The sequence below is a fragment of the Plecotus auritus genome, assembly GCF_963455305.1.
Source record: "Plecotus auritus genome assembly, chromosome: 5".
NCBI classification, from domain to species: domain Eukaryota; kingdom Metazoa; phylum Chordata; class Mammalia; order Chiroptera; family Vespertilionidae; genus Plecotus; species Plecotus auritus.
The window spans coordinates 163589991-163641872 of NC_137776.1; the positions used below are offsets into that span (position 1 = coordinate 163589991).

At 40.5% G+C, this 51882-nt stretch overlaps 1 protein-coding gene across 4 annotated transcripts; it reads left to right on the forward strand.

Annotated features, from left to right (window-relative positions):
- Window positions 1-6609: 6609 nt before the first annotated feature.
- FKTN (fukutin) lies at window positions 6610-50740 on the forward strand. 4 transcript variants are annotated; one of them, XM_080667944.1, is made up of 10 exons: window positions 6610-6722; window positions 12732-12929; window positions 17527-17586; window positions 21484-21687; window positions 25480-25757; window positions 26829-26961; window positions 30687-30816; window positions 35806-35939; window positions 36876-37003; window positions 46412-50740. In XM_080667944.1, the coding sequence occupies exons 2-10, from the start codon at window positions 12825-12827 to the stop codon at window positions 46623-46625; spliced, it is 1386 nt and encodes a 461-aa protein (XP_080524070.1). In that variant the 5' UTR covers window positions 6610-6722; window positions 12732-12824; the 3' UTR covers window positions 46626-50740. The 4 variants fall into 4 exon arrangements, with proteins under 4 accessions (XP_080524070.1, XP_080524073.1, XP_080524071.1 ...); XM_080667947.1 differs by having other exon boundaries at window positions 30690-30816; XM_080667945.1 differs by lacking the exon at window positions 6610-6722 and adding an exon at window positions 7737-7921.
- Window positions 50741-51882: the final 1142 nt, after the last annotated feature.

A 51882-nucleotide genomic window follows, 5' to 3' on the forward strand; every position in this document is an offset into this window, starting at 1 on the left:
ATATAAAAATACTTGGCTTCATTTTTAAAAAAATTAATCACCTTAACTCTACCATACACTGGATCTATATAAATCATTTCTCATCTTTGGGCATCCATTGCCTCACATAAAATAATTGTAACTTACTCAGCCTACCTCACAGGGCTGTTGTGAGGAACAAAATGAAATGGAGTATATGAAATTGCTTCAACAACAGTAAAATGCTACATAAATGTAAGGGATTATTTTCAGTTAATAATGGATTTAAATGTTTGGATATTTCTAGATGCCATTTACTTTGATAAAGCGTGCTTAAAGTGGTATCACTAGGACTTTAAACATGATTTTAAAAAAACAGAACCCTGACTACAATGCCCTTTAACATTCTTTAGTTTGCATGATGTGGCCTTTTTGTATTTTCTCATTAGGCCTGTTACTCCGTATCAACTTTCTAGAACTGTAAAATGTCTCCCACAGCAGTAGTGTGTGTCACTGTAGAATAGTAGCATAAATAAATGATCTAAGCTATGTTTCCATCCAGTCATTTGCACTTTCAGTTTATGACTCTTCAGTGCCACATATGCAAAGACTGAATTTGGCCTAAATAATTCTTTCCAAGCAACCAATGGTTAAAGTTTGTTGTTATTGGATAAATGATTTAAGGTGTATGTGCCCATTTAACATTAGACTTTTGTTGCACTGTCATTAAAAAAAACAACACATGAAGTATTTCAAAACCTTAACCTGGATATCATTTTGTGTCTCTCCTAAGGAAAACTGTTCTGCTTTAAATTGGATTTATTAAATGGTTTACATGTTATCTTTATTTATAGATTATTTGGTATGTTATCATCTGGACATGGTTTTGCTATGCAGTTCTGATAATAAGAATCCTAATTCCTCAGGTTAAAATTTTAAGTTGTGGATGAAAAACATGAACTACTTATAATACACTCAGTGCTGTAAACTAGTGTTTTAATACACATATTGCCTCATTTTCCTTGGAAACAAGACAAAGCCTTTTAAATGGTTTTTAACTTTAAAATAGTGTATTCAAAGTGGAGTAATTTGTATGTTGAAATGATTGTGTGCTCTGTGTAGAATGACCAAGTTAAATTCTTACAAAAGCACCTGGAATATATCATCTAAAAATTAAACTTCTTTTTCTGCTTTCTTTGGCTTCAGTGTGTGCATTTTATCAGTTCTCATTAAAAATATACAATGTGCTTTTGAGGATGCCAAGATAAAAAAGTCATAGTTCCTTTGCCCCAAAAGGGCCACTACTTTCAACAGAATTTCATGCAATGATGGAAGGTTGTATGTAGCTGCTGTTTTAGGACAGTGCACCTATTGATGGAAGGTGAAACATGCTTAAAGTTAGGGACTTTGGAGCTTGTCACATCTCAGATTGCATTTTGGTAGATGGTAGCCAAGAGTAAGAACTAGAACCTAAAACTTCTTAAAATGTGTATTCTAACATGAAAACAATTTAGGAGAAAAAAATAAAACCAATCAGTGGCTAGATGAAGCTGGAGCTCCTGTAACTAAGATCATTTTCACCAAGAGAAAAATGAAGGGAAACTAGATAGTCTTGAGTTATAGGGAGAGGAGTGTGATAAAGATATTGAGAAACCAGTAGCCTCATATTAAAGATGGAGGGTGAATTGCCGCAACATTTCTGGAGAACAATTTAGCAATAGCAAGAGCTTAAATACACTTACCTTTGACAATGTAATTCTATTTCTAGGTATTTCTCATATATATACTCACTATGATGGCAAATACAAGCAAGCTAATGGTTAACTGAAGAAAGAATGGGCTACTTGTATTCCGAAGGCTCCCCTTTCTAACTTGCTGCAGCACCAAGCTACTGTTGCTATGCATTTGTTTAGGTATATTCTGCCTGTCATCCATAAATGTTAGAAATATGTAGACCATTCTGGGAAGTGCTACCCCTAGCTGGATCTCTGTGGGGTAAGAGCTCAGGAAATTGTGTGCCCTCTACTTTTCTGTTCCCTTCCTAAGCCCTATTACATATTTACACCGCATGGTACTAGTAGTACGTTTATGCTCCTTTTGCAGAAGGTCGCTGGGATGATTAGATTGTGGAATTTTCAAGAAACCTTCCACAACTGTTACAGAATGTGCTGCTAATGGAAGAGTATTCATGATATGGAATGGAAAAAGCAAGTCTAACAGTGCATATATTATGATACCGTGAGCATATTCATGCACTTAGACTTGGGCAAGGGGTCCCTGCCCTGATCCTCCCTCTGGTTGTTCCTCCATGGAATGAAAAAGTGAAGGAGCCAAGGGATTGCACCCACTTGGAGTCTGCATTCCTCTGCTGAACCAACCCAAAGCTTGCTTCCAGAACACATGCAGGCCTCTTTCCCAGGTCCATCCTGGACAGGATGCTCTACAGGTGTATACACCTCCATACTTAAGGTTTGTGAGGAGTGTGGCTTAGTAATGCAGACTGGGGAGTCCACATACATGCATACCAGGGCCCTTCTGGCAAAGGTGGAGTTAGAAGTAAATGGAGACAGACCCAGGAGCTTGGGGGAAGAGCAGGCTAATCTATTTAATTCTTACCTGTTGAGACACTTAAAATACGTCAGGGTTGGCCTCCATTTGTACTCTTGCTTCAGGCCCTACAGTGTTGGGTAGTCTAGGGTGTGTGTGTGCCCTGCAACTGAGTGATTTTTAAAAGATGGTTGTTTGCTTATAATAAAGGCTGTTTTTACCTATCCTTGTACCCCATCCTTCAACTGGATTGGCTAACCAGATTAAAGCATATTGACTAGCAGGCTCCCTGCAGACTCCCCCCTAGTATCCTGGAGAAGTAAGCTGTATGTTTACCTCTAGTGAATTGTTTATTCCCAAATCTGCAAATTTATTCTGCAAATGCAATAGCAGTTATTGCTGTAATTATGTTAAATATTACATAAACCAATGAAATATGAGTATGAAAAATTACTTCTGAGGAAAGTTGGGGAAACTTTAGAGATGAAGATCTAAGAAAAGTTGCTGTCAAGTCAGATGTTCAATATAATTGTAAATGAGAGGGAGGACTGCAAAAAATAAAAATCTAAGACTCTCGGTTCAGATTGTATTTTTAAGTTCCAGGTCCACTTTAAAGAAACACACTAAAAATTATAGATGATACATTATGTCTGTGATTTATGTAAGAAAAACAAACTCCAATCCGTTGATCCATACTTAAAAAGACCTTAGCTCGAATCAAAAGATTGGCCAGTGTAAACTGCTTTAACTGTCTTTTTTAGATTTACATGGAACAAATACCTTGAAAGGTATCCTATCTAATAAAGAGGGAATATGCTAATTAACCATCACTCCGTCCCAAAGATGGCTGCACCCACAGCTGAAGCCAAGTTTCCATAAGGAGCCTTAACAAGCAATCAGCAGGGACCTGAGGCTACACCCTCCCCTGCCCCTTGTAGGGCTTGACAGGGGACTTCAGGCTGCATCCCCCACCCTGGCACCAGGCCAGGGGACCTGAGGCTTGACGGGGGACCTCAAGGTGGGCTTCCTGTCCTGGTGCTGGGCTAGGGGACCTCAGATTGCTCCCCCTGCCCCAGCGCCAGGCTGGGGGACCTCAGGCCGTGTCCCTCACCAGGTGGGGCTTGACAGGGGACTTCAGGCCATGCCCCCCCACCCTGGCACCAGGTCGGGGGAGCCTCAGACAGTACCTCCCGCCCAGCGGGGCTTGATGGGGGACCTCAGGCCATGCCCCCTGCCCAGGCACCAGGCCAGGGGACCTGAGTCTGTGCCCCCCTGCCTGGCTGGGCTTGACAGGGGACCTCAGGCCACGCCCCCCACCAGGTGGGGCTTGACAGGGGACTTCAAGCCGTGCCCCCCCACCCCGGCACCAGGCTGGGGGACCTCAGGCTGCACTCCTTGCCCCAGCACCGAGCCAGGGGACCTGAGGCTGTGCCCCCCTGCCTGGTGGGGCTTGACAGGGGACCTCAAGGTGTACCCCCAGTGCTGGGTCGGGGGAACTCAGGCCATGTGCCCCGCCCAGGGGGGACCTGAGGCTGCACCCCCCCCTGCGGATGCGGCTTGACAGGGGACCTGAGGCTGTTCCCCCCTCCTGGTGCAGGGCCAGGGGATCTGAGGCTGCTCGGCCCCCCTCCCCCTGCCTGGTGGGGCTTGATGGGGGACCTCAGGCCATGCCCCCCACCCAGCGGGGCTTGACAGGGGACCTCAAGGCACGCCCCCCCACCCCAGTCTGGGCTGGGGGACCTCAGGCCACGCCCCCCGTCCTGGCGCCAGGCCAGGGGACCTGAGGCTAAATTCCCTGCCCAGCGGAGCTTGGCAAGGGTGGACTAGCCAGGTCTGGATCTATCCCAATGAGGGGGGGGGCGGCCAGGTCTGGGTCTCACACGATTTTGAGGTGCATGTGGGTGGGCGGGGACTTGACTCTGGGTCTCATGGTGTGCCCCAGACTCTGACGGGGAAGGTTTTCATATACATTTTACTAATTTTCTTTCATCTCTGACACGTCTATTATAGAGAAAGGGCAAATAGCAATATTAAATTATTTCCTCTAATCCCCTTTTAATGTGCATGAATTTCGTGCACCGGGCCACTAGTTTACTTATAAGAACCTAATGATTACCACCACCACCACCACCCCTTTTTAATGTGAAAGCTAGAAGGGATCTTATCTTCTCTAAAATATATTTTTATTGATTTCAGAGAGGAAAGGAAAGGGAGACAGGGATAGAAACATCAGTGATGAGAGAGAATCATTGATTGGCTTCCCCCTGCCTAACCCCCCCCCTCCGCCCCCGCATCAATGCTCAACCACTGAGACACATTGGCTTGGGTATTTTCATATTAATTTTTATTATACAATTTTAAAACATACAGAAAATGAATAACTTTATGCTCATCACCTAGATTTATCAGTTATTAAAGTCTGCTATCCTTTAAAGTATCTAAAAATGGCATGGATAAGTATTGCAATATGCATCAATGATTATTTTCTCTTTTAAGCAAAGCCACACTTTGTTAACATTCTTAGTAAAATTAACAGCAATTCTAATATCATCTAATGACTGAGTACATGTTAAAATTTCAGTTGTCTCAAAACTATTTTGTGGTGTTTTTTTTAATGGTGGCTTTCTACAAATTAGGATCCAGACAAAGTCCACACATTGCATTTAGTTATATGTCTCTTAAATCTCTGATTTTTAGTAGTTCCTTCCCCCTTGTTAAATGCTGGTCTCTTCTCTATACCTGACATTAAATCTAGAGTTTTATTAAATGCAGATTCAATTTTTAGACAAGAATCCTTTATAGGTGATGTTGTGTATTTTCTGTTGCATCATATTAGGACCTACATAATGTCTGGTTGTCCCAGATTTAATGGTAAGATTGATCAGTGGGTTCAGGTGGTGGCAGCCTAATTCATCTATTAAAAAGTTCCTCATCAACACTTCACCTTAATTTTAGCATCTATTGATGAGCGTTGTCCTTTGTATTATTTCATTGGAGTAATAAACTGGTGTTTATTCATTATTTATTAGATGTGATTTTCATTAGCATTTTGGTTACACTGAAATGCAATTCATACAAGAAAGGCAGGATAAATACTTATTTTTTCCTTTATCTCAGGATAATGAGTTGGTGCCCTGGAAACTTTCAATCATGACTAATGAGTTTCAGTTTTGAGAAATCATTCTGAAGCAAAAACTTTTATATATTTGATGTGTTTCAGTCAATAGCATTTACTCATTTGGATGCTCAAAATTTCCCATTTTAGGTCCCTAAAGTTAACACCTGTGTCCGATGGTCCCATTAATGTGTGATAACTTCCTTCTTCTGGATGTTACCTACATTTTTTATTAACCTACCAACTAGAAGCTAAGAATATAGCAAAACTAGTTCTAAGTAATAAATCTCCAGAATAAGCTTGTAAGTACACAAATTTTCTGGAAGGAAAAACAAACTGCTATAGGTCATAACGCTGCGAAATAAGAAAAAGATTTTTCGTTTTATACTCTTCCAAAAGTCAGTTTAGAAGACATATGAGGGGAATATTTTCAGTTTTTACTGAAATATTTAGTAAATAATTTTTGTAGAAATTACAAAATTACAGCTATTTAATGCATTATAGTTTCCAAAATTCATGTCAAAATTGATACCTGGTCTTTTGGATTACACTGTTAGAAAGTAAAGGGCCAGTTCCGGAACTGTGTGTGTGTCCATTCCCAGACCGAACCCGGCCCAACAGTCCGCGGGAGCGTGGGTGCCGTGCGTGCCCTTCAACCTCCTGAGCAACGTAAACGGAGCTGTTTCCCACGCCACCCCTCTCACCACATGGTACCAATCCGAATTCAGGGAGTTATCCTGGAAAAGTATTCGTTGTTAACCTGAAATTCACATTTAACTGGCATCCTGTATTTTTTCTCTGGCAAACAGCTTGGCAGGTGCCTCTCCAATTTTTGGTCCACTTCCTAAAATCGCAGGTCGCCTCGGTGCACTGCTGTGGTTACCGCGACGAGAGAGAAAAGGGCTTTAGCCAGGGCTCAGCCATCCTCGCAGAGGTGGGGGTGAGGCAGAGCAAGAGTCGCGGACGCGCTGAGGCCGGCCGGGGAAGGTGGGAAGGTCTCCGACACCTACCAGCCCAGGGGCTGCCGCTCCGCACTTGACGGCCTCTTTTGCAGCGGTTGCCGTGAGTGCCGTAAAGCAGAGTTGCCGCCGCCGTCGGTGAGGTAAGGGATGGGAGGCTCTACAGAGTCGCCGGGGATGGGCTGGTGTTTCAGGCAGATGTCGCCTGGGGCTCGGGTGTCCTCGCAGGGCGTCCCCCAGCATTGTGGGCACCTCCTCTCCCACGGCGGTCGGGGCGGGCCCCAGGGTGAGCGCGCTCCGGGAGGGGGCTCCTCGGGATCAGTCCCCGAGCACCCCGTGGTGGACGTCCACTCGGGCGGTCCTTCCCACGCTCCTGGGCGTGTCAGCAAGTAAAATCCTCGGAGTGGGACGGATTCCATTTTGGGGGGCGATCCAGACCCTTTTAGGTCCCGGGTTGGGGAGTGGCGTTGGAGCAGGTGGTGAAAGCCGTCTCGGGATTTGCGGGAGACCTGGGGGCGAACTGGGGAGCCCGGCCGGCTGTGGAGCCAGTGTGTGCACCGGCGCGCAGGCCCGGGCGGAACCGCCGGGTGGGCAGCCCTGCATTTTAGGGTAGTGGCCGAGGCATGGGTCTCAGCTGGAAGGACCGCGATGCCCTGTGGGGTGGGAGTTCTTCCGTGGGCTGCGGAGCTACTACAGCTTTGCCGAGAGGGCGTCATTTAATCAACTGTCCCTTTTCTCTTCTCATGCTTTCCCCCTGGGTTCAACTTGTAGTTTATTGGGAGGGCTTTTACTGAAGCACTCTCTTTATGTGCTTACCAATGGGGTGGATACTGCTAGCCATGATAAATAAGGTTTCCCGTGGCTTGGACATCTCCCCTTTGTTTGCGGTATCAGTCGGGGGCTGAGGGAAAGACCCGGGATGTGTAGAGGTGACTGGGGAAGCTTTGGATAGGGACCTGGAGAACTGGGTTTACATGTCATCACCATCATCAGTTTTTCAAGTAACGTGAGGCAAGTCATTTCTCGTTGAGCCTCCGTTTTCTCAGATGTAAAAAGAGAACCGAGATGACATCAGGTTCTTTCTACTTTTTACAACCTTTTTCATGTCTTGACACATAGTAAAAATTGCTAAGAAATGGTGTGTTTGTTTTTGTTTGGAGGTGACCATCGGGCTGTAGCTCCCGCAGGCCCGAAGACTGAGAGGATCCGATAGCTCTGACACCTGTAATCCATTAAAGATTCAGCTGGGAAACAGACCTGTCCATTCCTTCTTCCTTGCCAAATCTCAGTTCATGCACTAGTTACAGGCCGCTTCCACATCATCTAAGAATAGTTCTGTGCTGTAAGATACCATATTTATATTAATCTCATATTTGCATTAGAACTTGTAGATACTTGGGCTACTTAAGCTCATAACCATTCTTCCTTTGAAAACTCTTACACTCACCTCTAAACTCCGAGAAGACGGAAACTGTATGGTATTTATCATTTTATCTGCAGTGCTTAACATTTCTTTGGCATCTTTGCCTATTACGATAGAGAGTAAATATTTATTCCCTGCAAGGTAAAACTAGGAGTTTACAGCTAGAAGAGGTCGCTTCTGATTGGGAAGAGCATGGAAAATGTCACAAAAGAAGGGTCATTTGAAAGGAGCTCAGAAAAGAGGGGTAGAACTGGTTTTATGGAAATGGATGGGAGCATTTCAGACAAGAGGGAATAAAAAGCAAGAAGGCAGGAAAGTGTGGGATGTATTCCAGGAATACTTGGGCAAAACCATGGAGAGTGTGAAGAGGGGAAAAGCCTAGAAAATTTGCCTGTGTTCAGTCAGGTTGTGAGAACCCTTGGATGCCATTGTCTGGAATTCAAACTTTATTTGTAGGTAGTAAAGAACCAGTGAAAAAGTTTTGAGTATATTATTTTTTTAAGTATCACATTATTCATTTTAAAGTAGTAACTCCATTCCTAATGTAGAGATAGTGCTAGCAAAACGGAATGTTTTGACAGGTTAATATTCCTTTTTTTTTGCAATTGAATTGCCTTGGCATTTATAGAAAATGAATAATGAAGTATAGTTAATTGGATATCATCTTGATAATAAAAATGCAGTTAAGTGATGATGTGTTTTGGAGGCTTATTTCATGTAAGAATTAATTTAGATTAGAGATGTGTCCAAAGAGAGAACAAGATATTAATTTGAACTTTATGTTTGTGTAGTGGTTTATATGGGCCTTTTATGCTTTCTTTCTCAGTTATTAATTCAGGTGTAGAAGAAGCTGAGCTTTGGCACAATCTGAATGCCACTTTAGATTTCATTAGGAATTGGTGTACATTGATGCACGATTTAATACATGTACAAGAAGCTGAGCTGAAATCTTGAAAATGAAGGATATTATCTTGTGAGCTGCCTTTATCAGAGTTTATTGTTTTATTTTAGCAGATTTTCGCTGACAACAAAATTTAATACCATCATCAATGTTATTTTATATTGCTAATTTTCCAAGTTTTAGTAGATAAAAAATAATCATGATATGTTCAGTTATCTTTGCTTAATATACAGGGGGGAGGGCAAAAGTGAGTTTACAGTTGTTCATGTAGAAAATTATACAGTAATTAAAACTAATTACATATATAAAAGGCTAATATGCAAAGTGTTCCCTCGGGAGATTGACCGGGAGTTTGATCGCTCGCTATGACATGCGATGACCACCACGGGATGGCACGGAATGAAGTAAGGCCCCGGCTGGCAGCAGGAAGGCCCCTATCGTCCCTGATCACCGGCCAGGCCTACGTACCCTACCCATGCATGAATTTCATGCACCAGGCCTCTAGTACAAGAATAAGTTCTGAGTTTTGTGTACTCACAGTGGTAAACCTACTTTTGCCCCACATGTGAATTATCTGTAGATCTAGTGGATTATTCATGTCACTGTTGATGTAATTTCTCTTTAGTGGTTTATTGGCCTAATATAATTTTTTAGAGTATTTGCTTTATATAGGCTTCAGCTCTGGAAGTTCATTTGGCTTGTTTTAAGATCCCAAACCAACACTTCTGATTTAAGATGGCAAAGTACTGGTAAAGTCATTTGTGTCCTCTGCTATCTGAAATTACTTTGAAAAAGCAAGGCAAATAAAGATAAAGATCACAGCTTGAATGAAACTAGGAGTCCTGTCACCCTAAATCAAAATATTTGAGAAATGGTTGTCAGATGTAAGCAGGAAGAAATTAAAAGAGGATGTTGGTAGAAAGAGGTCTCAGATAGAGCTTGCAGAACGAGGAGAGAGATCTGTTTGCAGTGGGGTCAGGATGCATAGGAAGGCAGTGGGAGCTTCCTTGTATTGTTGGGCACCATGAACCAGCAAGAAAGGAAGAGCAAACGAGAAAGCAAACAGATACACTGTCTTTGAAGGTAGCGCTCTCTTGGTGAGGCAAGAAGTTATGGCTAAACACCTTTCCAATACTTATTCTCACACATGTACTCTCCATCTCTCTCCCACATAAACATGCACAAAACACTGTCATAAAGAGCTTTCTTGGGTTCCATAGAGACTATTCTCTGGATCGGAACACAGCTTGTTTATTCCTTCCACAATCTTGCAAATAACTGATCAGGAAGGAGCTCACATCACTCAAAGATAAATAATAATTAAAGAAATGGGCAAAGTGTCTATACAAAAATATAAGAAGAAAGGAGAAAAGAAACAGAAAGATAAGTGACAAAGGCCCCTTAGAAAACTGTATTGGCCTAACAAATTTAATGAAACAACAACTTTTTAAAAATAAGAAACAAAATTAATTGGCCCAAGAGCTAAGAAGAAATAGTAAGAAAACAGTATATGGTAATTATAATATGGTAGAGCTCAAGAAAGGAAATAAAAGCCCAGCCAGTGTGGTTCAGTGGTTGAGCATTGACCCATGCACCAGGATTCTCAGGGCACATGCCAGGGTTGCTGGCTCCATCCCTAGTAGGAGGCATGCAGCAGGCAGCCGATTGATGTTGATATTTCTCTCTCACCGATATTTCTATCTTTCCCTTTTTATTCCTCTCTCTCTAAAAATCAATAAAAACATATAAAAAAGAAATGGAAATAGCAAAAAGGAAAGAAAGAGAAAATCAGAAATAAAAGGCCACTTGGAAACAAAAAGAACTCAGTAAAGGACATGATGGCAGGCTTTTGAAAGCTGAACAAAGTGAAATGGGAATGAAAGGAGATGAAACAAGTGCTTGCTTGTAGTTCTGGAAACAGAGAATTAAACATTGGAACAGAAAAATATTCAAACATAACTTAAGAAAACTGCACAAACAAGAAATCTTGATTCTACAGACTATAGGGCACACAGGAAAAACTAATAGAACAGTCATCAACATCATTACATATTAGTTTTTTAAAAATTGAATTTCAAAGATAAGGAATGCATTTTTTGCTCATCCTATTAAAATGATTAACTTACATATACAGGAGTGCTGGGGGAAGGATCAGATATTAAAAAGGGAATATTTAGCATAACAGGAGAATGGTATAAAGCTTATAAGTCATCAGGGGAAAGACAGTGTAACTTCAAAACAAACTGTCAGTTGACAATTGTTTTTGAACAATGCAAGAACTCAGGGTAAAGAATACCCATAAGTTCTTTTTGATGAACTGTGAGAAGATGAATATCAGCCATCCAGTAAATGAACAGAGATCATACAGCAAAAGGAATGGCAGGGAACATAGTAACTAACAATAAGGCCAAAATAACGGTGATTATAATTATCTATACTAATAATAGACAAATATGTAAATTGACCGTCCCTCCGCGATACCCACAGCCAATCAGGAATGGGTATGCAAATAACCCTACAAAGATGGTCTGTGGCCAGTGCACGCTGACGCCAAGCAGCCGGGGTCCCGGAGATGCCACTGGTGTGTCCGGTCCTGTCAGCCCATCCTGGGGGCGGCTGGAGTTCCAAGTCCTTTTGGTTTCTGCAGCCCCTGGACTGGAAGCGGAAACCAAGAGCATGGGGACACATTGTGGGATCTCCTAGACACTAGAGCAAAGTGAGCCTGGAGCAAATTACTGTTGCGGGTGGGGGATGGAGGGAAAGCAAAGGTGAGAGACGTAAGTAAAGTCAGAGTGTCGAGGAAAAATTAAAGGGAAGATATCCTGCAACTTCTAGGAAATCTCCAATGGAGCAAAGAAAAAATAAAGACCTCTATTATTCTGTGGGCACCAAACCAAACTGGGTTGGGGTCTCAGACAATTTGCTCATATGATTGCAAAGACAGACAGAAACTCTTGGATTGGAGAGGGTGCAGGTTGGGCTGAGGGACCCACCCCCTGTGCACGAATTTCCTGTACCAGGCCCCTAGTAAAATATAATAGAACTGTAACAAAATAAAAATAACTAATAAAAGGATTGAAAGAGAAGGTAGAAGGTAGTATAAATTTGCTGTTTTCTCTTATTTTTAGCTAGAGAACAAAAACCATAAAGTTTATACATCAAGTAATAGAGGTGTTAGTATATTTAAAGGAATAAAGATACAGCCTTGAAAAACTAAATATATTTAACCAAAATCAAACAATGGAGAAGAGGTAAGAAGTAGAAGGATATTCAATTTTTTACCCTAAAGAAATAATCAGATGGGTCTAAAGATGAAAGAACAAAAATTTTTCTCATAGCCTTTACACTTGCAAAAACTGAAAACATACATGGGACATTTGTAAAAACTGATCACATCCTACCTAGATCACAAAAAACAACAAAGAACTATTCTACAGATGATGTTCCTTGACCAAAACTTCCTTGATTTCTTCTACCTATGGAAGTGGTTCTTAGCATGATCAGCAGCAGCAGTAGCATCTAGAACTTGTCAGAAATGTAAATTCAGAGGTCCCACACCAGATCTACTGAATCAGAAACTCTGGGGGAGAAGCCCCTAATCTCTGTTGGTCAGTTTTTATACATATCTTGTTTATGGTTTTTGTTAGTTGCAGTTGTAAAGAATGTCATGATAAACATTTTTGTTCTTTCATGTTTTATCTCAGAACTGATTATTTCTTCAGGATAGGAAATTACCAAGTCAAAGATTGTTCTATAGAGCTTTGGATAATTTTTTCTTCAGTTGTTGGTTATTAGAGGTGAAAAATTAAAAGATTTTTGTCTCCTCAGAAATATCTTTTTGTTCATGAAAAGCAAGATTATCTTCTCATCCAAAAAGATGAAACCACTTTCAAAAGACAACCAAGTGAGCATCGAAGACTGATGAATAGAATCAATAAGAACGTGATTTTGGCGCTTTTAACTTTGACAAGTTCTGCATTTCTGTTGTTTCAGTTGTACTACTACAAGCACTATTTATCAGCAAAGGTAATTTTTTTTATCTTTTCTCATCATTAGGCTTCATTCTAGCTGTATGTTTTCCTAAATACTTCCCTTGTGCAGCACATAAATTAATCAGTTTTTCAAATCTTTGTAGAAATATTTCTTACTGCAATTTTCATCTTTGTGGGTGTAGCAAGCAACTCAAAATTGCAATTAAATGTTATTCTAACAACACACTAAAAGTCAGAGGTGCCAGGCTGCAGTGATGTTTAATCTATTGAAGTTTTCTGATGTAGTTATATAAAAATTCTTATTCTTCTAAACAGATTGCCTCTCATGGAAAAGAATTCAATGGTAAATAAGTTTGATAGAACATCTCTGTTGAAAATAGATTGTAGGAGCAGGACCTGAAACACAGAGCAGTTAGAGGGTGATTCTAGTAATTTACATGAGGTGCTGATGGCTTGGACTAGGGTGTTAGTGGTGGAGAAGTGAAAAGAAGAACTATCAAAACTTGTAGGTGGGCTAGGTGTAGGGTATGAAAGGCAGAAAAGATCAGGGAACTATACTATTTTTGGTCTGCGTAATTGGAAAGGAGAAGTTGTTTACTGAGATGGGAAAGACTGGGAGAAACTGAGGAATAGTAACGATTGGGAGGGTTGTTTTTTTTTTTTTGCACATGTAAAGCTTGGAATGCCTATTTGACATCCAAATGAAGATGGTGAATAGACAATGGGTATATAAGTTTGGATTTCAAAGGACTGGTATGGTTGGGAATATTAATTGGGAGATGGTATTTAAAGCCATAGGAGAGAGAAACCAAGATGGCAGCATAGGTAAGCACCTAAACTGCTGCCCCACACAACAATTTCCACACAAAGCTACTCTATCAACTCAGGGAAGCAACGAAAATGCAGAGACAAAGAAACAGATCACAAATGAAAGAAATGGAGGAAAACAAGCGACTGGATATAGAGTTCAAAACCACGGTTATAAGGTTTTTCAAGAATTTCCTAGAAAAGGCCGATAAATTTAGCAAGACCCTCGTGGATATGAAAAAGGACCAACTAGAAATTAAACATACACTGACTGAAATAAAAAATATTATACAGAGACCCAACAGCAGACTAGAGGACCGCAAGAATCAAGTCAAAGATTTGAAATACAAAGAAGCAAAAAACACTCAACCGAAAAAGCAAAAAGCAAAAAAAAAATCCAAGAAGTTGAAGATAGTGTAAGAAGCCTCTGGGACAACTTCAAGCGTACCAACATCAGAATTCTGGGGGTGCCAGAAGAAGAGAGAGAGCAAGATACTGAAAACCTATTGGAAGAAATAATGACCAAAAACTTCCCTGACCTGGTGAAAGAAATAGACTTACAAGTCCAGGAAGCGCACAGAACCCCAAACAAAAGGAATCCAAAGAGGACCACACCAAGACACATCATAATTAAAATGCCAAGAGCAAAAGACAAAGAGAGAATATTAAAAGCAGCAAGAGAAAAACCGTTAATTACCTACAAGGGAGCACCCATACGATTGTCAGCTGATTTCTCAACAGAAACTATGCAGGCCAGATGGGAGTGGCAAGAAATATTCAAAGAGATGAATAGCAAGAAACTACAACCAAGACTACTCTACCCAGCAAAGCTATTATTCAGAATGGAAGGTCAGATAAAGAGCTTCACAGATAAGAAAAAGTTAAAGGAGTTCATCACCACCAAACCAGTATTATATGAAATGCTGAAAGGTATTCTTAAAGAAGAACAGAATAAACTGGTGAATATAATAGAATCAGGGGCATAGAAAGGGAGTGGACTGATAATTCTCAAGGGGAAAAGGGTATGGGGGGTACAGAAAGAGACTAGACAAAAATCATACACCTATGGATGAGGACAGTGTGGGGGGAGGTAAGGGCAAAGAGTGGGTGGGAACCAGGTGGAGGGGAGCTACGGGGGTGGGGGAGGAAAGGAGGAACAATTGTAATAATCTGAACAATAAAGATTTATTAAATTAAAAAAAATAAAAAATAAAAATCAAGTGAATAAAATATCTGATAAACAGAATAAACTGGTGAATATAATAGAATCAGGGGCATAGAAAGGGAGTGGACTGACAATTCTCCGGGGGAAAGGGGTGTGGGGGGTGCGGGAAGAGACTGGACAAAAAGCGTACACCTATGGATGAGGACAGTGGCGGGGGGCGGTGGTAAGGGCAGAGGATGGGATGGGAACCGGGTGGAGGGGAGCTATGGGGGGAAAAAAGAGGAACAATTTTAATAATCTGAACATAAAGATTTATTAAATTAAAAAAAATAAAAGCACTGCTGAGCGGCAAAAATAAATAAATAAATAAATAAATAAATAAATAAATAAATAAATAAATAAAAAGCCATAGGAGTAGATGGGTTATCAAGGAAGTGAATGCAGAGTGAATGAGAGAGCAGAGTCCCATGGTCTGAGCTTTGGGAGCTTCCATCATGTCAGGAAGGTGGTAAGAACAGGAAATGAGGCTCAGAAGGAGTAGTCAGAAATAGTAGGGAGACCAGACCTATGGGGATCCTGAGGGCCACGTTAATGCAGTGTTCAAGAGAGGCAGAGTGAATAGCAATTCTTGATAGATCAAATAAGACAAGTCCAGAGTGAATTTAAGCTCAATCAATTGGTGGAAGGAGAGCAATTAGAGGCAATGAAAACACACAGCCATTCGGAGTTTTGCTATAAAGAGGGACAGAAAATTATTAGTTGGGATAAGAGAAGTCAAGAGGGTTTTTAAAAAATTGTTTTAAGAAAGGGAGGATAATATCTTGTTTTTATACTGATGGGAATTACAGAGTTGCCTCTTTGTTGTTGTTTTTTCTCAAATATCCCTTGCTATTAAAATGTTATTGTATAAATTGCTGAGCTTGTGAGGAGAGACCAGTTCTGACCCTATTTTAATTACTCAGTATATCCCTCCTTTCTTTCTTCCCTCCTTTCCTCCATTTAACAAACTTTTATTGAGCATTTACTAATTACCAGGCACCATGATAGACATGGAAGTGCAAAGATGAATTGGATTTCCTCCCTGCTCTTGAGTTAGTTTGTGGTTTAAGGTGAGATGAATCTCCTTTTTAGGAACTTGGAGCACATTTCATTTTTAGGGTGAGACTATTCTAATTGTTCTTCAATATCCTCCCTTTTATACCTTGTAGAGAAAGAACACATTCAAGGCATAAGAAACCTCTTGGGCCCTAACAGGTTTGGCTCAGTGGATAGAGCATCGGCCTGCGGACTGAAGGGTCCCGGGTTCGATTCCAGTCAAGGGCATGTACCCTGGTTGTGGGCACATCCCCAGTAGGGGGTGTGCAGGAGGCAGCTGGTTGGTGTTTCTCTCTCATCGATGTTTCTGGCTCTCTATTCTTCTCCCTTCCTCTCTGTAAAGAATCAATAAAATATATATATTTTTTAAAAGAAACCTCTTGGAGCTTCTTTGAGCTTGAAACATTTTCCCTCTTGTCTCTAGACATCAGACATTCTTTTTCCTGTTACTTTCAAAGTATTTTGGGGCTTATCTAATGAAAACTGATTTTTTAGGCCAGAGTATTTTTAAAAACATTTTTTTAAAAACCTCAACATTTGCCCAGCCAGCTTGGCTCAGTGGTTGAGCATCTATCTATGAAACAGGAGGTCACAGTTTGATTCCTGGTTAGGGCACATGTCCGGGTTGTTGGCTCCACCCCCAGTAGGGGGCGTACAGGAGGCAGCCAATCAATGATTCTCTCTCATCGTTGATGTTTCTCTCTCTCTTTCTCTCTCCCTTCCTCTCTGAAATAAATAAAAATATATTAACAAAATAAAAATAAAACAGCCTCAACATTTGAAATTATGATGTATGTTAGGAAAAGTGTGGGCGCTGGAGCTGTATGTGAAAAAGAAACAATGCCTACTGTGCAGGATTGTTATGTGGGATAGATGAGAATACATAATTCCTGTATGGAAGTGTCAAACACAGTACACTTAGGAGCTGCTCAATAAATATTATTATACTTCCGTACCATTTTGCCAAGGTGTCCTAACACTAACTCATTGTGTGGAGATAATCTGAAGTTAGGGATATGGAGCTAAATGGAAAAACCCTAATCACCCAAAAGAGATTTAGAATAGCAAAAAGTTTGCTATTTATGGATGGAAATTGATTAGTTTGGAGATGTTGGCCATGTATATTTTATTGTTTAACAACTTAATTAGCTTATTGCAATCTGTCATTGTTTTCTATCTTGGATAGATGTATAATTGTAGAATTCTTAGCTCATAATTATGAAAATAGGTATTTACTGAATGCTTATTAATGACTAGAGGCCTGATGCATGAAATTCGTGCAAGAGAGGCCTTCCTTCCCCTGGCTGCCGGCACCAGCTTCCCTGTGGCACCCGGGACCCAGCTTTCTCACCAGCCGCCAGCAGGCACCAGGGACCTGAGCTTCCGGAGCTTCCCTCACAGCCCCGGCTTCGTCCAGAAGGTCCTCCGATCTAATTAGCATATTATGCTTTTATTATTATAGATTATGAACCAGTTATGCAGTTTGAATCTCATGCCTCCCCTAAATGTAATGTTGCTTGCTGGTTATGGAATTTACTAAAATGTTCTTTTGTTATCTTCCTAGAATGGAGCTGGTTTATCAAAATCCAAAGGAAGCCGAATTGGATTTGATAGCATACAGTGGGTATGTACAATAAGCAAGAAATTCCTCAACTACAATGTTCATTTTAGTTTATTTGTTTATATATTCAATTAGTATTTGTTGAATGATGACAGTGATAATAGCTACCTTGGTGAGGAGTGTGGGTAGGTGGTCAAGGGGAAGGGGCAGGCCCTATGCCAAGTGCTTTATGTGCAGTATCTCATTTAGTCCTCATGGAAACTCTACCAAGTTAGTACATTGTTATCCTTAGTTCACTTAGAGAGAGTCAGGTTAGGTTGTTAGTAAGTGACTGAATCCACATTCTGTTTGCCTCCCAAACCCTCATTTACTGAGCTATAGTGCTTCCCCAAATGAATAAATATGTTATTAAGAATTGAACTATAAAATAATGATTAGAAATAAAAACCTATTCAACATGTTTCTTTTATAAGATAAGGGAAACTAGCAAAATTACAATATACCCCTGTTTTGGTTTATTAATTTCAGAGCCTACACATTTATAAATAATAGTTGCTTACCCTTTTTTTTTTCTTTTTGCTATACTTAGAGTGAAAAACAATGCTAGGTTACTAATACAAAATTAAATTTATCTTGTTAGTATACATTTTGGATATGACCAGATATTTCTCAGTCTTTGGCTTCTGTTTAACCAGAAACATGAAAAACTGTAGCTTAGAAGTAGGCTTTCAAGTCACCAGCAGCAATAAATTATTGATGATTAGTGATAATTTTAGGTCATTGGTGGCACCAATTGAATTTGAACTGTTTCAAGGGTAAAGTCTGAGATATTCTTTTATTAGGTTCCTCAACTATCAAGTCTAGAAGTATCAGTGTAAACCTTAAAACATTAAAAACAATATTTCAATTACAGTTGACATTCAATATTATATTAGTTTCATGTGTACAGCCTAGTGGTTAGAGAGTGATATAACTTACAAAGTGAGCCCCCTGGTAAGTGTAGTACCCACCTGACACCATAGGTAGATATTTCCATGCGAACCTTTAATTTATTGAACATAGCAGATGTTTTGCTCTGTGCGCTTAGGATAGTCTGAGGGAAAGGGAAGGATGGTACACTTGGAGTGCATACTCCCCAGTCACAGTTATAAAGACTCTAGCAGAGGAAATAAAAAGGGGCATTTTGTGCATTCTGTCTAGCCCTACTCTACCTCATCCCACCCTTGAGAAAAACACATATATAATACTTGGACCAGATTTATTGTCCTGTGAGTGAAATAATTTGGTGAAATATGAAATTCTGTATTAACAGCTGGGAAATACACCCATCTGAAGATAATGGGGGTTCTCTATCATAAATTTTAACATTCTAAAATATGATGATACTTATGGTAATATATACTTTCCAGGTTTGCCATTTATTAAGAGTTCTTATATGTAAATTGAAAGAGCATGTTCAGAAAATGTTTTAAAGCTGAAATAGCATCAGTGAGATAGACGCTTTTACTCTGTCCGGATTAACCAACAACATTTCCAAAACCTTTGGTATATAAAGCAGTCAGCAGGGGTGCAGATTCACTGATATATTTTTTAATGGGATTTGCAGATCATTTAAAGCTTAACATAACAGAAAAAAGTAGGGCAGCCCCATCCTTTTCATTCAGGGAATGATTCTTGAAGTGGAAGAAAGTAATGGATTTTTTTAAAAAAGGGTTTACTTCAAGGTACATGAACAAAAACCTAGAGAGTAGCTCACAGTACTAAAAATCACTCTTTATAATAGTTGCAAAATCACAGGGAAAGAAGTACTGAAATAATTTTATTCTAATATTTTAGAAGGAATGAAAGGTGAAATCTAATCAATAAATATAATACTGAGCCCTGATAAAATTCTAGAATGAATTATTAAACAGATACCTTAAGAGCACTTAGAAAAGAAAATGATGATTATTAGGACCTAGCCTTTCACTAAGAACAAGTCCCACCAAGCCCTTCAGGTTCTGATAAAATTGTATACACTGGCAGATGAATAGGCAGGCTATCCTAGTGTCCTGTTTTCAACAAGACATTTTTCTTTCTTGTAAACAAAATGAACACTGAAGGCCAGATGATAATAGTCTTGTTGATTTAGAATTAATTGGATTTAGAGTCAATTGGACATCTGTTTTCAAGGAGCATTGGTGATTTCATTGATAGCAACCTGGAAGGCAGATTTTGAAGGTGAATCTCTCTTTGAGCCTGCTCTAATCTACATTTATATTAATAATCATAATGAAGCCATATATGTGTTCATCATGTTTGTATTTAACACCAAGCTGAAAGAGATTCATTCAACAAACATTTATTAAGCACTTTATTTGTACTAGTGTCTGTCGTCTCATCATTTTTCTTTCAAAACCATTTTTTCTCTTTTATTCTCCTACTGTAAAGCACAAAAAGCAAGAACCAAAAAGAAAAAAAAATCAATCAGACTGTCAGCATTTAAAACTTCTTATCAAAAGACAGTATTAAGAAAATGAATAGATGTGCCAAAACCGGTTTGGCTCAGTGGATAGAGCGTCGGCCTGCGGACTGAAAGGTCCCGGGTTCGATTCCGGTCAAGGTCATGTACCTTGGTTGCGGGCACATCCTCAGTGGGAGGTGTGCAGGAGGCAGCTGATTGATGTTTCTCTCTCATCGATGTTTCTAGCTCTCTGTCCCTCTCCCTTCCTCTCTGTGAAATATCAATAAAATATATTTAAAAAAAAAAAAAAGAAAATGAATAGATGTGCCAAAAACTAGAAAATATTTGCAAAACCTATCGGACAAAAAACTAGTATCAATGATAAATAAAGAATTTCTACAACTCAATAATAGATTTTTGGTTCATACCTTTTATCAAATTAAGGAAGTGTTCTATTCCTGGTTTGCTGAGAGTTCTTAATTGTTAATAGGTATTGAATTTTGTCAAATACTTTTTCTGTATTGAAATTCTTATAGATTTTTCTCCCTTTATTCTGTTGATGAGTTTCATTGATTGATTTTCAAATGCTGTCTTTTTTTCCTGGGATAAATTCTACTTCGTCATGATATTTACTTTTTTTTTTTTGGACTTTTTAAAAAAAACGACTGGGATTGATTTTCAATATCTTGTTAAGTATTTTTGTATCTATGTTCATGAAGGCTGGCATTCTATAATTTTCTTTCTTTTTTGAAGGGCCTACATTTCTTTGAGATCATAATTGCTTTCATTGAAGTAAGCTTTTAAGCAATAATGTACACCCTTTATTCTATTTATTTTTGCTACTCTTAGGTATTATTTACTCTTATTTACTATTTGCTACTGTTTGCTTCTCTTAGGTACTCAGTGTGATTTAGTCTGTTTCTGTTCTAATTTTAAAATTTATTATTTCAGTTGAGGACTCTGCTTACTGCCCAGCACAAAAATGTCTAACAATATTGCAGAATAATTAGAGAGTTGAATTGTATATGGGGATGGTCAAGCTGGCAATATATTTTAATTGAGGTCTTTGTTTAGAAAGATTATTAAGCAGTATGCACCTACAATTGATTTTTTGACATGACTGATTTTTAAAAGTTGACAGATCTGTTATCTTCCACTTTTGCTTGAAAAGATTTAGCTAATAATACCAAGAGAAAAATGTGTAAGCTTGAAGTTTCATCTCTGATTCCACTTTCTCTATAAAGATTTTCTTATCCTTTTGTTGTACAATTAATTAGTAGCTTACTCTTCTGTACCTTATAAAATATTGTGTATATTTTATTTTGCTTTATAAATATCTATTCATCTTCCTTAATAGACTATAGAAACTGTGTATTATTATTTTAATATAAGAGTAAGGATGGTGTCTATTGAGTAAACATTCTATATATACTTATAAAGTCAATGAATACAATTTATTAAGATAGATTGTTGTATTGGTTTAGTAGAATTAAGGAGATTCTTTTTCTCTCAAACAGCGTGCAGTTAAAAAGTTTATTATGCTAACATCGAGCCAAAATGTACCCGTGTTCCTTATTGATCCTTTGATTCTGGAATTGATTAATAAAAACTTGGAACAAGTAAAAAATACTTCTCATGGCTCCACTTCAGAATGCAACTTTTTTTGTGTTCCAAGAGACTTTACTGCCTTTGCTCTACAGTATCACCTGTGGAAGAATGAGGTAAGATGATTTGCTTTCAGATAATGGAATGTCTTTACAAAATAGTATGATAATACCAGTTTAAAATGTAAAACATTTAACAAATTTTTAAAGCTTTTTATAAATTATATTAGGAATATTTCCAGCTGTAAGTAACAAGAGAATAACAGCTTAAGCATAGAAATATAGTCAATAATATTTTAATAACTATGTGTGGTGTCAGGGGGGTATAGACTTAACAGATGATCACTTTGTAAGTTACATAAATGTCTAACCGCTATGCTGGCCACATGAAACTAATATAATACTGAATATCAACTGTAATTGAAATAAAAAATAATAGCTTCAGTGAATAGGGAATTTATTTTTCTTGTATAAAGGTTGGTGGCTGTTGGTGGCCACTGGCATTAGGCCTTGCATCACTGAAGTTCATTCATTTCTCTCACCTTCACAGGATAGCTGTCCTACCTCCCAGGCACCAGGTTCATGTCCAGGGTATTCAGGAAGGGACGGTGATACTGTCCATCTTTAGAAGTAAAAATTTTCTCAGAAGCTTCTGGTGAACTATTTATGGCTCACGGCCCAGAACTATATTCATATGTCTCCTTGTTGTGAAGGAAGCTAAAAAGCCAGGTTTTCAGCCTTCCCATTGGTGTAGGCAGGCAAGTAGGAAGGGATTTGGTGATGAATTGTTAGTGTCTGCCACACAAGGTGTACGTGAAGGTAGTATCCCTAACCTATAGCACCGTTCTTTCCACTTTGTAAATGCACAGTACTTGTTTGATACTCAAGTAGGGTGCTTCTTAGATGTGTCCAGAAATTCAAACTTACATGTAAAGTCACACAGTAAAAAGAAAAAAAATATTAAATATGCCAAGACTTTGCTTACTTCTTTATTTTGAATACCTCTAATGCTCTAACTTCCCAACTTTACTAATTTTCATTCTGAGGAGTTCTTCAAGTAAGAATGCAAAAACTATCATCAGATTAAATGAACTCAACTAGTTAGTCAGCCACCCGTGACAGCATGTGCACTAATTGTTCAGTGGAATCTGTTCCGTTGTGTGACCTGTAACCGGTGGGCGACCCTCCGGGGTTGCGATGTGGTCCAGGGAAGCAGGAGAAGCCCACACTCTTACCCAGGGCCTCGAGGGAATGAACCTTGACTTATTTCCAGCTTACAGTTCTTGTTTTTTCTTTCCTCTCAACTCTATATTTTGAAAATACTTAAACTTATAGAAAATTTAGGACATATTATTTTAAATGTAATTTTTAGTTTTTAATCACAATTATGCTAGAGCTAAGTTTAAAAAAATCAGACAGTAATGGGAAGCTCATGATGGAAAAGAGTGATAGCTGCCTCTTCTCTCCTCAGCCCTTATTCACACGCAGAACCAGCCGCTTTCACCTGTCTACTTTACCTTCTCATTTATAAATGAAATGTTTATGCTTCTGTTTTTCAATATTACATATTTAGGTTATGAGTTATTCTTGGTCAGGGAAATTCCTGGACAACTTTCCTCTGAGCAGTGACTTAGAGATCCATGCTGTTTCCTTTGGGTGGCTTTTCCACCTTGGAGTTCTTTGCTTTCCTACATGCAGTTGGAACAGGGAACGCATGGAAGAACTTATGGGATATTGTAAAGCCAGGCCTGGAAGTGGTGTGTGATACATCCATCCACATTCCTTTGTCCAGAACACAAATTAGCTCTATATCTAGAAAGGAGAAGACAGTTGTTATGGTACTAGTTAGCATTCTACTAAAATTATCACTTTCATTTAATAACATAAACATCAACAAATATTTATTGAGCACGTGCTGGGTACTAGCCACTCTGTTGATTGCTATGGTTGGGGAACTTGGTCTGTTAATGAAGTTTAAACAAATAGTTTTATAAACTGTAGTTAGTACTAAGATAGGGGTTTGTGTGTTACAAGAGTATAGATGAGGATACATCTGATCCAAATGACAATGTTCAAAGGTGATACGTGATGTGAAAAAAGTCCTCTTGAAACATGCAAACTTCCTGACACAGCTCCACCATTTAATAACTTTAATGTCTGGTATTATCACTTGGAGCTGTTTTTCCTTAACTGTAGAGGGGGCAAAACATCTTCCTTGCTGACCTCACATCGTTTTGTGGGCTTCAGATGAGATAATGATTGTGAATGAGTTTTGTACACATAGTGTAAATATAGACTAGAAAGGTAGTGTTACAGAGTGAACGAACCTTGGATTTGGTTGGATAATACATAAATGCTGTATTATTAATTTTGTTGTGTGTGGGGTTTTTTCAGAGTTCTGTGAGTCTGCTTCTTTATAATACCTCTGCTACTTACTTTAGAGGATAGATGTCATAAATAAATGCAATAATGTTTATAAAAGTTCCTTGAATATTGTAAATTCTATTCAAATGTAAGGTGTTCTTCATCATTAACACTGTTTAATGGTCTATAGCACTGGTTGTTGAGATTAGGTCTAAAAATCTACCATCTATATTAGTCTTGTCTTGTGAGATTTGTGTTATCCTATATAATAAAAACCTAATATGCTAAGTGTCCAACCATTCGACCAGTCGCTGTGATGCACACTGACCACCAGGAGGCAGACACTCTGACCAGTAGGTTAGCTTGCTGTTGGGGTCTGCCCGATCAGGCCTGGGTGAGACAGGCCGGACACGCCCTGTAGCCCTCCCATGGTCCCTTCTTGGGCCTGATCAGGACTGGGTGAGATGGCCCCGATTGGCCCAATCGGGACTGGGCGAGATGGGCCAGACACACCCTGGAGCCATCCCACGGTCCCTCCCTAGCCAGCCAACCTCCCACAGTCCTTCCCTAGCTGGCCGGCCCTGATTGGCCCCGATCGGGATTGGGCAAGATGGGCTGGACACACTCTGGAGCCCTCCTGTGGTCCCTCCCTGGCCCTGATTGTGCACCGGTGGTGAACCTCGGCCTGGCCTGTGCCCTCTTGCAATCTAGGACCCTTCAGGGGATGTATGAGAGCCAGGCCTCTAGTCTATATATATAAAAGCCTAAGCAACCTGACCACCAGGGGGCAGACACTCAATGCACAGGCATGGAACAGATTGATGAATCTCAGAAGGAAGGGGGCAGGAAGAGATTAACCAAAGATCTTGTATGCATGCTAGAGGCCCAGTGCATGGATTCGTGCACCGGTTGGGTCCCTCGGCCTGGCCTGTGGGGATCGGGCCAAAACCGGCTCTCTGACATCCCCCGAGGGGTCCTGGATTGCGAGAGGGCGCAGTCCAGGCTGAGGGACCCCACCAGTGCACAAATCTATGCTTCCAGCCTCTAGTAACTAATGATGTTGGAAAATGCACTTGGTCTGTTTCCTACTGATTTGCATTATAATGGGCTTCTTTTATAGTAGCAGTGTAAGGTGTTAGGATATAAACTATAGGGTGAAAGTACTGCTTTTCTCAAGCATGTTTAAAGATAAAGGTTATTAGAAGTTAAATTGAGAATTACTAGTTTAAGTGCTATCCTAACATTTATTTTATAGATACTAATCAGAGACCACTAAACCGAACATTCTCATTTCAAGGAAAAATTTTATATTTATTTTCATAAAGAGAGTCTTTGAACATGTCTTCCAAGCTACTTAGTTTCTCTCTTTTTACTTTTCTTTTTACTCCCACTATCTCCTTCCCCTAACCACCCTCATTTTCAAATTTTCTGGCAAAGAACAGATTAGCACAAAAATATGTATGGCTTAATTCAGTATAAAACATTTTAGTTTTGCTGCTAGTATTTGGTTTTAAATATTCATGCTTGATGTTTCTTTGGTTTTAGGAAGGCTGGTTTCGGATAGCTGAAAACATGGGATTTCAGTGCCTGAAGATTGAGAGCAAAGATCCCCGGCTGGATGGGATAGACTCACTTTCTGGAACTGAAATTCCCCTGCACTACATCTGTGAACTGGCCACACATGCCATTCACGTGGTGGTCTTTCACGAGAGGAGTGGCAGCTACCTCTGGCATGGCCATCTGCGCCTCAAAGGACACATCGACAAGAAGTTTGTTCCTTTTCGAAAGTTACAGTTTGGTCGTTATCCAGGAGCTTTCGACAGGTAAATTCAGGGTCTGAAGGGGAAATGTGAAACCTATATCGTCCAGTCATGAATTCTTACTTTTTTTTTTTTTTTTTTTGACATTTAGTAATTGCATCTAATATGTAGTTCACATAACTCAGTTTTGAAATGTTAATATTCAACAGGAAGAAACTCATGCACAAATGCACCAGGAAATATATATAAATACTAGAGGCCCAGTGCATGAAATTCGTGCACTCACGGGGCTCCCTCAGCCCGGCCTGTGTCCTCTTGCAATCTGGGAGCCCTTGGGGAATGTCCAACTGACAGCTTAGGCCTGTTCCCCGTGGGCCTAAGCCGTCAGTCAGAATCCTTAGCGCTGCCACAGAGGCGGGAGAGGCTCCTGCCACCGCCACTGTGCTTGCCAGCCGTGAGCCTGGCTTCTGGTTGAGCAGCACTCCCCCTGTGAGAGCGCACTGACCACCAGGGGGCAGCTCCTGCATTGAGCATCTGCCCCCTGGTGGTCAGTGCACACCATAGCGAGCAGTTGAGCTGCATTAGCATATTATGCTTTGATTGGTTGAATGGATGACCGGTCAGCCGGACACTTAGCATATTAGGCTTTTATTATATAGGATGTTCATAGCAACATTTTTCTTAATGCCCCTAAACAAATCATTCTATATTCATACAACCAGTAGTATTGTAGAGCAGAGAAACGAATGTACTAGTGCTCTGTGCAACAACATAGATGAATCCTGCATTGTTGAGTGGCAGAAGCAAGGCATAAAAGGATGTAAACCTTATGATTCTAGTTATCAAAACTTCAAACTTACATAGTGAAAGTAGTCAAAAGGAACACACTTCCAGTTATGAGGAAAATAAGTTTTGGGATGTAATATACATACAGCAAGGTGACTATAGATAACACTGCTGCATTGTACATTTAAAAGTTGCTAAGAGAATAGATCTTAAAAAGTGATATCTGAGGTAATTGAAGAAAATATGCTTGATGTTTAGCTATTTTGCTTACGTTGTATATTTTGAGAAGGCTACCAGTACTCACTCTGTGTTACGTCCTTATAATAAATCTTCACTTTTGTTTTTCAGGCCAGAATTACAACAAGTTACTGTTGATGGACTAGAAGTTCTCATTCCAAAAGACCCAATGCACTTTCTAGAAGAAATACCACACTCTAGGTTTATTGAGTGTCGGTATAAAGAAGCTCGGGCATTCTTTCAGGTTAGAGATAACCAAGTAGTATACTTTTTAAATTAAAGGAAGTGTGTTTGTTTTTAAGAGTTCTGGGGGTGGGGGATGGGAATAAAGGGACTTATGGAAAAATGGGTAGAAAACACTTTTTTGATTCATCTGTTTTCTTCTAAATTATTTTAAATTTTTTTAAAAAGTAGATTAAACATTAACCTTAAGAAACTATTTGATATGGTTTGATATATATGGAGACCTCGTTTACTTGGGTAGACGTTGGCAGGTTTAGCACTGGCCTCTGATTTCAGTTAGGACGGCCCATAAACGTTATGGCGTGTTCTGTTCTTGAAGCACTCCAACGAGGAGGAAGCCACTGCAGAAGACAGACCATGGGGAAAAAATCTTAGAGAATATTTCATGGAAAATACAGTTTTCCTCAGAGTGTTGGCACTGAATATGAAACTTCTGCGTTTATGAGGGTTTTTGAAGATAAATGCTACACAAAGACCAAGTGCTTTTGAACTTTACTTTATTCTGCTGCCCTAGCTTTCAACTCAATAAACATTTATTGAAAGCCTGTTTCCCAGGAACTCTGCTGAGCCTGCGGACATAAAGATGATTTTGAAGGGCTCTAAGAGATGACATGAAACAGAAATAATGGGAAAACGGTGAAATTCACAGTGGGGTTTTGGTACCCTATTTCTTCTACCTGCTTTTTATTTCTGGGGTTCCCTTGTGTGTACACAAGGACAGGAATAGATGGGAAAATGTCCCAGCTATATCATCACTGGTCAAGTGCCCAGCACCAGAAAATGTGAGGTTTTTCTGGTCATCTGTGCTGATCCCCAGGACCTAGGCTTAAGGGCCCAAGTGAGACTTACTAACCTTGTTCCCTTAAAGTGCTGACCATCATATCCACACCACGTAGTATCAAGAAGCAGAAGAGATGTGGTCTAGTGCTTGAACTTGACCGTTCACCCTTTCTGCCCTAAGGGAGTTTGTTCTGGTAGCTACCTCTGGCATACTAATTATGACAATGAATTGTGAATGTCTGTCTTGTCCCCTACTAGATCATGTGCACTTCTCAAATGCAGACATCTTATTTTACTCACCTTCATAGCTCCAGTATCTAGCATGGTACCTGGCACAAAAAAAAACCAAACACATATAATCATGGCAAAATACCCGCAGAAGAATGTGCTCATTTGAATTAAATGATTTTTTTTAGGGACACTTATTAGAGCTATTCCATTACCTAGCAAGCATTTGCCCAGACTCATTTGTAGATCTATGTGGGAAGGCAGTATAAAATGTTAAATGTTTCAAACTATTGAGAAATCATAGGGATCATGTCACATTTTTTATTTCCATATTTTCATTCTTTTGAGATTTTGAGGGGGAAAAATCAGCATTTGAGCAAAAAGTATAGATGACTGATGTTCAGAGGGCTGATCCCTTTATCACAGCCTCGTAGTTTTTATGTTTAAACACCATCACATAGCAAGACTACAATGCTGTCTGGAGGTTGATATTTGTAACATGATCAGGTGGAACTCTGTATCCATTCTTCACCATGTTATGTGTCCTTCACTGCCTCAAAACAGACGTGTGATTCTGCTAATGTATTGGTATTACTGATATAGAGTGCCTGATGGGATAGATAACTTTCTAAATTTTTTATCCTCTTAGATGTTTCATTCTCCATCATTTCTTATGTTAAACCATAATGAAAAGACAAGGAGGGTCTGTTTTCAAATGGAAGCAAGCATACATAACTTTGAGCACTTGATGGCGCCAAACAGTCTTAAATCCAATGCCTTGTGTAAAGCAACTAATCTAAAAATCTCATAAAAGCAGCCTCCAAACTTTTTTAAAAAATAATTTATTTTGAAACATTCTCAAACTTTTAGAAAAGTTGCAAATATAATACAGATAATTTTTTTCCTAAACCATTTGGGATTAAGTTGTAGACCATATCCCTCATAACATCAAATAATTTAGTATTTCCTAAAAGCAAGAATATTCTCTACAGGTATTAATACAAAAATTGGGAAATTAACATATAGATTATTATTTAATCCTCATTCAAGTTTTTCTAATTGTCCCAATAATGACCTTTATAACAAAAGGATTCAGTTTAGCATCACGTTGTGTTAATTCCATTCTGTCTTTAGTCGCCTCCAGTTTCTGGGACAGTTTCATAGTCCTTTTTTGACTTTCATGACCTTGTTACCTTTGGGTCTTAAAAATTGTCCCTTATTTGGGGTTTTGTCTGGTCTTTCCTCATGTTTGATTCAGGTTATAGGCTTTATTGGGATCACACAGATGTGATGCTGTGCTCTTCTCATTATATCCTCTCAGGTGCTACACAACTTTGATGTGTTCCATTGCTGTTGACATTCAAGTTGATCACTTGGCTTCACCCCTGTGAAATTTCTGTTTTTTACCTTTGTAATTAATAGTACTTGGCGTGAAGGTACTTTAAAACTATGTAAATATTGTCAATATCATCATCAAACTTTCAATTTATTTATTTGTTTATACCAGTATGAACTCATGGTTTCCTATTATTTCAATTAATTTTCATTATTTATTTTGGTCCCATAATTGTTCCATATTGCCATTGGGAACCCCTTCACAATGGCTTCTGTGTGATTTTGATAGGTCTCTGTCATTCTTTGAGCACTTCCTTATTTTGGGCACAAGATATACTAGGTTCATATTGTAAATTTCCCTGCCACAATCCTGGAATCAACCGTTTCTCTTAGTCTGGATGCTAGTTGTGCTTGTTGCTGTTTGGGTTTTGCTGCACACAGGTCCTCCTGGTGACAGGAGCAGAGTGTGTACGTAAATGTGTGTATTCACATTGATATCCCCAGTCTAATTAATTTATTTTCATACTTGTGACTCCCTTCTCAAACAGTGAGAAACCTGACTCTATTATCCTTAATGTATTTACTTATATGTTGACTCTGCCATCATTTCTGTTGCCCCTCTCCTGTGTGACTGCTGTCCTCTCCCTGCTCAGATGTTGCTATCCCCCAGTGGACTGCCCTTACGCAGACACCTTCTCACCCTGCTCAGGCACTGGCTCCCCCACTGGACAGCCCTCCATGTGGGGCCCTCATCACTGGCTCAGGTTCTGATACTTAAACAGACCACCACTGTGTACTTGCTGGCTCTGCCTCACCTAATGGCTCTGGTTTTGAATAGTTTGGCAGGTAGGGGGGAAGGGAAGTGCTCTCCTGACTTCCTTTGTTTAGTTTTAATTATTTTCTCAATCTACCAAGAAGTTTAGAACTAGGGTAATATATATTTTTTTTCTGAACTTGATTTTGTTAATTATCAAAAAATAATTAATGAGCTCCAGTCTATTGAATTCCAGTGTGAAACAAGCAGGGAATATGGAAATATCTGGACACCTGGACTCAGATTGTATTTTGCTTCCGATATGCTGGTAGCACTCAGAATCAGCCTTCTTTTCCCCTACTTGCCCAGCCTGCTAAATTGTGATGTGGAGGAGGGAGTTAATAAAGGTGTACGTCTCATCCTGGTTGTGTTCCTTCCCGTTTTACTTGTCTCCTAGAATCTACTCCTGTAGTCTTATTTTATAATGTAAATGTGTGACTAACAGAGAACTCTGAAACTTCATTTTTATAATAGAAAAATATATTTTTCAAATTTAACTTGGATGTCACCAAAATGTTTCTAGCAATTTAGAAATGGCAATAATAGCTGACCATTTATTATATCTGTAGCAGTACCTTGATGATAGCACTGTGGAAGCTGTGGCCTTTCGGAAGAGTGCAAAGGAATTGTTACGACTTGCAGCCAAAACGTTAAAGCAATTGGGAGTACGGTTCTGGCTGAGCAGTGGGACTTGTCTAGGTAAAATTCTTACTTTACATTTGTCTTTGTGTCATTTTGTCCTCTTTCCCTTTAGGAATGACTGCTTGAGATAGCAAAATGTCAGTGATAGTTTAACTGTCATATTTATAGGTAGAATAAATATAGAGCATGGTGCAAGAATTTATTGATTTCTTTAAATAAATTAATTTCAGAAGCATAAAAGTGAGTTAGGAAGGCCATATGTGTGTTTACCAAAAATTGTAATTCATGTGTATAAAATTTACATCAGAACCTATAGACTATACTTGATTCTCAGGTAAGCCTTACATTAGCATTTTATTATTTCTATCCCAAAGATTATTGTTGCATTTAAACAAAAACTATTCATTTTCTTTACTTACACATGATACAAACAACTTACTTGCACCAAAAGTTGCTACTGAGAGAAAGACTGAAGGGAGTGCCATAAGGTCTTCCACAAGCCTTTCCAGGTCATCGGTAGCATCACTGATTGGACGGCACTGCCTTACCACGTTCTAATTATTCCAAGATGGGGAATGTAGACACTTCTAGAGTCCTTAGGCAAGCTGCTCTTAGAATCCGAGAAAGATTTCTGGATCTCTTTCCACTGTGCATTGGATTAAACTCCTTTGGAATTTCAAATTATTTAGAATCTTAAATTTTGTTCTTTTTATTCCCTCTTGTTTATAACTGTAGTTAGTTAAAACTGTGTTATTTCTTGATTATAACTGTATGTGTATAAAAATTATTTTCGCTCCTGCTTTTTATAGGATTTCCGTATCATTTATTTCTAATTCAAGAGACCTTTGAGAGTGAAAGGGAGTCCCATTAATAATTATGTTGGGCAACAGGCCTAGACTAGGAATATTTGGTAAGCCTGTTAGACTTTGTGGAAAATTCACATGGTTTTTTCCAACAAGGAGTTTACAGCTAGAGTAAGCCAAAAAGGAGTACATCTCACACACTTATGTGATATATGCTTTAAAGTTTAACTTTTGAAGCAAAATTGTTTTACTGATTGTCATCAAAAATACTTCTTAATTCTTTGTCGTGATGTGTTTTGCCCCATTTTAGCCCCATGGTTTTTTTTAATTTATGAAATGAGGGAGTTGGACTAGATTATATTTAAGAGCCTTCCATTTTTAATAGTTTATGATTCTTTTACAAATGTGAATTGTAGATTTTTCTCAAACTACAGTGAGACCCCTCCCCCCACTTAGGCTTCTGAAGATCCATCCTATATAATAAAACCCTAATATGCAAATCGACTGAACAGTGGAACGATTGACGCGCATGAGTTGGGGACAGCTCCCGCATTGATCATCTGTACCCTGAGAGGGAGGTTACTGGCAGTGATGATCAAGGTGCGGGGGGGCCCTGATTGCCCCACCTGCCAGTCGCCCCACAGATGGCCCTGATCACCAGCCAGGCCTAGGGACCCTACCCTATATATTGGGAACAGTCTCTTAGATTTAAAAATTAAAACCTGGCAAGGCTACTCTAACACTGAAAAAATAGGATGATGTAGTGATGACATACATGGACTCTGGCTTGCACATTTGTGGTCATCCCTGATTCTGACACAACTGTGTGACAAAGCCAATTACTTAACTTCTCTCTGCTTCAGTTTTTTCACCCATACGATGGGGAAAATGGTACTACTGCCTCAGAAGGATCATGTTATGAACTACTTTTTATAATCAGGGCAAAAAAATGTAGCTGCCCATACAACAGCAAGATGCCTTTCACCTGTATGAAAAGTATGGTCACTGGTGCATGCAGTGTCCCAGATTGCAAGAGGGATGTCCACCTGCCAGTTTAGGCCCAACATCCCCTGAGAGGTCCCAGATTGTGAGAGAACGCAGGCCAGGCTGAGGGACACCCCCCCTGCACGAATTTTGTGCATCGGGCTCTAGTCTATATATATAAAAGGCTAAGTGTCCTTTCAACTGGTAGCTATGACATGCACTGACCACCAGGGGGCAGACACTCAACGCAGGAGCTGCCATGATGTGCACTGGCCATTTAAAAATAAACGGTACCACAGACCTGGCACCGACAAACCAACATTCAGCTTCCCCCAAGTGGGACACAGGCCCCACCACCACCCCGGAATGACACCCCACCAAATCACAGCCAATGCTGCCAAGACCCCATGGCACAAAATGCGGCCCACAGCACAGCACAGAAATGGTCACTGTGGGCGCCGGATAATGACGTCACATAGCAATGCCTGGCTTCCTCTCCCTAGCGACTAGCCTCTTTGCAGTTTCTTCAGCCCAGGAACACAACTTGCTTTATAGCCAGGTGCAAACATTTTACACTTTAACCAAATGTTTGTGAAGCATTTTCCCATGCCTCATCTCATTTGATCCTCACAGAAGTCCTGGAGTAGGTAGATAGGAGACTTGGTAGAATCCTATTTTCTTTTCATTAGCCAGAAGACAGAGATTTAGAAAGTTTAGAAACTTGACCCGACTGAAAAGAAGTAAGAAATGGTGGACTTTGAAAATGACTTCAGGTTTTCTCACTGCGCAGAATATAGTCAAACACTGCGGCAGTTAAATATTTTACCCTTTGTTCTCCCTGTGTGATCTGTAATAATAATCTGCTTTGTGTTGTTATTTATTGCTGTGTTGCAGACAATTACCTGAAAGAGAAGTTGGGGTGCTTCACTGGGCAGGAAAAAGTTTAGCTAAATCAGAAAGCAGGTCTAATTAAGCAAGTTTATTATATATCTATAAAAGGCTAAGTTGACTCGCTCACGCGTGATACATATAAAGCTCTCACATGCCAATCGCACGCAAGAGTTTCAATCTGTCATTGTTGATCATGAATTTGACACTTCTATTATAGAGAAAGGGCAAATAGTGATATTAAAATATTTCTTCTAATTAATTTCATTTCAATGTGCACGAATCCGTGCACTGGAACACTAGTGTTAAAAAAAAATGAAAGTTTAGAATTCCAGACAGTATTGCCCAATAGCAGTATCTACAAAGATAATCATAGGCCTTTATATACTTTTTTAATAATTTAGATGGAAGGCTTCGAAGGATAATAGGGGAGACTGAGAAACCCTTAGCAATATTAAGGTATAAATTTTGTTTTTTTCAGAATAGTACTGTAGCATCTGATTGAGAAGTAGATACATAATAAATACCTAGAAATAGCTTTTGACATGCTGAAAATTGAGGTTGATACTGCTCTTCTTTTTTATATGATCCATCAGACATGAGCTGTTCAGAACTCTTAAGTTCTACGAACTACTGCTCAGGAAAGGGATATTTAAGCAAAAGAATTAAATTTTATATATGTATGTACATATATACATATATTTTTTTCTTTAAAATATATTTTTATTGATTTCAGAATGGAAGAGAGAGGGAGACAGAAACATCAATGACAAGAGAGAATCATTGATCACCTGCCTCCTGTACGCCCCACACTGGGGATCAACCCCCAAACCCAGGCATGTGTCTTGACTGTGAATCAAACTCTGAACTCCTAGTTCTTAGGTCGACACTCAACCACTTAGCCACACCAGCTGGGCTAAATTATATTTTTTTAGAATATCTTAAAGGCTAAAATATCATCATTAGAGGTTTATGATTAAACATTCTCAAAATAATTTAATTTTTTAAAATGGATGCCCAGTTAAAATTATTAAAGCTAATAGTTTATTCAGAAATTAAAATACACTTGGAATCTAATGAACAAAATAAACTGATGAATAAAATTGAACCAGAGACATAGAAGCATGGAACAGACTGATGGATTTCAGAGGGAAGGCGGGGATAGGAGTGTGGGAGGGGAGTAATTAACCGGAATTTATATACATACTAGAGGCCCGGTGCACGGATTCGTGCACTGGTGGGTCCCTCAGCCTGGCCTGAGCCCTCTTGCAATCGGGGACTTCTCAGGGGATGTCAGACTGCTGGTTTTGGCCTGATCCAGGGCCTGGCCTGCAGGGATTGGGCCAAAACCGGCAGTCTGACATCCCTTGAGGGATGTGGTGCACGAAGCAGCAGGCGGCTGGGGAGGAGGCTGAGCTTGAGCCTGGGCCAGGCATCACTCCTCTCCTGTTCATCCCAGCCTCACTGTGCCTGCCGCTACTGCCACTCGGTTGCGCTGCCACAGAGGCGGGAGAGGCTTGCGCTGCCGCAGCTGTGCTTGCCAGCCGTGAGCCTGGCATCTGGCACCAGTCAGTCAGCTGAGCGGCACTCGCGCTGTGGGAACACACTGACCACCGGGGGGGCAGCTCCTGTGTTGAGTGTCTGCCCCCTGGTGGTCAGTGCACGTCATAGCAATCGGTCATTCAGTCGCTTAGGCTTTTATATATATATAGGTATTTATAACCCATGGACACAAGACAATAGAGTGGTGAAGGCCTGGGAGGTGCAGGTACAGAGTGGAAGGGGTCAATGGGAAAAAAAACACACAAAGGGGACATCTATAATACTTTCAACACTAAAGATAAATTTTAAACACATTATGGAAGTTTGTGAGGATGCTTAGTGCTCAGACTAGTAAAAGGAAAGAAGGAAGGGAGGGAGAGAGAGAAGGAAGAGGTTGATTCTTTAACAGGTGGGTCCTATAACCACATATTTTATCTTAGGATCTAATTTTTAAAAATAATTTTAGTAAGCCCTGGCCAGTGTGACTCAGCTGGTGGAGTGTTGTCCCATGCACCAAGAGGTCACCTGGTTCAATGACCAGTCAGGGCACATGCCCATGTTGTGGTCTCAATACCCAGTAGTGGGTGTGCAGGAGGTAGATGATCAATGTTTCTCTCTTATCAATGTTTCTCTTTCTCTCCTTTCATCTCTCTCTCTCTCTAAAATCAACTAAAACATATTTTTAAAAAATAATTTTAGTAAAGCACTGTAAGTCTACTCCTATGAAATAAAATCCACTGTTACAAAGATCATTATAATAATGACTGATTTTTTTCTAAACTCAGGTTTTGTTTTTTTGTTTTCTTATTTTTTTTTTATTTACTTTTAGGATGGTATCGGCAGTGCAGTATCATTCCTTATAGTAAAGATGTTGACCTAGGAATTTTTATACAAGATTATCGATCTAATATTATTTCAGCATTTCAGGATGCAGGACTTCCACTCAAACACAAATTTGGGAAGGTCAGTAATAAAAGTCTGCTTTACTTCGTAAGTAACAAGTCTCAAGAGTAAAACTTGAATTAACTCGGAAATGATTAAGGACGTTGCATGTGTCGTTTGTCACTCCGAATTCGCCAGGATGAGCACAGCAGAAGCTTGTAACCACTTGTGACCTCTGCACTATTTAAGGAAAAGGAGAAAATCTGGCTTTCTGTTAACAATGATAAGGAGAGAAAGACCTTGTACTCTTGCAGATGAATTTATTCCCATTATATTTGGCAACAATATAATATATAGTTAATACAGTATGTAATAAACAATATAAGAAGTCCATCTATCCTATTAAAGTTATATTGTCTCTCATGAGTAATTTAGTTTTATGTTCACTTTGGCATGATATCATTATCAACATGAAACATTTCATTGATTGCTAAGGGTTAGAAATACAGACTCATTTCAAACAGTACTTGAACTGTTTATTTCATCTGCCCTAGGTCACAGCAATTTTCTCAGGTCGGCTAGGAATAGGTCATTGCAGCTTAGATGAAATCTCCTTTTAGACAATTTGATTCCTATGCCCTAAGCCTATGATCCCTTGCAATCACCTTCCTATTAAGTTTCTTGTTCCCAGAATGGTGTTGTCCAGGAAATAAAGTAGAAGTATGTTTAGTCACTGGAAAATTACTTTCCTTATCATAAACATTCTAGTTTATAAAGAAAATTTAATATAATGTTTCCTATGGTTAAAGTCGAAGCAATAGAACTCTAGTCATTCAGCAAACATTTACTCAACCCTCACTCTATGTCTGACACTGTAGTCGGCACCTGGGACATAAGATGAATAAGTTATAGTCCTTACCTTTGAGAAGTTCACTCTATATAAAACATTATCTTTTTAATTAAAAAGATATATATTTCCTTTGTTTCAGTCTGTGAAGGTTTTCATCTTCCCTCTAGGTAGAAGACAGCTTGGAACTATCTTTCCAGGGAAAAGATGATGTAAAACTTGACATTTTTTTCTTCTATGAAGAGACTGACCATACGTGGAATGGAGGGACTCAGGCCAAAACAGGAAAAAAATTTAAGTATGATTCAGATAAGTACTTACAAAAGGGGCTATAGAAATATTCAGAGGTTGGGGGGTGGGGAGACTCTGTCAAGGCTCCGTTATTAGCTAATACTCTCTCAGCTTACCCTTAGAGCCCAATTATGTTTGCAATGTGAGAACCACCTATCAGGACATCTGTGGGAGGAAGTATGCCTGGGTTTGTCAGTCCAGAGAGTCATTATGATTAGAAGCCCTTGAGTTATCAGAAAGATAAAACCAAAACAAGGAACACAAAAACTAAACCCAGAGCCTGAGCCCAAACACGGATTGACTGTAAGGTTGGGGATGGGTAAAGGTCAGTGAGGCGATCATTGGAAGTGAAGGGGAAGTGAGGAAATTGGGATTGAATGAGGCCATGAGTGCTGGGCAAGCTCTGATCTGTGCCCTTAACAGAGGCTGAGGGCTAATCCTTGAAAGATGCCCATTAGGCATAACAGCTACCATATTTTGTCAAAGGTAAGATGATACACATTGTAAGATGCACTATTATTTTATGTGCTACTAAGAAAGGAAAAACTGCCAGTTATAATCATAAGACACATGAGTCACAGATGGAAGAATTTAGGGGGAGGGATCTCAGAACTGAAGGAAGGTAGTATATTAGTTTGGCATTTTAAACATTTTTAATGCTGTTCTCAGTTCTGAGAGAGAATGAATGAGAAGGAGAACCTAGAGCTGGGGTTTTGGGGTCAGGCCTACCTGGGAAACCTCAACGACACCTAACGTGACCTTTAGCTTTTCTGAACATTAATCTCATCTATTAAATGTGGGTAGTGCTACTGTGAGTCAGGCACTATTATGAACATTTCACATGTATTAACACATCTAATTCTAAACATCCTTAAAAGGTAGGTATTCTGTGAGGTGCTGAGACTTTAAGAAGTTTGTTCTAGATCACATAGCAAGTAAGTGAAGGAGTCAGACCCCAGCCTGTCTCTAGAATTCATACTTTTAACCACTACTTCCCACTGCCTCTCCAACACACTTGACAATTGGAAGCACTTAGTGTAGTGCTTAGTACTTATTAAGTAAATGGTGGTTCTCAGTGGTGTTATCCTATATAATAAAGAGCTAACATGCTAATTAGACTGGACGGCGGGACAACTATCCGGACAACCTTCTGGACAAAGCCGGGTCTGCGAGGGCCAAGGCAGCCGTGGCTGCAAAGGCCTACTCTTACATGAATTTCATGCATCAGGCCTCTAGTTATTTAATATCATTAATACTGTAATTACTAATCTGATTAATATCATGACTGTCATGATATTAATTAGTGGCATAAACTTACCTCACCAACAAGCTGAGATTGTGGCTTCGATCACTGAGTACATGGAGCCATTGGGCACAGTGGGGAATGTTCTGTAACACAGAAGGGGAATCCACACTCAGCCTGGTTTCTTCTGCACACGGTAGCATACCCTCCTGGAATCGCTGAGTCCTTTTTGAAGGCAAGGAGCCTTCATGTAAAGTTAATCTTGGTCTGGAGGTTTGAGATAATCCAAACCTTTTTTCTCAAAGTTATAAAGCATTCCCAAGTTGACACTGACCTTAGAGCATATTCTTGAAACTTTTTATATATTACTAGAGGCCCAGTGCATGAAATTGGTGCACAGGTGGGGTCCCTAGGCCTGGCCGGCGATCAGGGCTGATCAGGTTCCCTGCCTCCCCACCTCCTCCTTCCCTTGCCGCCCACATCCACCACCACCTACCCCCGGTTCCCTGTCCCAGCCCAGGGCCTGGCCCCGATCGGGCGATCGGGGCCTGCTGGCCAGGGAGAGGGGCCAACCACCACCAAGGTGGGCGGGCAGTGGGCCAATTGGGGCCTGCTGGCTGTGGGGAGGGATTGAGGGAGGGATCCGGGAAGTTGGCCACCGGCCCCAAGGAGGGAGTCAACCCTTGGGCCCCCTGGGAAAGAGGCCATGTCTGCCACCACCCACCCCTGGTTCCCCACCCCAGCCTGAGGGCCCAGACCCAATCAGGCGATCAGGGCCTGCCAGCCGGGGGGAAGGACCAGGAGGTTGGCCGGCAGGCCCCATTGGTGATTGGGGCCTGCAGACTGGGAGCAGCTCCTGCATTGAGCATCTGCCCCCTGGTGGTCAGTGTGCATCATAGTAACTAGTCATTTCATTGTAACAGTTGCTTAGGCTTTTATATCTTCTACTAGAGGCCCAGTGCATGAAATTCATGCACCGGAGGGGGGGGTGTCCCTCAGCTCAGCCTGCACCCTCTCCAATCTGGGACCCCTCGAGGGATGTCCGACTGCTCGTTTAGGCCCAATCCCGGTAGGATCGGGTCTAAACAGGCAGTCGGACATCCCTCTCACAATCCAGGACTGCTGGCTCCCAACTGCTCACCTGCCTGCCTTCCTGATTGCCCCTAAATGCTTCTGCCTGCCAGCCTGATCACCCTCTAACCTCTCCCCTGCCAGCCTGATTGATGCCTAACTGCTCCCCTGCCAGCCTGTTTGCCCCTAACTACCCTCCCCTGTAGGCCTGGTCACCCCTAACTGCCCTCCCCTGCAGGCCTGGTCACGGGTCACCCCCAACTGCTCTCCCCTGCAGGCCTGGTCCCCCCCAACTTCTCTCCCCTGCAGGCCTAGGTCCCCCCCCAACTGCCCTTCCCTGCAGGCGCGGTCGCCCCCAACTTCCCTCCTCTGCCAGGATGGCCACCCCTAACTGCCCTCCCCAGCAGGCTTGATCGCCCCCAACTGCCCTCCGTTGCAGACCTGGTCCCTCCCAGGTGCCCTCCACTGCTGGCCTGATCACCCACAACTGCCCTCCCTTGCAGACCTGGTCCCTCCCAGGTGCCCTCCACTGCTGGCCTGATCGCCCACAACTGCCCTCGCAGACCTGGTCCCTCCCAAATGCCCTCCCCTGCAGGCCGTCTTGTGGTGGCCATCTTGTGTCCACATGGGGACAGTCATCTTGTGTGTTGGAGTGACGGTCAATTTGCATATTATTTTTTTATTAGATAGGATAGAGGCCTGGTGCACGGGTGGGGGCTGGCTGGTTTGCCCTGAAGGGTGTCCCGGATCAGGGTGGGGGTTCCCTTGGGGCGTGGGGTGGCCTGGGCAAGGGGCCTGTAGTGGTTTGCAGGCCAGCCATGCCCCCAGCGACCCAAGCAGAGGCCCTGGTATCTGGGATTTATTTATCTTCTATAATTGAAACTTTGTAGCCTTGAGTGGAGCCAAGCCTCCTGCTTGCTCTGTGGCTGCAGCCATTTTTGTTGGGATTAATTTATCTTCTATAATTGAAACTTTGTAGCCTTAACTGGGGGCCAAGGCATGCCAGGGCTGCGGACACTTGGCTTCCTCTGTTGCCGGGGGTAACTCAAGCCTCCTTCTCTCTCCAGCTCCATGGCTGCTGCCATTTTTGTTGGGATTTATTTATCTTCTATAATTGAAACTTTGTAGCCTTAAGCAGAGGCCAAGGCAGGCCAGGGTAGGCAGAAAGCTTGGCTTCCTCCATTGCCAGGGAAACCCAAGCCTCCTGCTCTCTCCGTGGCCGCAGCCCTCTTGGTTGGGTTAATTTGCATACTCACTCCTGATTGGCTGGTGGGCATGGCTTGTGGGTATAGCAGAGGTACATTCAATTTGCATATTACTCTTTTATTAGATAGGATGATAATAAAAGTGTAATATGCTAATTAGACCAGACGGCCGAACGACCTTCTGGATGAAGCCGCCACGGTGGGTGGGGGCCAAGGCAGAGGCAGTTAGGGGCAATGAGGCAGGCATGCAGAGGTGGTTAGGGGCGAGCAGGCAGGCAGGCGAGTAGTTAGGGATGATCAGGCAGGCAGAGTGGTTAGGGGTGATCAGGCAGGCAGGCAGAGTGGTTAGGGGCAATCAAGCAGGTAGGTAAGTGGTTAGGGGCGATCATGCAAGCAGGCAGAGGCAGTTAGGGGTGATCAGGCAGGCAGGTGGGCGGTTCGGGGCCATCAGGCAGGCAGGCAGAATGGTTAGAGGCGATCAAGCAGGTAGGTGAGTGGTTAGGGGAGATCAGGCAGAGGCAGTTAGAGGCCAGCAGTCCTGGATTGTGAGAGGGTGCAGGCCGGGCTGAAGGCCCCCTCCCTTGCATGAATTTCGTGCACTGGGCCTCTAGTATATAGATAAAAACTTATTTGCTTTTTGACAAGCACATTCATGCTGAGTAAGTTCTGATGATAAATTAATGAATATATAAGTGACACTCTTGTGACTAGGTGAATGGGGGGTGGTGTTTTTGACATTCAGCCACAGTTTGTTTATTTAGAATGTGATAAAGATGCCAAATTTCATGTATAATCTGGAGGCTTTTAAAAAAAATCTATAAGAAAGTATAGCATAGAAATTAAAGGCATGGTGGCAGCCCATTTGCTTTTGAATCCCAGCTCTACATTTGACCAGCTGGATATATTACGTCAGGAAAGTTATTTAACTCCTCTGTACCTAAGTTTCCTCAAGTGTGAAATGGGAATAATAATAGAAACTGCTACATAGAGTGGTTTTGAAGATTAAGTGAGTTGATAGACAAAAGGGTTTTGAAGAGAATAAGCATGTCCTGAATGTTAAGTAATTATTAGCTGCTATTATTAATATTACTAGGGTCTGGTGCACGAAGATTTGTGCACGGGGGTGGGGGGATAAGTCCCTCAGCCCGACCTGCACCCTCTCCAATCTGGGAGCCCTCAGGGGAGCCCTCTCCAATCCAGGAGTTTCTGTCTGTCTTTGCAATCATATGAGCAAATTGTCTGAGACCCCAACCCAGTTTGGTTTGTTGTTCACAGAATAATAGAGGCATTTTTTTTCTTTGCTTCATTGGTGGAGATTTCCTAGACGTTTTAGGATATCTTCCCTTTAATTTTTCCTAGACACTCTGATTTTACTTATGTCTCTCACCTTTGCTTTCCCTCCATCCCCCACCCGCAACAGTAACTTGCTCCAGACTCACTTTGCTCTGGTGTCTAGGACAGGGTTGGGCAAACTTTTTGACTCGAGGGCCACAATGGGTTCTTAAACTGGACCGGAGGGCCAGAACAAAAGCATGGATGGAGTGTTTGTGTGAACTAATATAAATTCAAAGTAAAGGAGCGGAGGGGAGAGCAAGAGAACCCTCCGCTCTTTCGGCTCTGCGGGCCGGATAGAACAGCCGAATGGGCCGGATCCGGCCCGTGGGCCGTAGTTTGCCCACGGCTGGTCTAGGAGCTCCATCTGCCACCAGAACTACGATTCCCAGCATTCCTGGTGCTCCCTATGCCCTGGGCTTCCCCTTCTGGTCCTGGGGCTGCCACCAGAACTACTATTCCCAGAATTCCTGGTGCTCCCCGCGTTCTTGGTTTTCCCTTCCTGCTCTGTCTCCGTCCCAGGACCTCCCGCTCTGCCAAGTCCTCCAAGCCGCCAGCTCTCCCTTTCTGCTCTCCGTCTGGCAGCTTGGGAAGCCAAGTTCCCCAAGCTGCTCCACTCTCCACCTGGTGCCTGTGTATGCAAATTAACCCGCCATCTTTGTTGGGTTAATTTGCATAATCACTCCTGATTGGCTGGCTGGTGAGCATAGCGGCGGTACAGTCAATTTACATGTTTCTCTTTTATTATATAGGATTATATAGGACTAGTGGTGGTGGTGGTGGTGGTAAAGAAAACTATTCCTTTTCTTAGTCTTATGAGAAATTTAGAGATTAAATTGCCAAATCTATTCTTAGAGAACTCATATGAGAATATCACCTTTTTCTAAGAAAGATAATTTCTAGAGCCAGTATGATAATCCTGTTATTCTTAAATTTTCTAAGGCTTGCATGTCTTCTCACTGACATGATCTGAAACCCATAAACCTCAAAAGAGCTGTTCATTTCTAAGCACTTCGTTTCGTTCATTCTGCAGTAACTGCTCTTTATGGCGGCAGTGTTTGGGAAGTGTGAAGTGTTCTGATGATTTCACAGGAGAAATGAGCAGTGGTAGAGCTGTCTGGACAGATGGTGTGAGTCCCAGATTTTCTATCATGTTATCATGACCTTAAAAGGCAGAGAAAAGAACGGAATGGCTGTGTAGAGTAGTTTCTTTGGAAGATTCCCCCAGCCATATGCCATTTTGATTCTTTGCAGTGCTATTTGCTTTAAAGAACTGCAGTATTTTCTAGATGGGGGGCAGGGGAAACCTTTAGAGCTAGTCTAAGGGTCTTTATAGTATTCTACTTTTTTTCAACAAAGTTAATTCTGAGAAAAGCTTAATATCATAGAATGCTTACCATTTTTTAAAAGATTGGAGAGAAACTCAGGTAGGAATAAAAAGTTTCCCTTTTAAAAATTTTACTCTTTGCCTTCAGAATTATGTTTTTGGCTCAAGATTTAATAATAATTATAATGTTAACAGCATCAATAAAGATATAGTTACCACAGTATCTGCTAGATTATCTGCTTTACATTATCTCTATGGGTTATATGCTCTCACTCCCAGTAGATATGAGGAAGCTGGAGCTCAGAGGAGAGAAGTAACTCACTCAAGGTCATCTTGCCATAATGGCAGGGCCAAGATTTAACTCCAGACCTAAAACCTAAATTCTTCTCTGAAATTTTGGCGTTTTTATATTTATTTTTGTCCTCCAGAGTCCCAGTCACCAGTAAACAGTAACGAAGTAATAATTATGCCTCGAGGATTCGAAGTTTTAACTTCTACTGAGTGTTTACTGTATGCATGCTTTATCGTACCTGCTTTTTCACCCTTATTGACATATAATTAAATGCACCCATTTTAAGTTTTGACAAATGCATATACCTATGTAACTACTACAATAATCAAGATAAAGAACATTTTTTAAGGGACACTACAGTCTAAGTGAGCACAGATAAAAATATCCTAAATGAAACATGAATACAATTTTGTACTGTGTGTGTATTAGTATAATTCTCAACATTAAAGGATTAAAAGATTAAAGGGAGAAAAAAACTATGTGATAGTTTCAGTAGATGATATTTAAACTTTTGGTAAATATCCTGATTAAAAATAAAAGGAAGGATTTTTAGTACCCTTGGAATAAAAGGGATCTAGAATTCATTTAACCTGGTTAAGAAAATACACCAAAAACTTAGAGTAAGCAGTCATACTTAATGATAAAACTTTAGAAGTTTTTCTATTAAAATTAGAAAAGAATATAAGAATGCATGCTGTCCCTACTTCTATTAAGCTAGAGGGTTTAAGGCACTGGAATAACACAAGAAAAAGAAGTTAAGAGTTAAAAGAAGAGACAAAATTGGTAAAGAGAATAAACCATTCGTGTTGTTTCACAGGAAATTCTTGTTTAACCCATTGTACGCCATAAGCGTCTCTAGACGCAAACAGCGGACCTTCCCCACACGCCATGCACTTCTATAAAAAAAAAAATGTTTTCCCTAAGTGGCAGCCCTGACCAACTTTAAAATCATTTCTCATGAGCATTTTCAGCTGAAAATATTCAAGAACACCCTAATTGTGAGTAATATATTTATTTTTATAATATTCGTTGCAAATTGATTTTTTAATTAAATTCAAAATATCGTGGCGTGTGGGGATGGTTTCCATTTTAGACACGTGGTTAATAAAATGGCTCTGCTGCTCCAACTTCAGAGTTTAATGTAAATTTATGTTTAAAAAGATCAGATTCAGTTGTAATTGATGTCTCTAATTCAGCCTTGCTAACTAGTAATAATAAAATGTGTTTTCTTTAACAATTAAGTGTATAGGTTGTACAATTAAACTGACGAATTACTTTATCCAACCACTAATAAGTAGTTTTACAGATTTTAAGGATGTCTGTGAGGGGGAAAATGGTCTACTCCAACAAACTACTGTTTTATAAAAAAATAAAATAACAATGATATGAGATAGAAAATGAATGGAAGGAGTGTGAGTGTGTGTGTTAAGATCCCTTGAATTTATATTCTGACTTAGGGTTGCTTTGTCTGAATTTAAGTCTGTTCACATTTTGGATCCTAACAGAGCTGTAAAGTACAAACTGCTTAGCTGAACTTCTTAGCTTTAAAGTTAAGGCAGCATTACAGACACATGGTGTGTGAGTCATTGTCTACTGGTAACCTGGACAGAGGACATGGCAGGTGTTCTGTGTCACTCACCTCCCCCTTCCTCTCCACAATCCCATTTTACAATCAGTTTTATATTCTATGGTTTATCTTTTCTCTTCTCCTAGGAAATTGGAATTTTCTTTTTGCTGAATAGATTGAAAATCACTTGGTGAAAAGAAAACCACAAAAAGTTTAGGGATATCGCTCTATTTAGAACAAAATTACTGTTTGAGTTAAATTGTCTTTGAATTCTTTTAATATTGTTTATATATTTAAAATGTTTTGGTTTTGTTCATAAATCTTTTATTGTTCAAAATGTTACCTTTGTAAAGTTTGTGGTATTCTTATTCACCCTGTCTGTCCTGGACCTATGGTTTTTCTTTCTGTCACCGTTTTGGTGAGACTGTAGAGGCTAATATTTAAGAGAGAAGTTTCTTGGCCTATCTTACTAGGTAGACCATGATTTACGCCTCATTTCGACTTCAGTGTGTCAACTTGATAGGATGGCACAGGTGGACATTGTGCTGACCAGCATCAGATTGGGGAGGCTGGTGATGGATGCATGTGTCTGATGACAAAATAAGCAGCTCTATGAATCTGAGTGTGCCAAGTATATGTAGGACCAGCAGATGGTGGGGCCATGCTGTCTTCCTTCCTCCTCAGCTATGAGATTCGCGGTGGCCGTCCTTTCTCAGAAGCCAGCTGGGACTGTCGAAACTGCCAGCACCCATGGTTTGGGTGGAAGGAACTTGTTGCTTTCTTTAGAACTTGTTCAGCCTCTCATTTTCGTGCATGGCTTTATGTTCTTCTGGTGATAAACATGATATTCAAAAGCAGAATACGTGAGAACTGACCTTTCCCTGGAGAATGTCCCAGTTAGATCTCATTTCCACCATATGATTATACTTTGACATCTAGCTTTTTTCCCTGCTCCTTTTTTTTTCTTCTTTAATCCTGTGATATTTCAGATTTCTGTGATGTGCTATTGTGACTTCAAGTCTCATTGCTGAAAGGTCTTCCCAGGTTGTGAAGAGAGGAAACATTTTCCAGAAAACAACAGAGAATAGAGGGCTACAGTGTACTGGTTAAGCCTGGGCCTTTTTTACCCGTCTGTGGAACCCAGGGATAGGGTCAGCCCTCCTGAGTCCTGGGGACTGGGGACAGGGGAGGGAAATTAGGATGCTGTTAACGTTAGAAGAGGAAAGACATGCCTGACAGTCAAAAACATCTATCCCCAAAGGTATTTAGTGGGGGAGGACTGTCCTTCAACCAACAGTTACTAACAGCTGGGTTCCTCAGCCAAAAGGTCCAGTGTTGAGGCCTAAGCCCTCTCCCCATTGCCTCTGTTTTGCCACAGATACCTGTTTCCCAGGTTTACACTGTGCTGGACTGAGTTTGTAGACATGAAGGTCCATGTGCCCTGTGAAACCATCGAATACATTGAAGCCAACTATGGGAAGACCTGGCAGATTCCCGTGAAGACGTGGGACTGGAAGCGCTCACCCCCCAATGTGCAGCCCAACGGCGTCTGGCCAATTTCCGAGTGGGATGAGGTTATCCAGTTATACTGAGACAGTGGGTTGAAATGGTAGAATTCCTCTCCTGAAAAACAGGCGGATAACTGTTTTAAAAGATACATGTCTATTTGTCAAACATAAGTGGGAGCCAAAGAAAAACAAGTTTGAAAACTCAGAAAGAGTTCTAACTCCTAAGCCATTTAATTCTCTCATTGAGCATTTATTGAGGTGTCTTCACGTGCCAGGTACAGTGCTAGGTTACCGGGGAGAGAGTGAGACAGATGCCTGCCTTTCCCCCCCTCCCTTTGGTAAGCACCCCAGTTTTCCTTTGAGGGAAACAGCTCACTCTTTGAAGAGCTCTAACTGCCTTCAAATGTTAGATAATGTTTGGACTGGAAGATGGGCTTGCCATGCGAGGTTAAGGAAGGAGCTAAAAAGAGTGACCCATTCCTGCTCTCAACACTTAAGCTTGCGTATTATTGCTGCTTTTAAGGTTGTGGTTTCTGAGTTAATATTCAAGTGATCAGATTTTAGGTGGCATCAAGACAGTACGCCAGCAGGTTCATTTGATAAGCATCCTGCTATGGAATTGATTTAAAGCACAGGGCAGCATCCAATGAGAGGAGAGCGCGTTTCTAGCCTTGTCAAAGATGCCTGCATTTCCATACACTTTCCATTTTCATATTTGAAGTGAAGGGAAAGCTTATGTGTGTGTAATGCTTGCATTTCTAACCATCGTGAGAATATTCACTGACTTCTGATAGCACTTTGACAAAGCGTGCAAGTGGGACCATGCTGGCGGACACGATGTTGAAAGGATTGTCTTTTCACAAAACTTCCCATCTTTCATTGTAAACCATCTGTTGGGTAAAAATATGAGCTAATCATAGACATTTATCATTTTCTGATGTATAATCCTTGCACTCCCAATTTTAACACTAAAATATTCATAGAAATACCTCTCGTGTTTTAAATGTTCTCTTCAGTGTATTTGTTAATTAATTATAGCTCCATAGTTTTCACGTATGGCCTGTAAACTGATTAAATGGTATATAAGCCTGCCTTTTTCCTCTCTCTTCCAAAACTACACCAGGTCTCCAAAATGAGGATAAGTGGAAAACCTGGTAACTGTTTCCCCGCCCCAGATCATAGTGTTTGCAAAGTCTATATCAGGTTTAGTGGTTCTATCTGTTGAATATCAATGGGGTAAGAACTCAGACTTCCCTACTTGACCAAATATCTGTCACTCTGAAATCCTCGTTTTCCTGTGCGGGCCTGGATGGCTCTGCCTTCCCCATCTCTTCCTGAGTCACTTTAATTACATATTCTAAGTGAGAAGTAAAGGGATATATAGGCACAATAAATACCTTTACTTATCTTCCCTTTTGGTCCAGGAAGGGAAGCTCAATGTTAGGGAAGCTTAAAGGGAGTGACACCTTTCCCCAGACTGCAGGCCAGGCTGTAAACCTGAAATGTGACCCCCACGTGGCGGAGTGTGCCCATTCCCCCAAACAAGTCAACATTCAGGTGAAAACCACCTTGCTCTTGAATCTTAAAAGCAGAGGGGCCTCATACCTCATTCATTCTAACCCCATTATTTTGTAGCTAAATTGGAAATCCAGAAATGAGTGATTTGAGCAAGAAACAACTGAAGTTCAAACCCAAGAGCCATGACTTCCGGCCCGTGCCTGTTTCATTGCTCACAGCACAGCATGTCTAACCCAGCTTGAGATGCTTGACAGAACTCATCCCCAACTGGATTACAATTCAGGGTGTTTCTGCCATTCCCCATTTATTATCTTTCTGATTAGATAGAGCGCCCAAGGTGACAAAGAGGTCAAGAAGGACTGTTTCTTGTCCAAAATTCTTAGGTTATCTTGATACCTTTATTGAAAAATGTCTTAGCTTCAAAAGGTGAAATGAAATAGTTCATTGGGTACATCAGCTTCAGGTCGGGATGCTTTTCACATCCAGGAGTACCTACTCTCTGAAGCTCAAGAGGTGTCTGGTTGCCACCCTCTACTTCCCAGGAAGCATCAGCACCAGTCTGCTAAGTGCCAGTATCTGAAGCCTCTCCCCGTCCTCTTTATTGCTATTCTCTTATGGATACGACTAGTTGAAACCAGACTGTGCTCATTCCTTTTATGCTTTGTGACCCCAAACCATTGTTTCTAGTCTTACAGGGCTACAAATGGCAGACAGTGAGGTGTGGACAGCAGGTGTTACAGGAAAGCAGAGGCTTATAGATTGGGGACCAGAACAGTATCTGGGAAACACACTTGGAATGAATTCCCACACTGGCCTGAAACCACCCAATATCACAAGCTTAAGGCTGCAAATGTTCCTTTGCCTCCCCCTATTTTCACCTTCTGGGAAATGAACAGGTCTTTTATCCTCAATGTTATAAGCCCCAGGGGAAATTTCCTCTCAAAACCTACTCAGAGAAAGTGCCACATTCCCACCTTCTAACACATAATCATCCTTTGAAATGGCTTTAAAGCATAGAAAACTCTAGTTTCTGACCCACCAAATGCCTTTCTCTGAAGAAATTTCCCGCAGCTATTTCTTTTTCCTTTTCCTCTGTCGTTAAGACCTGGGCTAAGTCACCTCTGACGTCTCACTAAGGGAAGGCAGTTTGTTGGCCTAAAAAAGACAACAAGCTTTTAATTTACGCCTGAGTTTGGATCCCTGCTTCATCACATGAGATTTAGGGCAGAGGCCCTCTCAGCTTTAATTTTCACATGAGTGAATTAGGGAAATGATGTGTGTTTCCAAGGGTTTTTAGTAAGGAATAAATGAAATATAAAGTGCTTAGCATCAGGCCTAGGATTAAGTAAGTTCTCAAGAAGTTTTTTATTTTCTACTTCCAAGTCCTTTTCTAATTATTCTTCAAAAGGAGTAAAAGAAACTGGGTCAGGACACAATTCTTAATCAGAAGGTTGCATGACTCAATTTGCTTTAAGAAAACGTTTTTCATCAAGGTATTAAAGAACAAATTGTATGGTTTGTGAATTCAGAGACTTTACCAAGTTGCCTCCTTTTCTAAAATGAACTTGTATTTTTATTTTATTGGTCAAGCTGTTGTCTCCTAGGATCTTCTTATACTATCTCATATGCTACCTGGTTCTTTAGTTTCAAGCAATTCACTCTCTGTACCAACCTAGATTTGGTGCCTGCTATACCCTGGACTTTTTTGTGTGTGGTTTTTTGTTGTTGTTGGGTTGTTTTTTATTTGTTTGTTTGTTTGTTTTTCAGTATTCCACCTTTTCCTAGAGGTAACACCTCACCTTCTTGTTAGTAAATCTCTTCCCAGCCAAAATCAGGTATAAGTCATGATTTGGAGAGGGAAAGAATTTAGAATACTTAGTTTCATTTAGTTGTCTATCTTGATGAATAAATAATTATATCAGTATTCATAAAGGATCATTGAAAGTACTCATGTCCACCTTCTTTCCCCAAGTTTGTGCTTCTGTCTCAAGTAGGCAAGAATCAACAGGGTATGTGATGCTATTTTAAGCTGCTCCCCATCAGAGAGAAATTCTCATTGCAGTGCATAAGTCAAACAGACCAGTTCAATGATGATAGCTTTTGTACAGGAACCATTGCTAAAGTAGGCAAGCATAAATTTTCCTAATGAGAAATCTCTGCTTCTATATTCTCAGAACTTCTAGCCAAGAATGCCCCTCTTGCCATCTCCCACCCCAACTCAGTGCAGAGATTATGTGAGAACACATTAGCCAGTCAAGCAGCTATATACTGTGAGCAGCTCCCACAAGGAGGTTAAAAGGGAGCATTAGGAGAATTAGAAGTACTGTATTTTATTCTATAAAACAATTATTCTGTCTCATGTTCCATATTTTAAAAAAAATTACAAGATTTTGTAGCCTTCTGATGACTCAGAGTGTGAGGAATATCTCATGTGCCCATAAAATAAAAATCATACGTAGCTCTGTGTGTGTCCCTTCTACTGCATAATCAGAAAAATATGTGAGTTTTCTAAACAAAGTGATATTTTAAACATGAGTAAGTTTTAGTGTATGTTTACCAGTTTACTTCAGGTACAAATAATTTGTGGTACTACTGAAAATACCTTTACTATTACTCCTTTGATCAGAATTTATAATATATAATCCAGTTTGTGATGATGAATAAAATTTTTCTAATCTCTTGAAATAGTTTGTGTTTATTTTTGAAGTTTACATTAGAAATAACAGATACTAACATTTATAAGCAATCTGGTAAAACATACACAATATCTGTATATAAAAATAATGATAAAAGAAATCAAAGAAGACCTAAATAAATTGAGATACATACCATGTTCATGGACTGGGAAACTCAAAATAGGTTTAATGTCACTTCTATAGGTTTAATGCAATTTCTATAAAAGTCTCAGCAATGTTTTTAGTAGGCATAGGCAACCTTATTGCAAAATGTATGTGGAAAGGCACAGAGTCTAGAACAGCTCAAGCAATCTTGACAAAGAAGAACAAAGTAGCAGAAAGATTTGGAATTGGAAGACTTAAGTTTGTCCTTACATTTCAGTAGATGTGTCATCTGACCTTACAAGGTAGGTATTTTATCCTTTATTTTGCATACGAAGAAGCTGCAATTTAGAGGTAACACAAATCTTAAAAATGAAATTAAAAAATGAGTAAAAGGACATTTCACTGGAGAGGATATACAGATGACAAGCACATTAAAAAGATGTTCATGCCATTAAATACGCAAAATCAGTCCTGAGAAGGAAGGACAAAGCGGGAGGCATCACACTTCCTGTATATAACAAAGCTACAGTAATCAAACCAGTGTGATGCTGGCATAAAAACATACACATAGACCAATGGAACAGAATTGAGAGCCCGAAAACAAACCCATCCATATATGGTCAACTAATATTTGACAAATGAGCCGAGAATACTTAGTAGAGAAATGGCAGTCTCTTCAATAAATGGAGCTTGGGAAATTTAATATTTTCATACAGAAGAATGAAACTAAAACTTGCCTTATACCACTTACCCAAATTAACTGAAAGTGGAATAAAAACTTAAATGTGAGACCTTAAAACCATAACACTCCTGAAAGAAAACACAGGAATTTGGGAGAATTTAGATTCACTGAGACTGATCTCGGATCCCTAAAATTGCAGGGAAGAGGACAGAGGCTTAGCCAGGTGGGCGTTAGACCCTAGGTGGCCCAGGTAAGGTCACTCCTAGGCATTCCCAGTCAGTGTCAGGCACAGACACAGAGAGTCAAGGGACAAGAAGTATTTGAGGCTGATTGGTACTTGGTGTTGGTCTGGAACAGGGGT

Coding starts and splice junctions, on each gene's coding strand:
- FKTN (XM_080667944.1), top strand. CDS start 12,825: ATGAATAGAATCAATAAGAACGTGATTTTGGCGCTTTTAACTTTGACA. Junction 12,930..17,526: donor AGCACTATTTATCAGCAAAG/GTAATTTTTTTT, acceptor TTATCTTCCTAG/AATGGAGCTGGTTTATCAAA. Junction 37,004..46,411: donor AAAACAGGAAAAAAATTTAA/GTATGATTCAGA, acceptor GTTTTGCCACAG/ATACCTGTTTCCCAGGTTTA.